This window comes from Tachypleus tridentatus, chromosome 9 (assembly GCF_004210375.1).
Source record: "Tachypleus tridentatus isolate NWPU-2018 chromosome 9, ASM421037v1, whole genome shotgun sequence".
NCBI lineage: Eukaryota > Metazoa > Arthropoda > Merostomata > Xiphosura > Limulidae > Tachypleus > Tachypleus tridentatus.
In genome coordinates this window covers 145,961,865-146,033,953 of record NC_134833.1, presented here as the reverse complement: position 1 = coordinate 146,033,953, position 72,089 = coordinate 145,961,865, and the positions used below count along the sequence as shown (strand labels likewise).

The 72,089-nt window shown below is 33.7% G+C and overlaps 1 protein-coding gene across 1 annotated transcript; it reads right to left on the bottom strand.

Moving 5' to 3' along the window:
• Positions 1–13,626: 13,626 nt before the first annotated feature.
• LOC143226608 (beta-1,4-glucuronyltransferase 1-like) lies at positions 13,627–70,749 on the bottom strand. Its single transcript, XM_076457804.1, has 5 exons — positions 70,689–70,749; positions 69,446–69,653; positions 67,529–68,542; positions 28,563–28,765; positions 13,627–19,628 (listed from the first exon to the last, which is right to left on the bottom strand). Exons 2-4 carry the CDS (start codon positions 69,503–69,505, stop codon positions 28,571–28,573), a joined length of 1,269 nt encoding a protein of 422 aa, XP_076313919.1. The 5' UTR covers positions 69,506–69,653; positions 70,689–70,749; the 3' UTR covers positions 13,627–19,628; positions 28,563–28,570.
• Between the last annotated feature and the right edge of the window lie 1,340 nt (positions 70,750–72,089).

Here is a 72,089-nt window from a genome sequence, read left to right as displayed (position 1 = left end):
CTACACAGCTGGTCAGGCTGATTGGTCGGTAGCTATTAGGTTTATATGCTGGCTTTCCTTCCTTATGGAACATTAATATATTAGCAAGCTTCCAAGAAACTGGGATGCATCCTAGGGATACAGATAGGTTAAAAAGTGAATTTAGGTGGTCAAACAATTTCGGAGTGCCCTTTTTTAAAAGGATAGCTTGTATTTCGTCTTCACCTGGTGCTTTGTTTTTTGTGTTTTTTATTGCTTCGAGTAGTTCTTGAAAGGATATTTCATTTGTTAGTAACGTGCTTGCATAATCTGTGTTGGAACTTGTATCTGTATCAGTTATGCTTATTGGAAAAAATTGGTTCAAATTGATGTTCATTGTTTAATATGTAATTAGTGACTTTATTGTAGAAATATGTATCCATATCTGGATCAGTGTGAGTTTTAAATGTATTTTGAAGTTGATCTTTGAAAGCTTCGGCTATTTCTTTATGTGCTATAGTATTATTATGTTCAAGTGGAAAATATTTCTTTGTGACTGTATTTTCATTGGTGAGTCTTTTAAGGTGTGACCAGAATTTTTTCGGGTCAGTTTTATCATTTAGTTTTGAGCAGTAGTTGTCCCATTTATCTTGTTTTTGTTGTTTTATTTGTGTTCTGATGTGATTTCTAATATTGTTTATTTGCGTTTTGGTTTCTCTGTCTCTTGTTATCATGTACTGTCTTCGTTTTTTTGATTAGATTGATTATTTCTGTGGTGGGTTTCCATGTGTTGTTTGTTGTTTTATGGTGTTGTTTTGGTATTGTTAACTTGGCTGCTTTCTGAAGGCACTCCGTAATTGTTTGACAGTAGTTATCTATTTCAATATGTGTTTTAACTTCTATTATAACTTTATTAGGTAATAAGTTGTCTAATTCTTGTTTGTAATTTTGCCAATTTGCTTTCCTGTAATTAAATTTTTCTTTCCTAAGTGTTATATTTTTATGGGGGGGGCGAGATCGAAGACAATATATTGGATGGTGATCACTATCAACATCTTTTCCCACTTGAAATTTTATAATTTTTTGGCTCAGATTATATGTACACATACACAGGTCTAGTATGTCACTGGTGTTAGTGGTATACATTGTATGTGTAGGGGTGGTATCATTTAATAAAACTATATTGTTATCATCTATGAATTGTAATAGAGTTCTACCTTGTTGTTTGAGCTCCGGCATCCAAAGGTAACATTTTTACTATTTAAGTCACCCATAACTATGGAGTTTTGGTTATGGTAAAAGATATTGTTGAGTAGTGCTATATCTATTTGTTTATTAGGTAAGCAGTAAATTCCTGCTACAGTTACTTTTGTTTTATTTCTTTGCAGAATGTCTACAGTAACATGTTCATTGCTACTGCTCAATTTAATTTCTATAACTGATAGCTCCATTTTGTAGAACAGCATAATGCCTCTGTTTTCATCATTCTTATTTGTTCTGTCTTTCCTTATTGTTGTATAATTTGGTATTTTAAATCTATTGTTATTGTATATCAGAGTTTCGCTTACTATTATAATGTGGGGGTTAGTTTCTTGGAAGCTATTGCACCTTGGATGTTGATATACACTACTGTGAACATTGTGCTGTGAGCATGTATCCAGTAAGTGTTGGTATTATGTAGGGTATGTGGGGTGTGATGTGTTTTATGGAGATATTAATCAGTAATTCAATACAGTTAGTTGTCTAGTTTGGTTTTGTGTATTCTGTTACAAATTCTGTAAATATGTTTTTGATTATGGTTGTAAAAAGGTTTGTCTTATCTGGAGTATTTAGTATTCGTTTCTTGGAAGATGGTGCTGTTTTCTTGTGGCTTTTGTGTTTGTGTTAAGGTGTTCTTATCCTGAGTAATATTGTTCTGTTCTTGCTGTTTGTGGGGTTCTTTTCCTTTTAACACTTCTGCATATGTGGTTTTAGTTGTTTTATTAAATTCTGTTGATATGTCTGTTTTTGGTTGCCTATTTGTATTTGGTTGATTCTGTTCTGATGATGGTGTTTGTGTGGTTCATGATTGTAATGGTTTGTTTGTTTTGAATTTTCGCGCAAAGCTACTCGACGGCTTCCTGCGCTCGCCGTCCCTAATTTTGCAGTATAAGACTAGAGGGAAGGCAGCTAGCCATCACCACCCACCGCTGACTCTTGGGCCACGCTTTTACTAACGAATAGTGGAATTGACCATCACCATAATAACGCCCCACGGCTGAAAAGACGAGCATGTTTGGTGTGACGAGGATTCGAACCCGCGACACTTAGATTACGAGTCGTGGGCCTTAACAACTGGCCATGCCGGGCCTTATTATAATGGTAAATTATGGGTTTAAAAGGTTATAATTCATGTAACGAATTTTGGCAATTCTAATTTTCGAAAGAATATAAGAATTATACAACTATAGTGCATAATGTGAAAAGCTATGATGGTCACTTTTGTTTGAACTATCTTATTCATGAAGGGATAAAGGTCGACGTTATCGTAAATAACAGAACAAATTATGGTTATGACCATCAAAAGTTTCAGGATTAGAACAACTGATTGTTACAATTTTGTGGCCCGGCATGGCCAGGTGGGTTGAGGTGTTCGACTCGTGATTTGGGGTCGCGGTTTCGAATCCCCGTCGCACCAAACATGCTCGCCCTTTCAGCAGTGGGGGGAGTTATAACGTGACGCTCAATCCACCATTCGTTGGTAAAATAGTAGCCCACGAGTTGGCGGTGGGTGATAATAACTAGCTAGCTGCCTTCCTTCTAGTCTTACACTGCTAAATTAGGGACGGCTAGTGCAGATAGTCCTCGTGTAGCTTTGCGCAATATTAAAGAAACATCGTCACAATTGGAGGACTTCAGTGATGACGAGAAAACCCACTTGTGGAGAAAAATATACATGTAAAAACGGCCATTTTACACATATATCGAGGACTTGCACCAGCGATCAGTGTTTACCTTCCCAACACCACGTCATCACCAGTAAAACAAAAGTTCCTGGATTGGTACTGTCAGCAACGAAAAAAAAAGTACATTTTTGAATTTCCAAAAAAAAACATGTAAAGGTAAGATTCTCATTACAAAAATGTTGGAAAGTTATGATTCTCGTTCTTTACTTTCCTCTATCAGACACACATGTATTTAGATAGCGCTGTTTTCAATAGAGAGAAGAGTTTCTTGTCACCTGCGATGTGGATCGCTTCAAGCACGACTTACACAGTAACAAATTTATTCTACAGTCTATAACTTTACGACCAAGATCTACAGCCACGTAAGTATCCGATTTTATAAAAATATCTGAGGAGGCAGAAATCCAACATGCAATTAATGGTGGTGGGAAACGTATCCTGAATTATGGATTTCAAGGTTTCTGTATGGAACAAAACAAGACTTGTGAGTTCTATTGGTATAAATTACTAACATGGTTGAAATAAAAGTTATGATTCTGACACACACGAAAAATATAGATTTAACTAATTTAATGAATTTTGATAAAACGTTTTATAATCATCAGGCTACACTATACGTTTCAATTTTTCATAATATTCAATAAACTTTTCCATATTTTTTTTAAAATTTGATTTAAAATTTTCATATCAGTTTCAAATTATAAACAGCCAAAGATATTTTTTAGCAAAATGTGAATAATTTATTCGGTTATCTCTGTAAAAAATAACAAAATGATAAAACCTGCCTCTCATCGATGGAATTTCTATTGAAGTGGTCCATTCTGTATTTTACTTTACAATAAAATTTCTTATTTAATCAATTACAATAATAATATATATAATATAAACCTGGCATGACTATACATGTACCATAGAACTCCAGTCTCAATTATTCCGTATAGCACACCATTACTTCACAATTGTTTCAAGAAGTTTTTTAATTTATTTAACCGACTTTGAAAAAGAGTATTTAGATGGGTCTTAAAATGCATAGTCAGTTTAGAAATTTGCATCGGTATATATAATCTATAAAGTGGTTTATGATAAATCAAAGTACCTAAAATATAGAAGACAAAAAAGCTAACACAGATATATCAGAGAGAAAAATAATTCATACACAAGACAGTAACTGTAATACATCAGAATAACTGAGAAAGTCCTTAAAGAAATTAGTTTCTCTTTTGCTCTGTGTGACGTTTAAAATTACGTATGAAAGATAAAATTAATGTAAGTTATTGTTTTACCAAATATTTATATTGGTTAATTAAAATTCAAGAACTAAAGCATAAATCAAACATATATGAAAGTGATAAATGTCTACGTTATTTTTATTCAGATTTCTAATAGAAGAAACATGGAAAATATTGTAAGAAAAACTTTAAAGAACTAAGTTATAAATTTTAAGGATAAATAATTAAAAGTTCATTTTGTTGTGTGTGATGATTTTGAATGCTGAACAAAACATAGTTACCACTAGAAGAAACATTTTACAGAACATTGAATGAACGCGATAGATCAGATTACAACTTCAAATTTGCTAAGAACATTTGCGAAGAGTTTAATATAATAAACATGGGAGAATATTTCGGCCATTAGGTGTAGGCTGTTGTTTTATTATCAGCAGATACGTTCAATTATATAAGACGTGTTTGTTTGAACACATACAAACTAAACCATGTTTGGTAGTACACAATACCTGCTCTATCATGAGGTGTTATGTTAAAATGAGTGATGTTGACTTAAATTGTGTTCAGAAAACGATATAATCTTAATGCTTTAGAAAGGTAGTCGTGGAGATATGAAGCAGTGTTGTAATAGATATAGCAAAGCAAATAATAAATACGTTAAAGATTATAATTATAGTAACGAATTAATCTATTTAGCTTATCTGGATGCTAACAACCTATATCGGTGGGTAATAACTCACTATTTACCTGAGGAAGGATTTGTGTAGAGTGATACATATATTTAGTACTGCAAGTATCTTGGGATTCTTCAATACATTATCTATCTATAAGCTCAAATCTCTGTCTCTCTCTCTTCCTCTCTGTGGACCTATTCCTTACGCACAGCCACATTTCTGAAGCTACAAATTCCAAACCCGATGTACAGATACAACTTTCTACAAGATGTAACACGGGATATGTGAATAATGAAATAAACCCATGTGGTACTTTTTGACAAACAGGACCACCAGTTTGTTTCAGCTGACTTTTTTGGTTACGTGTGCTATTCACGTTTCTTATTTTAATCAATCTATCCCTGATCAATTATCTGTTAAAACGATTTAAAAAAGTTCATGGATACCTTAACTTGTGTGCCTTTTCAGTGATTATTATAAGACTACAAATGAAAAAGTCCAATGTGAATGTGAGGGAGGATTTGTTAAAACGGATTTTGAAATCACTAGGAAATCTCCCTTCATAGAAAAAGACTGAATTAAATTAAAATGTTTTTAGTGTAAAGAAAAGAAATCGCCTGATGATTTTCGTAACAAAATTGAAATAACGGCGAAGATTATTATTTTATGTATTATTATAATAAAACCAAAATACGGATGCAGAAAACTGTATTAAAATATATTACATCATATCTTGAAAAAAACAAAAAACGTGTTACGTCTAAATCAAGTAATAAATAAATAGATCTAAATACACAAATAAGAACTAAGGCTACTCGTGATTAAAAAGATTTCTTAAAATTATTAAATAATTTTGTATTTGAAAAAATATATTAAAAAAACGAGTTGATATAAAATTGTGTTTTGATGCAAAGAAAGTTGAAAAATTAACACATAAACCAACTTTAAAAGAGAAGTGTATACAGAAACTTTCAATAAACCAACTTACATTCTAGATCTTTTGAAAACATTAATGCATGATTTTCACTATGAAGTCATGGAACGATAATAAAGTCGTAAAACATATAAATGACGCTTGACCACACAGTTACGAAATTGTGGGAAACGTTGTTTTGGAAACTTGAAAGTCATGCAAAGTATATGCAACAAGTAGGAGCAATGTACACGTTTTGCTTTGATTAAAATAGCTTTAGCAAATTTTTATTTTTCTTCGAATATTGTTATTTCTGTTCAGTTTAATAAAGGTACTTAGTTGTATAAATAAATCTTCTGTTGTTTTTTTTTTTTGCAAAAATTTACAAATAATTTGGCTGATTTAATAAAAACAACTCAGGATAATAAAAACATTTTCATGTGAGCGACGCCTGGTTCTTTTACAACCAGATTTGGACAGTTTCGAAGATCTGCATGACCATTAATTTTTAGCACCAGAGAACAAAATAGCTTTTAAAGAACTGAAATTATTGAAAAGTTATGTGATAATAAAAATAATGCGTTTGAGCATAAAACTCTTAAACAAAGGGCATCATTCAGAATGGATCTGAAGAAAATTCATAGAATATTTGAGTTCAAACAATATGATTGGTTTGAGAGATATATTAAATATGATAAAAGAAAACTAAAGCCACCTATGATTTGGAAAATGACTTTAGAACAGTTAAATAATTCTTTATTTAGAAAAATAAATGTAAACTATTAGAAAACACGCTGATACTGACGCAGAGGAAGATGAAGTAGTAAGAGCTGAATCACTCTTGAAGAAAATAAATATATTTACAAAGACGTTATTCGCAATTTATATGAACAGAAGAAAAATAATATTGAATAAACAGTTTATGGTTGTATAGAACTAAAATAGAGCGATGATTTAAAATTATTATACAAAAAGACTGATTCTCACATTTATCAGATAAAAACAGACGGCATCTATATGATTATAAAAAGAAACGTTAACTTAAATGATACTTCAGACCAACTAAAATAACTTATTGTGGCGTTCATTTGTAAACGAAAGTATTTGGCTAAAATGAAAGACGAGAGTAATGAAAAGCTGATAACTGAATTTGTAATGCTTAGGCCTAAGATGTATGCTTTAAAATTACCAAACTTGATAAAGTTTGTAAGAAGTCTAAATGTGTTCAAAAGTGTAACTTAAAACAGAATTACATTCGATGAATATAAAAATATGTTTATTTAATCAAATAGAAATATACAAAGCTAACAATTTAAGAGGTAAAAACATGAACTACATTTTATTCGAGCTAATATAAAAGGGTCAGGTTCAGATAATGACAAAAGATGTATTTTACCTGAGATTAGGAATATTCTAGCTTGGTTGTTTTTTTCCCTATATACAATGAAGTAGTAAAAACGTTATTGCCATTAGATCATTTCACAATACTAAAACTAGTAACATAAATGAACTAAACCCAGGAGACAGATTCTCTGTCTCTGAATTACAAATAAACAAAACCTAATTTTGCAATAAAATTGTAACTGCACTTACAGACGAAAACTGGAACAAATTCTAAATATTTTCATCTGATCGAATCTAAAAATGTTAATGGGAACTCAATATAATAAATAAAACAAAATATATTATCGTTGTTTACAACAGAATGACAGACTGTGGAAGTAATTCCAAAGCTCGTACCATTGAATTTCATATCACCAGCGTAAGCATTTTGCAATAATTATTTTAAACGTTTCTACGTTTGTATAAATATAGTTGAAATAGCGGTAATTCTTAATTTGAAATATAATTGCAACAAACTCATTAATTCACTGATTGTAATAGAGATTAATAATAACACATATGCTGGAGGTATTCCAGAACGTAATGATTTAAAATTAAAAATAAACTTTGAAAAGTATGACATCTAAACTAACAATATGTAATAATAGGAAACTAAATATCGATTACCCAAATAGTAAAAATAAAGCCTCTTCATATCTGAATATAGAAACAGGGAAAAAAGGGTGCATCAGGATATTTGAAAACATCCTATAATTTATCAAGAACAAAGCTGATGAAAATAAAATTAATTGTAATTCATCGTTATGCTGGGATATCCAGATCCTCAACTATATTGATTAATTACATAAGGGTATCGGAAAAAATAAAATAGGGTGATGTATTTCATATTCTTTACAAGGAAAGAGACTGATTTCTTCTCATTAATAATTTATATAACAATTGAATAGGTATTGAGTTGATGGAAGATTAGTATGTACAGCATGTTTCTTTACCTCCAGAGGTATTGTGGTGTACAGATATGCCACACTTTCGCCTACTAATTCAAATACCTCCAAGACCCTTCAGCAGTGGTGGTGAAGTAGCAATTCCATACCTTTAATGAAGAAGATTTTCCAGAGAAGAACAACGAAAACGTTTAAGTATTTTCATTTTCGATGTTTTTCGGCGATTTTAAGTTACACTTTTATGAATTTTAGCTAGTTATTGCTGTTTTTGCTGATTGAGATATTTTTAATGATTGTAGTCGATTTTTTGGTTTTTAGGTTGGAATATTTTGTGGTGTTTTGAGTATTTTGCATTTAAAAAAACCTTCTAGTAACAAAAACCCTGTGTTCTAATGTGATCTTCAATAACTTTACCATAAAGCTGGAGAAATATATTTTGTTTTAAACCCCCGTTTTTGTACTATACTGTTCTTAGAACGTGTCCTGTTGTTAGAACATATTCTGTTGCGAGTTTCAATGTTTGTACAGGACACTATACACTTGGACGAAAGTATTCTGTTGTCGGCTCCAATGCCCGTAAAACGCATCATATGTACAAAAATAAAGTTTTTTCTCAAGAAATCCTACTGAAAGTGTTTTCTTGGGTCAATATGATAAAATTCTTCTGTCTGAATCATATCGATAAAGGGTTTTTCTCTTCATCGTATTGATAAAGTGATCCTCTCTGGGTGATACTGATAAAATGATCCTTTCTGGATAGTATTGATAAAATTTTCCTCTCTGATTGGTAATGATAGAATTATTCTTTCTGGATGGTAGTTATAAAATTATCTCTGGTCATATTGATAAAAATGATTCTCTCTTGATCTTATTAACAAAACACTCTAGAAATCGAGCAATTTAACTGTTATTCACAGATTAAAAAAACATGTCAGAGAACTATGTACTAATTTAAAGCGTGATACAGCCTCATACTGCATTTATAAGTACATAGGTCTATATGACCGACCCCGTATTGAGTGGTGGAATGATCTTTGTCAGTACTAAGATGATTCTGTGGTATTATTATAAAGATCATTGATGTTAAATTACACAAGATCCTGTGATTCTTTATCAACTTATTAATGTAATGATAAATTGGAAAGAAAAGTTGTTGTTCTGCAACCATCACACTTTCACCTCAGTAGATTTAGTTCATTGCATATCTTATATATCAGAATTATTCATAACTTGAACTATTCAAATTAGCTGTTTCATTCCTAATGCAGAATGTTAATATTTGGTAAGAAAACCGTTGGACTTCACTATTAACAAGTGGTAAAAAGTTGGAATAAACAGTCAACAGAACTTAACAATTGATAGTTCATAAAAGAAAAACTCTTGGGCTTCATTATTAACACTTGACACCAGAAACTGATATTCCATTATTAAAATTTTATCAACAGAAATTTGGACTTTGTTTATATTAAAAATCTTACATAGTACACAGTAATCAGTATAATGAATATGTACAAAAGTTGTACGAAAACTAATCCAAAGTTTTATAAATTAAGGTGTTTATGACATAATAGTGTACCTTCAAATTTTGTTAATAAATGTTCCAATGTACTTATTAAGTATGCAATTTTACTTAGTTTTATGAGTACGTATTTCAGTTACATGTGACAGCAGTGTTATTTAGAGCCTGTGGTTTCATTTACATACATTTATAATAGGATATCTATATGGAAAATTGCTTAAATAGTTAAACACATTTTAAGGTTACGTGAAAAATCAATTTGTAGAGTTTAATTGAATAAACAGTATACTGAAATGTACGTACCTAGTCAAATATACCGTGAATACATATTTAGTGTGAAGTCAAGCAAAAAAAACAACACAACAACAACATCATCAGTAAACTATGTTCACTGACTTTTAAATTCAGTGAAATAATCGACTGTTTTTGAATTTATGTGGAATGTCAAGAATCATGTAGTATTTGAACAATTTATTTTCAATATTATGTATGGGATTTGTATCTTATTAATAAATGTATAATAATGAATAGCGACATACACAATGTACAATAATTAACTCGTTTAGCTTTAATAATATCTTGTTGCCTATATTGGACTTCAAATTTTATCAGCCTCTGTCTTAGAAAAGGTCGACATATTGTCATCTGTAGGTCAATAGCGGCCAAGTGTCCACATCATGAAGTGATTATATGTGTTAACCTTTCTATCGTTTACTTTTAATGTTAATAGCATCATATAGAAGGGTAGGTACATCTGTGTCTAGTAGCAGCAGTACTATCCTAAATAATACCATCCGCCGTTGATAATCAAATGTTATGGCGACATGATAACTTCCGACTCTTAAGTAGAGTCTAGCAAAACGCCTGTTAGTTCCACTCTGTGGAATTTTGACGACATCGTCTCTACCCCTACCGATGAAGCAACTCTAATTACTAACACGAATTTCATTGTTAACATCTGGCGAAAGAGAACATGAATTTCATTGATATCACGAAAGAGAAAACTTGTACTTCATGGTTAATGTTTGATATTGTTAATAATTACATTTACTCTCAGCCGATTCATCCCATACGTTTTCCTTACAGTAACTTTCTAAACTCAGAAAAACTTCCACACTCTTACGTCACAGTGACGTCCATTTCTCTGGTAAACAAAGGAGTTGCAAGGTTTCTTAAGCCTAACACAATAAGGCAGAGGCACGGCCGTGAAACTGTTATATAAGATTCTCTGTGTTTTTGTTTTATTTCTTTGCTCACAATATAACAAGTGAACAGACGTATTTTTGTTAACGTTCTTACAATGGAAATACACACTTCTTATATTAACAATTAGAAGCAAGAAATGTTTTGCTCGCTTTAGCCCAAAGTCACACAATTCCATTGTTGGGAAAAGATCTGAAAAAATACTTAACTTCTTGTCTTAACAGATTATTTAGAGTTATTTGGTTTCAAACATTTTTATATCGATTTCTTTGTTTGGAATTAAGCACAAAGTTGCATAATGGGCTACCTGTTTTCTAGAGGTGTGAGTGCGCAGACATACCGCTATGCCATTGGCAGGACTTATATTAATTTTAATTGTCTACAAAGTTCCTACCCTCTCAGTGTCTCATCGACAAGTCTGCAGACTTATGAAACTAAAATTCTAGTTTCGATACCCGAGGTAGACGTAGTACAAAGTCCTTTGTGTTTCACCAACACCAAAACAATATTTCTTATTTTAAATACAACAAATAACTAGACAAAGTAAAAATATTAAGTCTATTAAACAACGATATATTCAGTTTCCTTTACTATTTTCCTACAATTTGTTAAAATCCAAATTATATTTTTAAACTATAATAATTCAAACAAATTTAGTTTCAACTGCTCGAGGTTTTTATATATATATGCAGAGGTTGTGAACTCGACAAACAAAAAATGTTTAGTTAACACCAGGAGCCCTTAAATAAATATCATCTTGTGAGGCAGTTAATGTGAAAATCAAATTTATTTGATTTTTATTTAATATTTTTTGACGCTATATTTTTATTATTTTAAGTTATACACTTGCTGCAAAACGCATGACACTAGAATCAAGTAATTTGGTCCGGCATGGCCAAGCGTGTTAAGGCGTGCGACTCGTAATCTGAGGGTTGCGGGTTCGCATCCCCGTTGCGCCAAACATGCTCGCCCTTTTAGCCGTGGGGGGCGTTATAATGTGACGGTCAATCCCACTATTCGTTGGTAAAACAGTAGCCCAAGAGTTGGCGGTGGGTGGTGATGACTAGCTGCCTTCTCTCTAGTCTTATACTGCTAAATTAGGGACGGCTAGCACAGATAGCCCTGGAGTAGCTTTGTGCGAAATTCAAAAACAAACAAACAAACATCAAGTAATTTTGTACCAATAGTCCTGGATGACACTAATAAAATCAATAATAAATTATTTATTTATACGTAAATCAATTAATTACAATGATATTTATTTCAAGTAAATTGGTAAGTTCAGTTGTGTGTCATGAGAGTTATTCAGTGAGTGTTATCACGTATAATTCTGTTATACAGTGACTTATATCTTTGATTATCTATCAAAATGAATAATCGGTTAAATTACGCCTCGAATTTTATATTTCAATATTGTTTTAGAACTAAAGTATAAACGTATTGATCTAATTTAGTATAAACGTTATTTGTAAGCTTAAACTTATTACTTGTGCGTAAGTGAATGAAGCCTGTAAAAACGTTACAAATGTAGAAGACGTGTGCTAGGTTTTGATGTTATGAGGACTCTATATACCAGAGATGTGTACATATATAAGATAGAGAAGACAATCCTAGATTATATAAGCCACAAGAGTATACATGGGTAAGGCAAAGAAGAGAACCATGAACTCTATAGGCTACAACACTACAGTAAGGTAACATTAAGAAGAGAACCACAAGCTCTGTAGGCTACAACAATATAGGAAGGTAACATAAAGAAGAGAACCATAAACTCTGTAGGCTACAAGAGTATAGGTAGGTAAGATAAAGAAGAGAACCATAATCTTTGAAGGCTACAAGAGTATAGGCACGTAAGATAAAGAAGAGAACCATGAACTCTATAGGTTACAACACTATAGGAAGGTAACATAAAGAAGAGAACCATAATATCTGTTGGCTACAAGAGTATAGGTACGTAAGATAAAGAAGAGAACCATAATATCTGTTGGTTACAAGAGTATAGGTACGTAAGATAAAGAAGAGAACCATAATATCTGTTGGCTACAAGAGTATAGGTACGTAAGATAAAGAAGAGAACCATAAACTCTGTAGGCTACAAGAGTATAGGTACGTAAGATAAAGAAGAGAACCATAAACTCTATAGGCTACAACACTATAGGAAGGTAACATAAAGAAGAGAACCATAAAGTCTGTAGGCTACAAGTTTAGGCACGTAAAATAAAGAAGAGAACCATAAACTCTGTAGACTAGATCAAGTTACTCAGATAAGATAACAAATAAAACTTGTTTTTATAACAGTAAACATAGTTTGGATAAAGAAAAAATATCCACGATTGTTCATGGTAATGTTTTTCCATATTTTTTTAAGATTTTGTTGTGCACTTGACATTATTTACCTCAAGTTTAACTAATATATAGAATTAGCTAACTTATTTCGTTTTTAATTGTGATATATGTAATTCGTTACTTAGTAAAGAATGTATTAATAATTATTGTTTCTGTTGTGAAGAAATTATCATAACAGTGCAGTTTATTTTATACATTTACAATATAAACCTTACAATACAACAATATTACAACTGTCTAAAGACAAACTTGTTTATAGTAAAACTTTATATTAACACTACGTTTTCGAGTGTAACATATGCTGCCAATATATTTTACTGCAAAGCATCATTATGTCTTACTTGTAAAGTTTACATTAAATGACAATACGTTTTACAGTAAAAACCTAAATGACTTTAAAATTCAGAGTAAAGCACCATTCTGGCTATAAGGTTTAATGTAAAAATTATATTGGTTTGTACAACTTACAGTTCAACACCATAGGGTTTTATATGGTTTACAGTTTGACCACTATACTCCTTCATATGGTTAACAGTAAAACTCTATACAGTAAATATGGTTTACAATAAGATACTTTACTGACTTACATGTTTTACAATATGATACAAAGATAATTTTATGGTTTACAGTGAAACACAATAATAATAATACAGTTAACAGTAAAACACAATAATAACAATGCAGTTAACAGTAACACCTTATATTAGCAATATGGTACAATGTTATCTGTATAACTTATAGTAAACCACAACAGTCACAACACAGTTTACGAAAGGAAACAATTCTCATCACATAGTTTACAGTAAAGCACCACAGTAACAAACGGTTTAGAATGTGATACAATGTTCGTTAGATGACTTATAGTAAAACTCCACAGTCACAATGTGATTTATAATATGATTCCATACTTATTATATGGTTTGCAGTAAAACACCATACAACCAGTACGGTTTGCGACAGGACACAATGTTAATTATATGGTTTACAGTAATACGAGATCTGTTCAAAAAATACGCGGACTGTTTGAATTGCGCGGCTCCAGTTGGTTCCAGGGGAATCCGCTTGGTGTCGCTAAATTCACACAGATCAGCTGATTATGACGCCATTTCCCGATTGCAGATATCTTCACTTGTGTATTAGCTACGCGGTTTTAAGTGAAGTGCGATTTTTTCGTTTGGCGGATTTCAGGATGAATGACCTGAAGGAGCAACGACTCGCTGTGAAATTTTGTGTTAAACTTGGAAACTTGGCGACTGAAACTTTTGCTATGCTTAACACGGCTTACGGTGATGTTGCTATGAAGCGTACGGCATGTTTCAAGTGGCATGAACGTTTTAAGGATGGTCGACAGTCCATTGAAGATGATGAGCGTCCTGGACGTCCTTCCACGTCAACTGACGACCCACACGTCGACAAAGTCAACACCCTGGTGCGGGCAAATCGACGTCTGACTGTCAGGAAGCTTGCTGAAGAGTGTGGTATATCAGTTGGATGTTGTTACGAGATTTTGACCGAAAAATTGAAGATGCACTGCGTTGCTGCGAAATTTGTGCCTCAGAACTCGTGAGTTTTTGGCCAAACACTCGATCACTGTTCTTCCCCACCCCCAACCCCTACTCACCTGACCTTGCTCCTTGAGATATTTTCTTGTTCCCCAAACTCAAAAGACCCTTGAAAGGAAGAAGATTTGAGACGATTCCCGAGATTAAGGCAAATGCGACGAAGGAGCTGGAGGACATTACAAAAGAAGCGTACCAGGACTATTTCAACAAGTGGAAACACTGTTGGGATAAGTGTGTGCGTTGGGGAGGAGAGTACTTTGAAGGGGTCCCAGACCTGTAACTTCTAAATAAAGTACATTTTGTTTTATGACGTCAGTCCGCGTATTTTTTGAACAGCCCTCGTACATCATATGGACCATGTGTTTTAGAGTAATACACTTACAACTTCTTAATAATGGAACATTTATGAAATATCACACGTAGTCTGCAGAAATAAACAAAACCATTAAAGTATAATTTCCTTTTGTTGTCGACACAGAAAAAAAGAAAGTTTGGCAAATGTAATTCTATTTTGGGAATCAACTCTTTTGTGTGTCCTAAAATGGACAAATTTCATTTTTTGTGCTTTCTGCCATGTCTAACTTTCATCTTTATGTATTTTGTCACGTGTAATTTTCACCTTTGTGTATTCCGCTATCTGTTACCTTCATCTTTGTGTATTGCCATGTGTAACTTTCATCTCCGTGTATTCTGTCATTTGTAACCATCTCCTGAAATATGCTATACAATGTGTAACCATCTGTTGTTTTTGGTTAAGCGTAAAGCTACACAATTGTCTCTATTAAGGCCTATTTACTACAAAACTACGTGATTATTTATGATAAAGTAACATATATTAAAGTTTGTATAGATCTGTTTACAAAAGAACCACCTGATTATTTATGATAAAGTAACATATATTAAAATTTAACTAGATCTGTTTACTACAGAAACACGTGGTTATTTATGTAAAAGTAACATATATTAAAATTTGTCTAGATCTGTTTACTACAGAAACACGTGGTTATTTATATAAAGTAACAGATATTAAAGTTTGTCTAGATCTGTTTACTACAGAAACACATGGTTATTTATATAAAGTAACATATTAAAGTTTGTCTAGATCTGTTTACTACAGAAACACATGGTTATTTATATAAAGTAACATATTAAAGTTTGTCTAGATCTGTTTACTACAGAAACACATGGTTATTTATATAAAGTAACAGATATTAAAGTTTGTCTAGATCTGTTTACTACAGAAACACATGGTTATTTATATAAAGTAACATATTAAAGTTTGTCTAGATCTGTTTACTACAGAAACACGTGGTTATTTATATAAAGTAACATATTAATGTTTGTCTAGATCTGTTTACTACAGAAACACATGGTTATTTATATAAAGTAACATATTAAAGTTTGTCTAGATCTGTTTACTACAGAAACACGTGGTTATTTATGTAAAAGTAACAGATATTTAAGTCTGTCAAGATTTGTTTACTGGACTATATTTCTCTAATAACTCAAGGATTCACGTGATTAGATAATTTCAATTATGATGCAAGTAAAATATAAAAGAGATATGACATTGTCAGTTATGGACCTACTAAAACACTTGTAGATAAATATGCACAACTGTTAGTAAGGTCAAACATTCCACGAATGAAACTTTTAAAGCCTTTATTCACACCATCTCCACTCGAGAAGGTGTTTTAGTTACAAAAAGGAGAGTTTTAGGTCTTTTTTGGAGGTGCTAATAGAAGCTCAAATTATTGCTGGTGTTATGATTAAAAATCTTTATTAACAGGGTTAATATAAATTGAAAGAAGTTAGTTCTCGGTGTAGTTAGGTTGTGCGTAATGCTACAAGGTTTCTTAGCTTCACAGTGCATGTAAATATCGTTAAAAATAAGGCCCTCTCAGACTAACAAAGATATGTGATTCTGGAAACAGAGACTTTTGTCACGAAAATAATTAAAATTGCTTGTGCAGCAAGTTATATCGTCTCGTATGTCATTTCCGGATCGAAATCATTCGCCAAGGCAACATCAGCAAAACACAACAGCGGACGCCATATTGTCTGGGTCGTCCAACTGTCCTACGTGTATTAAAGAAGTGTAGAGTTGAAACCGAGGCAGAAATACAGGACTTAATGCAAACGCAAAAACAAAGAAAATACAGCAGCGGAAAGCTGAATAAACTGACGTTTACAAAAACCCAGTATGGGAAGATTACTCAAGTTGAGGTTTTGAGAAGATCATAAGGGAAAATTAAACAAACGAGAATTTTATGAATGACGTAAGGAAAGGCTGAGAAAGCTGGGATTTAAACATAAGACAGTATTAGTTTGGTTTGGTTTCAATTTCGCGCAAAGCTACACGAGGGCTATCTGCGCTAGTCGTCCCTAATTTAGTAGCGGGAAGACTAGAGGGAAGGCAGCTAATCATCAACATCCACCGCCAACTCTTGGGATACTTTTTTACCAATGAATAGTGGAATGAACCGTCACTTTATAACGTCCCCACGGATGAAAGGGCGAGCATATTTGGTGCGACGGGGATTCGAACCCGCGACCCTCGGATTACGAGCCAAGTGCCTTAACCACTTGCCCATGGCGGGCCAGGACAGTATGGGAAGCCTGAACAAATGCTTCAAAAAGAAGGTAGTAAGCAAAGCCTGAACAAAGTGTAATTTTAAGGATAAAAATGAACAAACTTGGATATATAAGAAAGAAGACAGTAGGGGAAGACTCAACAAAGTGATTTTGTGGCAGGGTACGTATCTAAATAACACAATGTGGGTCAACAATGGTGGTGTGATTAACAGAACTTAAAATGAGAGACAAATGCCATGTTAGTCAATGGTTCCTTTGAAGAGTATGACAAATAATTTGTGCATCATACTACCAGTCACAGAAGATGGTGGTTACAAGATGACTTGTAGTGCGAACAAACCATTATTCTCAATGAAGACCACAACTTCGAATATATTTTACAACCACTCAGAGAAGGTCACGACTCCATTATGATGTGGTTTCTTTTGTGGCAAATATGGATAAAGATGGCTGTCACACACAAACACACACTATATAAGTATCCTAGGTAACCAAGTGCTCTCCATGGTACGTTGGTAACATTCCAAATAAAAATTATAATAGTCCAATCCACAGAATTATAATATTCCAGAATGGTTCGCAGATCATGGCACCGAGTTTACCCATCTGTCGTGGCACCAATATACAACCTAAATTCCCAATTAACAGTATGTGGTATCTTGGAGAGACGGATCTGAAATCAGACCTTAACTGTTATTTTAACTTGAGTGGACCAAAACACGCCTTATGTACTCTTTCCATGTTTTAATTGATACCAGTGAAGGTCCCACACCCTTCTATTTCAAGATTATTCAAACAAGGTTAATCATAGGCTTTCAACTCTCCTCAGTTACGTTGTAGACTGACAACCAACCATTGTAAAAGTTGTTATAAAGTTGAGTTGCAAGGTTAGAATTGTGCCAAAGGTCATTTCACTCTTAAAAGATCCAAAAGGCTAAAAAGTATTAACATCAATACTCCTGCAGAAGACCAAACACAGACACTATGGTACTGGTGCTTCATAATGATAATAAAACAGTATTCACTTCAAGAACAACTTAACATGGTCTTACTGTAAGGAATGTGTCAACAAAATACTAGTGCTTCTTCCAAATTAAATATTGAACGGTTACGATATGAACCTCATTCTTCACGTCATAAAATATAAAATGTGTGTCAGCGACTGCGTACTACAGACTCATTTACCCGTGCAGACAGACCAACACCAGAAAACAATACCGACAATGAAGCCAACATAATGACATTTAACTCATTTTGTACATTGCTAAAATACGGATTGTTTACCATTTTAAAATGATGTTTCTCTCATCCACACGTACCTGTTTAGCAGTTGTTGATTTAAAACTTTTTTTTATTAACTATATCTGTATCGTCGACCTTGTTTCTGTACATTAATAAAGGTTTAGAAGGACATCACTGTGAAACGGACCTTAAATGACAATGCCATAGGGTAAAACCATAACATTAAGTCCACGCCACTATCAGCTCATTATTTTATTGTACTACTCCATATGAGAATAACATTTGACGGGCTGGACTTGTGGAACAATCTGTATAACGTGGATTATTTTTGAAGAAAAAAAACATTTATTAGAAGCAGAAATCTTTGTTTTCAGTGAATATCTAAGGAAGAATTATATTTTTATGTAAATTATCCATAATTTATTCTAAAAGCCATGAAGGAGTTATTAGCATCTAGTTAACAGAACAAATGACATCAATACACCAAAACATCAAAGTTATAACTGTAGAAACAGTGCTGTAGATTTATCAGAATAACTTGACTTACCTGATCACAAATGTATTTACTCTTTAAGAAGGTAAGGGAGTTTAGAAGCTTGTTTTCTTTGATACCTTGATGTGGCTGTCCTTACTAAACGAATAATACCTTACAGGTGGGAGATGTGAGTACGAAAAAGAGAAGACGTGAGTGTATTCGTTATTCCGTTAAAAATTGTTGGTGGCAGTCGATACGTCATTGTGTTCAACGCTGGAGTGTTATGTGAAAGAATAAAATTCAATAGAGATACAGAGATGATGGGTTTACTGTATTTTGTGACATCACCAACACCATATCGCATCTAGATACAGAGATGATGGGTTTACCGCGTTTTGTGACATCACCAATACCATATCACATCTAGATACAGAGATGATGGGTTATAATGTTTAGTCTCTTACTGGTATCTCTCTAAAACTACACTCAAGATCTTCACTAACACGTGTTGTACAATATTCGTCACAGACTGACAACTGTTCCTCTAACGATCAGCCTTTTTGGTTACCATGTAAACAGTTGCTATGGTGATTATATTTGTAACTAGATGTTTGAGGTATACATAAATAATTACATTAAGCTAAATAACACTTAAACATTTCTTCGTACGTATAGTCCACACCTGGAATAGAAACAAGTTAATTTGTTTAACAAAATAACATGTTTTAAACTCTATGTAACACAACAATAACATGGCTGATATGGTAACTAATATCATAACTGAAGTGCAATACACTAATAAGGTAATTAATGTCATGAGTATAAGACAGTTATAACGTAATTAATATTGTAACTGAAATACACTACCTATCGTAATGCTAATGTTATAAAGAACTCTTAGCTTTACTTAGTAAAGTCCGTTATTCAGTGATAAAAGGTTATCCGAGTTTATTATCAATTTGTAGATACCACTTGACAAAAATATAGCTGTCAAACCTTGGATTGTCTCAAAATAGATGTGATGATAATATATATTTTAAAAGCTGATTCATGACGACAAGAAGTCTACATGGAATACAAACATAGTAGAGACGGTTGGTATTGGTCTTGGAAACTTACTTAAAGATAAAACACATAACAACGTTTAGATCATCGTCAGGTTTAAATTGCTTTTGAAAAAGTGGCTTACTGATCATGTGTCGTGTGGACGACAGTAATAATAGGCATACGATTACAGGGGGCGTTGTATATATTTATTATATATGATAGTTAACGTGTTAAAGGAAATAATAGAGCTATAGAAATGTTTCTTAGCGATGATTTAATATGGTCTTAAGTTCTTGTATTAGAAGATGAAAACACGCAAAAAGAAACAACTAAAAATGTCATTACAACTGTGAAAAACAAACGGAATTTCAGAAAACCATTACTTGTACTTACGTAAGACCAACTGTCATACACTACAACTATATGAAACTCTCAAGCCATAAAAACTTGATTGTCCACTAAAATCCTTCACTTCGACTAATAAATCATTTAACTACAACAGTCTTTTTTTCCAACCCGAGAACCGTACGATATCAAGTGAACCATAAGTCGTTTATGGTCACTATCAGTTTATTCTCTCTCTTCACTGAACATCCCAGCACAGAAATCTGTAACATAACAACTAGCTTAGAACTTACTACCTCAAAACCTACACGCAGATGGCAGACTTACATCAACCACTAACAGTTCTGAACCTCAATATAAAAAGAACAGATACACAGTTTAAAATAAACTGAAATAAATCACTCATACTGGAACTCGCTACATGAAACAAAACTAAACTCAACTTACTAGAAAACCTCACAAATACAGTCACAAAACTATGTTCACCCAACAACCTTAGCGATGTATTCAATTAATTAATACAACACTACATCAACATTAATGTTTCAACATAATTGACCGAATGAATTTTTAACAGATATCACAGCCAACAACACAACAGACAGCCAACTCACAATCGAACAGTCAACACAACAATATCACACTGCTGCATACGGTACATTCCAGATATCAAAACAATATCACACTGCTGCATACGGTACGTTCCAGATATCAAAACAATATCACACCGCTGCATACGGTACGTTCCAGATATCAAAACAATATCACACCGCTCCATACGGTACATTCCAGATATCAAAACAATATAACACTGCTGCATACGGTACATTCCAGATATCAAAACAATATCACACCGCTACATACGGTTCATTCCAGATATCAAAACAATATCACACTGCTGCATACGGTACATTCCAGATATCAAAACAATATCACACTGCTGCATACGGTACATTCCAGATATCAAAACAATATCACACTGCTGCATACGGTACATTCCAGATATCAACGACAAAATATTTAACACCTGGAAAAACTTAGGAAAAAACATAACGTTGCAGTAAACACAAGGTTCATCCAAATACGAAATGAAAGTATATATTGTGTAAAAACTTATGTATGAAACCCAATACCAATGTCATTTATATAATATAATACAACTGTCATGGTTTCTGTATCGGAGAAACAAGCCTGTTATTGTAGTTCTTGTTACTTGGTGTTATATTGCGCAAAGCAACTAGTTATCTACACCAAGAAACCGATGAAAAATAGCAAAATAACAGTGAAAGTGGCCCGGCAGCACCAGGTGGTTATTATACTCGACCCGTAATCTAAGGGTCGCGGGTTCGAATCCCCGTCACACCAAACATGCTCGCCCTTTCAGCCGTGGGGTCGGTGTAATGTGACGGTCAATCCCACTATTCGTTGGTAAAAGATTAACCCAAGAGTTGGCTGTGGGTGGTGATGACTAGCTTCCTTCCCTCTATTGTTACACTGCTAAATTAGGGACGGCTAGCGCAGATACCCCTAGATTAACTTTGCGCAAAATCCAAAACAAACCAAACCAAAGAGAGTGAAAGTGTTATAAAGTGGAAGTGGAAGTGAAGTTACAACAAAAACAGCTGCACAACGTCGGATAAAAACTTAAATAGAATTTAAAAGGACAATGGTGGTTACAAAATTAAAAACATTTGTAAGGTGGATACTGTCCAACGTCAAGAGTGGACCCATGGTAAAAATGTGTAAAATGGTGCCGTCGCTCACAATCGTAACGACGGCACAACAGTAAAATGTGGACTATTATTTTGACTCGAGTATCACACAGACCACATACTGGTGCACCAGTCCGAGAAAAAATAAAACAATGACTTTATACTTGACCAGTGTGTAGTTTAGGTAAGATAACTTCCTCCTTCCAATCCTCAGGGAAGCAAGACGGCCATGATAGCACCAGAGCAGACAGACTTAACTACGACGTCGCCTGGCATCTAGAAAAACTGGATAACAGTAGATGATGAAGAGAAATGGGCCAGTTGGTTTTGAATATCGACGAGAATTGGGTGAGAACTAATGTGAAGCAATTCCAGAACCAATAGAGAACTACGCGAGTTGGTATAAATAGTGCAATTCCAATACTGCTTACCTTCTATGTAATCCAGGGTAAGAGAAATGGCATACAGTTCAGCAGTGAATACAGAAACTGAAGAGGGGATTCTGTGCGCAACCACCGAACTACAACAAACAATGGCAGAGTCCACAGAGCCATCTGATTTCGAACCATCTGTCTTAATAGGAATGAAAAGATGGTTCGAAAGACGGTACTTCCAATAGGGAATATCCACTTTTCTCAGATGACTTAAAGAAAGATCACATACAGGGATGGTAGTAAGCCATTATGGAATGGGCTGATCTGTGGAGAAGCCGTGTCATCCAAGGACAATCCCAATTCCGCCAACCGCACCCAGATATGAAGGCGAAAAGGAACAATCGCTGACCATCTATTTTGAAAAACTGCGGCCCATTGAGGAAGGAAAACACAACCTCAGGTGGGATGCTGTGGTGAGGATCGAAGGTTTAAAGTATACAGTAAAGACAGCTGCAAACAGCGAAGGTGAATACGAGGTTCATGGAACTCTGTGTACAAGCTCTGGACTGGATGAGTGCAAAAATCCCCTGTGCAGAGTCCAAGCCCTTGACGGTGAACGAGGTCTAATTTCTTCAAGACCGAGGTCCTGACAGAGCTATAGATCAGAGACCCATAGCTTAGCACAATAGATCTTTAGCAAAGAACATTGATCCTCTCCCAAAGTGGTGGAAGAGAGGACATGGAGGACGTTCAGCGCACTTGTACATTTGATGTGTAGCTGCTAGATGTGTGAAATGATAGTTTGCTTATGGTCAAATATAAACCCCAACAACTTTGTCTCCGGGACCAGAGAAAGCACAACTTCACCAAGATGGGGTTCGGGATTCGAATGGATACCCCATTGGTGGCAAAAGTGCATGCAGAGAGTTTTAGAGAGAAAAAATGTAAAACCATTTACTGCCACTCAATAAACATCATGCTCGATGACTGATACGAGATCAGAGACCCATAGCTGAGTACAATAGATCTTTAGCAAAGAACATTGATCCGCTCCCAAAGTGGTGGAAGAGAGGACATGGTTCTCACCCAAGTTAGAGAAAGTTGTCCAGTAATGGCATTAAATGTGACACTCAAGACACAATCCTGAGAAACTCCAAGTTCTTGTGGGAAAGAAAGGGAAAGTTGTTAACCCACACGAATTTGGAATCGCCAGTCCTTTAAAAAGATTTTGATAAGATGGGTAAATGACCATGTAACCTACACGAGTGGAGTTCTTTCTAAATGCCATAGTTTCGCGTAGTATCAAAAGCTTTCTCATGGTAAAAAGAATCAAAACAGAACCAAGATGTTACTTGAGAAAGGCTTCCCTGATTGACGTTTAAAGTCGAATCAACTAGTCCACGATGGAGCGTTGATGTTGAAACCCACACCAGGTGGGCGAGAGGAAGTTGTTTGATTCGAGAAACCAAACATTAACCATCCTCTCCAAGATCTTACAGAGACACCTCGTCAAAGCAATTGGACAGTAGTTTAAAGGAATCCTGAGATCTTTCCCAGGCTTTGAAAAATGGAGGATAATAGCCCAGCGCCAAGCATCAGGAAAAGCATTCTCTTGCCAGATCCTGTTAAAAACCAGAAGAGTAGCAAGAGAGGAAGGAGAGAGATAGCGCAGCGTCTCGCATTGAATAACATCAGGTCCGACTGATGTCCTGCCACACTGATAAAGAGCAAGCTGGAGTTCCATCAGCATAAAGGGGCGATTATAGCCATAGAGACAATCAGCCCGAGAGGTAAGAGGTGATTGCTCTGCCTAAGTCTTAATGGCTAAGAAGGTGGAGAACGAAGCAGAAGTACTATATGTACGAGAACTGCTTTCTCCAAAAATACTAGTGATACTCTGAGCATCAGCAACTTACTGGCCATCAGAGAGTAATATAGAAAGGTGTAGAAGTATATTTCTACTGACCTTCCGAATCTTGTCCCATATGACCTTGGAACTGGTGTTAGAGAAGATACTAGTTGCATATTTAAACCAAGATTCCTTCTGGCTTTGACGTCTGACCTGTCGAGCATGTGCATGGGCCCTCTGAAAAGCAAAGTGGTTTAAAAGGGTGGTATATCTATTAAAGCTATTTTAGGCCTATTTTTGAGCTTTCAGTGCCATGCGGCAGACAGGGTTCCATCATGGACAAAGAGACTGTGGAAAACGTATTGAGGACTTAGGAGAACACTGAGCTACTGCTTGGACAATACAATCAGTCAGCACTGCCATGCAGTCCTCTATTCATGGCTTACAGACGATGGAAGGATCACGTTTTGAGAAAGCAGTGAAAGAGGACCAATGGGTTTGGCCCAACTTCCATCGAAACACTCGGGTTGAGTATTATCGTCCACGGCAAGTCTCTCTTAAAATGATAGTAAAATGATCACTGTCCTGTGGGTTACTGTCAACCCGCTAAGAAAAGTGAAGGGAAACAGATAGAGAAATCAACAGCAGTAAAAACACCGACTAGGTGCATAAAAATAAGTATAAAACCAATACTGAAGAGAGAGAGGTTGTGATTCGAAAGCATACGCTCTTTGGAATGATCTCCTCCCATCAATATCAGCACCAATCCAGAAGGAATTATGCCCATTAAAATCCTCCAGGATTGAAAAAAAGACAGTAACTTCTCAATGAGGACATCAACGTCTGACTGACCACAGGCTTCTCCAGGAGACAGGTAGAAAGAACAAACAGTGATTGCACGACCCGAGGAAACATAGATTGCTACAGCCTCCAAGGGTGAATCGAGTGGCAAAGACAGGGCGGACACATGCTGATCGACCAGCAGTGCCACTTGTACATCACACAACCTGTCATTTCTGTACAAAGACTGTATCAGCAAGTTTCAGAAATATTTCCTGTAAGGAGCACACAGGAAGATAAGAATCAGTCAAATCTTTAATGTCATCTGTATTCGAACGAAAACTCAACAGTTCCACTGGATTAAAATGGACATCTATATTTATGTGGAGAAGAATAGGGCAAGGAGACCTCCTGTTTTCTACAACGACTTTTTTATTTATTGAATGAAAATCTCTCGACTTTCATGGATTCTCCCGTGAATCGAGTAGACAGGTATCTCTCTGTGGACGAAAATTCCAGCGACTAAAGCATGAGCGAATAATCGTTTTGCATCTCAGGGTTAAGAAGATGTATCTTAGGAATCACCCGAACCAGAAGCCAAAGAACGTGGATCGGGCAGCCTCCAGAAGGAGTGGTGGTACAGAGATAGGTATTAACTCGTCAACACTTTTAATCATGGAGAGTAAAAGATTTTTCAGATGTTTTGAAAACAACTCTGCTGGAGGCACAGAGAGATCTGCCTGCATTCTCATTTTAGCAGTGGAACACAGTGTATTAGCATATGTCCGATAGGGAACTGAAGACAACAACTTCCTTACAACTGGGTAGGATATATTATTATATTTATAGTCTTCAAGCGTTGCACTTCCTTTTCCTCGATCCTCTTAGAGCCAAAAATAGAGAAAGATGGGTTTGGTTTCTTTTGAATTTTGCGTAAAGCTACACGAGGGCTATCTGCGCTAGCCTCCCTAATTTAGCAGTGTAAGACTAGAGGGTAACTAGTCATCACCATCCACCGCCAAGTCTTGGGCTACTCTTTTCCCAACAAATAGTGGAATTGACCGTAACATTATAACGCCCCCATGGCTGAAAGGGCGAGCATGCTTGGTGTGACGGGGATTCGAAGCCGCGACCCTCAGATTACGAGTCGAGTGCCTTAATCACCTGGCCAAAAGAGGAGTGTGAACCCCTACAGTTAACACAGTTCTATTTCAGTTCATACTGGTAGACATCGTGGTTTTTGCCACCACACAAGCACATGTAAAAGAATCACGACATGATGTCATCAAGTGACTGAACTGCTGATGCTAGAAACATCTGAGATGGTTGGGAATGTATGCCCGATAATGTGCACTGAACGTGCAAATAAATGTGGTAATGTAAACGTCAAAATCATAATTCCATCTTTGTGAGTGAAGATTAGGAACGCCTTTGATGGACAAAGCAGAGAGGATTCTGACTCGGAAATGTTTTTGAAGTCCCTCTCAGCAATAACTCTTTCAGGAGTTCAGGGTAGCATGAGAAGTAACCTCAATGGGTATATTTCCAATGCTTATCGAATTCAGAAGGAGTTTGATGTATTGTGATGAAGATGTTTCAAATAAGATGTCTCCTGAGTGCAGCTACATCACTGACTTGGTGCAGCCAGCGAGCCTCTCTAATCCCTCTTGAACAAAAAAGTGAGACATTTACCTTAAGGATTTCTCGAACAATGAATGCAGAATGAGAAATCAAGGTACAGAAAACGACTGTGATTGTGACCCTGTAACAGAATCGCCCATGTGTGGTAGTTTTCCGATAACCTGTTGTTTTTTTTTCATTTCTACTTTTTTCTTTCATTAACGAGGGTATCCATAATAAAATAAGAACATTTCGGTGCACACTGTCTCCACCCGTCACGGAGCCCTTCGAGGGGACGGACTACAATACCAAACAAGGACATTGCAGTAACTGCAGGGTTTTGTGAGCACTATACCCAAACACCAGCATCAGACACAATGTCCACAACACCTGTTAAGAAGGTCCAACACTGGTTCTTGGTTGACACTTGCCCAAGTGGACCAGCCGAGTGATCATGGGGAGAAACCTTAGTCCGCCCGTCTACAGGAACTCAAAGCCAAAATGGTATGTTAAGGTTGAACCCCTCAACCAGCAGGATCCTCGGATCTCCTTTCTCTCCACCCTCCTGTAACTTGTATAATGTTTATTCATTATCCTGGAAGTCCTACTACTGGACTTGCCCCTACCCATCACGTACAATAATAATAATAAAATTGCCCCTGTGAAACTATTACTCGTGTGTGTAATACTAGTACTGCAGATAAGCTTAACTGTACAAGATAAACAAAAGAGAACACTGCTTACACAAAATAACCAAACAGACACAGTAATAACACACTGCTTACACAAAATAACCAAACAGACACAGTAATAACACACTACTTACACACTGTGAACAAACAGTCACAGTAGTAACACTACGTACATACTGTGACCGAACAGACACGGTAGTAACACACTACTTACATACTGTGACGAAACAATCATGGTAATAACACCACTTACATACCGTGACCAAACAGTCATAGTAGTAACACACCACTTACATACCGTGACTGTTTGGTCACGATAATAACACACTACTTACATACTGTGACGAAAAAGCCATGGTGGTAACATACTACTTACATACCGTGGCCATACAGTCACAGTAGTAACACACTACTCACATATTATGACCAGCAATCACGGTAGTAACACTACTTACATACCGTGACCAAACAGTCACGGTAGTAACACACTACATACATACACTGGCCAGTCACAGTAGTAACACTATTTACATATCGTGACGAAACAGCCACGGTAATAACACACTAATTACATACTGTGACCAAACAATCATAGTTGTGACACACTACTTAGATACTGTGACCCAACAGTCACAATAGTAACACAAATTACACACTGTGACCAAACAGTCACAGTAGTGACACACTACTTACCAAGTGTGACAAAGTGTTGAAAAGTTAAAGTGTGCTCATATTTAAAAACAGGAAAGAATGATACAGATATAAGATTAGTTGGTTGTAGTAGAGGTAAACATTTATACCAAGATAGATTACATAAATCTTCACAGACTTACTGTATTAAACGAGTTTAAAACAGTTACCTGAATTTTACTGAGTAACACATTAAACATGCTTACAACCTTACCTAATTTTTACTGAGTGACACATTAAACATGTTTAAAATCTATGTTTTAGTGACTGACACATTAAACATGCTTACAACCTTACCTAATTTTTACTGAGTGACACATTAAGCATGTTTAAAACCTATCTTTTACTGAGTGACACATTAAACATGTTTAAAACCTATCTTTTACTGACTGACACATTAAGCATGTTTTAAACCTTACTAATCTTTGACTGAGTGACACTTTAAGCATGTTTAAAACCTTACCTAACTTTTACTGAGTGACACATTAAACATGTATCAAACCTTACCTGGTTCTTCAGTAACAGCGGCGGGAAGAATTGGGATATTTGTTTTTCAGTTCGGTTTTAAAGTGTCGGAAGAGAACCCGGTTACGTTCCAGGTCTGGGTTCTTGTCTTTATGGAAAGAGACCTGGGTTTTGAATCCAGCATGCACTACGAAGACGTTGTTTAAGACAGAAAACTGGTATCCTGCTATGTGTAACTCGCAAACCTAGGGAATAAACATTATCATTGATCTGGGTTCGAACCTTGGTCGACGTGTTTGTACAAGTAAATTTACCGTCTCCATAACAACAAGCACGTGTAGTTCACCGAATAATTCCCAACATTAACAATGATAGTAAGTTTATACTTCGCGTTTCCATGACAACCAGTATGTAAAGTTCACCGAAGATTCCAGTAGTATCATAGCGACAAGTTTTAACTTCTTCACAGAAATACGGAGAGTCAGTAAAAATCATTATTGGCATACATGAACATACATGAACAAAAAGTTTTATTTGTTCCTATATCGAAACAACAGAGAGTATGTGGTGCTGATTTCTCTAAATATCCGAGATGATAAACTGACAAACTCATGATATCACGTGCTACATATTGGTGTAAGGTATATATATATATATTATACAGTGTAAACTAATGATCTACAGAACTACACATTGGTGTAAGGTTTATAGATATATATAAAATTGTATCTACACCAGTGTAAGCTAGTGATATATTGTGATACACACTGATACAGTGTCTGAGTGTGTGATACGGTAGATACTAATACCATGTATGACATGTTACCAGCGGCGTAGATCCTGGGGGATGGGAGGATACATCCCCCTTCATTTTAGGTGCGGGGTATGGCGCATATAATCATCCCCCCAACAGTTTAGTCTCTTGAATTATTTTATTGCATCACAGGCCTACAAATTGTGTGTTTGTTCTTGTGATTCTCGTGTTCTTACCAATCGAATTACATAATTAGGCCTAGATGTAGGCTTTTTCAGTAGCCGAAATGTACATCTTTAATAAAGGCGTGCTTCTAAGCTTTTAGATCTAAGCGATAGTTCGTAAGTATCAGTCAGTAGGCCTAAGTATACATGCAAGGCTTTCCAAGCACTGTCACAGAATCTACCTACGTCTTGTACGTAGTGTAAGATTAAGTAAAATTTTCATCACAACGGATTAAACAGAGCATGAAATTCGAAAATATTACTCCCAAGTGTAAACTCCTGTGATCTAGATCTGGCAGGCCATTTGTAGCTTGGAGCTGCATCAATCTTATGTGTATATTGTGCGGTGTTCCTACGCCATTTGTTCTTAAGCATGTCTAGCCGGTTTTATTGTCGAACGCCTTACTCTCCTTAGCTGCGGAAATCGCTGACCGTAGAGTATGTTTAGTGTACAGTTAACGACAGGTTCGGACCGGTCGGATCTAGACGCGCCCTACATCACCCCCCCCTACGCTCCCTTTAGTCTGAGCCTCAATTTTACAACAGGGCTCATTATACCTGTGTTTGTGGCCCTCATTAATCCATGAAATTTTAGATTATCACCGCCCTCTAATAAAGTGCTAGTGCTTTATGGTAAAAGAACAATATATTCTCTTATCATAGATAGTACAAATATTGTATTTTCTTGCATAATTAGAACATAAAAGGAGCGATTTCTTCAACCTGAAGCCTCTACTCGAATTGTATTGCTGGTTTTTGTTTAAGTGTTTTTATTTAATAGACGTGTTTATAGACATTATATCACAACGTGTTTGTCTTTTGATGAGCTTTAACAGGAATATAATATATTTGTGATTAATTAAAATTTTTTCTAGAAACTTGCAATTACTTGTGTTGTAACTAGCACACATTATTGTCCCAGCGATGTCCAGGTGGTCAGTCGGCTCGGTAGTCACTGTGAGGTTCGCGCGTTCCACTTAAATACATTGAACAGTTCAGTCCTACTTCCATTCTGTTCTATCTTCGTTCGTTGTACGTTAGAGTTTTTCAATAAAGACTGTATTTTAGCCTGTTGAGTCATCTGGGAAACAGATTCCAATTATGACAAGCAAGCGTCTGAAACTTTCCGATATTAGACAGTTCTACAAGTCAGTTACTAGTACTACAAGTGACAATGTAGATGTAGATAATCCAACAACCTCAAGCAAAGGAATAGAAACTTGGTATACAGAAGAAATACCATGTTCATCAGAGGACGAGTCTGAAAATGCTTGTGCAACTATTGCACATCATGAACCACCAGATAGTTGTGAAATAAGTTTGTGCAGTAATGAAAAATCTGACACTCCACAGATACAGTGTGGAAAACCATATCATAACAGCATGTCTACAGCTTTCAGGTTCACGTAATCAGAGATTACCAATTTGCAAATTGAACAGTCCACATAAGTGGTTGCAAAAATCATCCTCCCCATCGGGTGTAAAAAATCTACGCCCCTGTATGTTACACACTGATAAATCTTTTTATGTATGATGTAGTACATATTGACACCGTGTGCTATACATTGATACACTTTCTATGTCTAAATGTTTTTTGTACTAGTATTTGTATTTGTACATAAAATACATCGGAACTTACCCCACAAACAACTTTAACTGTTATTGTAAAATCTCTAAAGAAGTACCCACAAGTTGTAAGAGGTCATGACAACAGTCCTCACTGTATCGTCTGAAAGAGGCCAGAGGGTAACTCGGGAAACTACCACTATAAGTCATAATTATTTGTAAAAAAAGCTACCATGACCAAAAAGAGATCACCATGATTCATAACAGCCAAATAGGACAAGTAGGATGTCACCCTGACTGCAAAAGGTCACCGGAACTAGCAGAAGTTACAGTATGTTTTTAAACTTTTATAGAAATAGCAAAATCTTAATTTTCTGAGAAATACAACTTAAACTGGAAAGCGTGTGGAAAATGCTATTTGCTAAGCCTTATTTGGATTATAAAAACGTGTGGAAAACATTGTCTGTTTGGAAACTGATGAAACGAAATAAAATTAAAGAATCAGATATTTAAATCAAAATCTTTTATCCACTTGAGAGTTTAGCAAGTATTTTCAGCTGATGTCAAAGTATAGACTACTAATATAATCACAGGTGATATGTATACCCATGTGTTTACACACACGTACTTTGGGGTGGTGTTTGATTTCACCAATATAGGATGCCTTACAGTCTCTAAAAGTGTTTAAGTAGAGAGGATGTCAATAATGGAAAGTCGGTAAATAATGTTTGTAGCAGAAAAACTGGAAGAAAGGTTACAAATTCTCCCAACTTCGCTATTTATCAAAACAATACAAAGATAGGACACCTGATCTCTTTCTCCGACTTTAATAAAATTCTCTCAACAGTCAAACATGATACTGAGCTCCCAATAAAAGAAACATGATACATAAATACTATTCTTCCAGCCCTAAATAATACACAATCTCCACTAGCTATAAAGTTACTTTATTTCATCTGTACCAATATCGTCATCTTGTCTTATATTTATATATTAAAATAGATCATTTCTTACGTATATATTTCTGTTGTAATTACAAATATTATTGTTTATTTTGTACCTCTAAATTACTTATGACGTAATTTTAAATAATCCATGACGTTTAATTAAAGCTTTCAGTTATTATGTTCGTGTTATGCTTTATCAATAAATTATGTTTTCAAAAAAAAAGTAGATTACTAGCATATTTCTACGACGTTACGAATATGACTGTCTAACAACTTACAGGACTATGTAAAAATAAGACTACAAAACAAAACATAACTTTTTACATCTAGTGTTTAACATAATACAAAATCCAGTCATTAATTCTCAACTTTCCTTTAAAACTCAGTATTATAACCTGTTTACTGGATGAAGAACTTAGGTGGAAACACAAACATCGCCTCTTATCTGAGCCAACTTTAGCTTCACCTTCACATCCTAATTGGACTGAAACTATCTTCTGAATCTTGTCAACATCAACACATACAGAATGTTAAAACAAGTTTCTAACAACATAACTCAAAACAGGATCACTACTGACCAGGTTATCTAAGTTTCTAACAACATAACTCACAACAGGATCACTACTGACCAGGTTATCTAAGTTTCTAACAACATAACTCACAACAGGATCACTACTGACCAGGTTATCTAAGTTTCTAACAACATAACTCACAACAGTTTCTAACAACATAACTCACAACAGGATCACTACTGACCAGGTTATCTAAGTTTATAACAACATAACTCACAACAGGATCACTGCTGACCAGGTTATCTATGTTTCTAACAACATAACTCACAACAGAATCACTACTGACCAAGTTATCTAAGTTTCTAACAACATAACTCACGACAGGATCACTACTGACCAGGTTATCTATGTTTCTAACAACATAACTCACGACAGGATCACTACTGACCAGGTTAACTAAGTTTCTAACAACATAACTCACAACAGGATCACTACTGACCAGGTTATCTATGTTTCTAACAACATAACTCACAACAGGATCACTACTGACCAGGTCATCTAAGTTTCTAACAACATAACTCACAACAAGACCATTACTGACCAAGTCATCTATAACTACAAAGACATCAATTTAAGTGGTCATCAGAAAAGTGTACTGGCCAAAGGTTTGAACTTCTCCATTCTATCTTCAAAACTCATTCACACAAGTACTTCTATCCTGGGAAACCAGAATATAAAATATTTATCTTTTTTACCTAAGAATACTGAGTACGATTACTGTTTACTATTAAGTTAAAATGACTTAGCAATTTCCACCCTGCATGTGTAATAGGGTTTTTATTCGTTTCCATCAAGACTTTTTGAACCCACATGTTTTTCTAACATCATTAATATAATACATGCAGGATAGCCTCAAATCTGAAAGACTGCCAGCTATCAAAGAACTAAATCCAGATAAACATATTCAAATACTATATGACACACAACAAACTACGTTCAGACAAGAACGTGTAAATCCTACATGACTCAGAACAAACATAGTTCACACAAGAACGTGAAAATGACGCACAACAAACTAGGTTTAGGCAATAACATGTAAGTTCTATATGACATACATACAACAAACTAGGTTAAGAAAAGAACGTGTAGATTCTATATGACACACAACAAAATAAATTCAGAGAAAAGCACATAAATTCTATATGATACACAATAAACTAAATTCAGAGAAAAGCATGTAAATTCTATATGATACACAACAAACAAGGCTCAGACAAAAACATGTAAATTCTATATAACATACAACAAACTAAGTTCAGAAAATGACGTGTAGTTTCTATATGGCACACAACAAACTAGGCTCAGACAAGAACGTGTAAGTTATATATGACACTATATATATAATTCTTTGAAGCTAGTTTTCTGTTGTTTTGAGTCATTTTCTTCGTATTATTATCTTCAAATTTAAAGCTTAAAGCGTAAGTAGAACATTTTCCATCATAACTTGAGTAGACAGCGTTTTTTCATTTTCTGTTTTAATTTGGATGAAACCGTGCACACGTAGACTTAGGCTTGCGTCAAGTAACAGCACCCTAAAGGACTTTTATAGCTTCACGAATTGCTTTCAGTCAATTCTACCATTCGGAAAAGATTCCCTCACTGATGCTAAAGGTGTTGTCTGGCCTAGCTAATGGAATGTAGACTGTTGTCTGGCATAGCTAATGGAGTATAGACTCTTGTCTGGCCTAGCCAATGCAATGTAGACTGTTATCTGGCCAAGCTAATGCCATATAGACTGGTCCTCTCTTACCTCTTCAGAACACACAGTCTGAGCTCTAGAGAATCTCAACAGACTACAAGACATTTATCACTCTAACAAAGAATAGGTATGTTTTGTAACCTCGCACACCCGACAAGCATTAGAACGTATTTAGAAGAAGAGATGTCGTCATATTACCTATGCATCATTCAAATAATACTGTTCTGTTCTGGCAGAAAGTAAAGCAAGTGGGCTTCTATACAGCAAGACAGTACGACCCGGCATAGCCAGGTGGGTAAAGGCGTTCGACTCGTATTCCCCGTCACACCAAAAATGCTCGCCCTTTCAGTCGTGAGGGCGTTATAATGTGCGGTCAATCCCCTATTAGTTGGTAAAAAAGTAGCCCAAGAGTTGGCGATGGGCGGTGATGACTAGCTGCCTTCCCTCTAGTCTTACACTGCTAAATTAGGGACGGCTAGAGCAGATAGCCCTCGAGTAGCTTTACGCGGAATTGAAAAAACAAACAAACAAGCAAAATAGTATGTCTCTTCCTGCTCCTAAATTCATGTCCATTTGTCTGTCTTCTCTAGCTATGTTTATCTTATTACTCATCTAGCTGTCTGGCCGTCTCTGTCTATATATATGTGTGAATATACATGTTACCCATCTAGACCTATTTGTCTTTTCCTGGTGTCTGTCTTTATCTGAGTACCATGAAGGTGACAGAGTTACAGACAAATATGATAAATATCTTACTGAAAATACTATACGTAACAAAAAAGGTGGCTGTTCTATGTACATACACGCAACTATGACAAACATACTGTTTATCTTTTACAATATCCGAGAACTAATATTGTCGTCATTCGAATCACAAATGTTTCGTTACACAACAATCAAAAGAAGTATTTTTCTCAAGCAACTACACATACCAAAACATTGTTATACAAATTACAGACAACTGTATTGTCCTTCCATAAATTACAAATACTAATATTGTTCTAATACAGCGATATTGTTGTCACTCAATAACCGATACAGCAATACTATTGTCACTCAATAACCGATACAGCAACATTGTTGTCACTGAACGACCAATACAGCAGTATTGTTGTCACTCAATGATCGATACAGCAATATTGTTGTTACTCAACAATCGATACAGCAATATTGTTGTCACTCAACAATCGTGATAGGAGTATTTTTCTTACACTATAACATTAAGAGAAATGTATTGTTTTTGTTCACAACATCAGCAATGAAACAATATTGTTTTGGAACATCATCCAAATGTTAATATTGTTCTCCTACAGCACCTAAAACTAAAATATTCTTTTTTGGACAACAGTCAAGACTGATATATTATCACTAACAATATCTGAAATTAAAATATTGTATAGAAAGAACATCAGAGATAGAAACATTAAACTTTCCCAAAATGACGTAGATAAAAGAATAGTAGATTACTATGATAATGTTCTTCCTGAAAAGGATGTCTTTTTATATATCTGTTTTAAATTTACAAATTCCACATGATGACGCAATTTTTAATTAAATACATAATTTTGGGACGCCTGATAAGACAGCAGTAAGTTCTGAGATTTACAACGCTAAACTCCGGCGTTAGAGTCCTTGTGGTGGATGTAGTAGCCCATTATGGTTTTGGTATTATCTGCATTGATGTTTTGAATTAATGAATCTCTACTGAAGTAGTATCTTAAAATGTTAAAAGATTTGTTCCATCAATTATACCTATTGTGTAGTTCTCACCAATACAATATTTCGATGGCCATTGGACGGAAAATAGACAGCTCATTGTGTAGCTTTGTGCTCAACTTTAAATTAACATAGCAGATCGTCTTGAAAAGTTTACCTTGGCTATAAACCCCTGTCGGTTGATTCTATAAACAAGTTCACCTATTGTGAATTAATGTAAAATATATAGTGAACGTAACATAGTTATAATGAAAGCTAAATTATTTATTTCCGAATGAAATACGTGAGTTCACAAGTATTCAAAACAATATAGATGTCATTACAGAAGATGAATCAGCCTGCATGAACAGTTAAATATGAACACAGTATGGCAGTCATCACTTCTCACATTGGCTAAAAGTTCCCGAATTGGTCTTAAGAGTCTAGAGCCCCAAGTATATCTTATCTTCTTCCTTTTTTCCATATAAAAATAAATAAAATAAACTAATAGATTGATGACTAAACTAATATTAAAATTTAAGGTTCTGGTTTAGGGTGAACACAGCGCAGACCCACATTTACAACTCCACGTTAAAGAACAGAACGTTGCTAAGATGTGGCTTGTTTTGTTTTGAATTTCGCGCAAAGCTACACGAGGGCTATCTGCGCTTGCCATCCCTAATTTAGCAGTGTAAGATTAGAGGGAAAGTAGCTAGTCATCACCACCCACCAACAACTCTTGAGCTACTCTTTTACCAACGAATAGGGGAATTTGCCACCACATTATAACTCCCCCAAGGCTTAAAGGGCAAACATGTTTAGTGTTACGGGGAATCGAACCCTCGACCCTCAGATTACGATTTGAGTTCCTCAACCACCTGGCCATGCTGGGCTGTTAAGATGTGAATGATGTTTTATGTAACGGTACAGAATACAGAACGTTGTAAGGCGTAACTGATGTTTTATGTAACGGTAGAGAACGTTGTAAGACGTGAATGTTTAATGTAACTATATTTCACTAGTGAACGTTTCAACAACAGTTTGACTACAAAAATCAGCGTACATTATTAAAGTGCCTCAAGCTCGAACGTGTACAACATTAAATGACCTTAAGCCCCACTGTATACAACATTAAAGGGCCTTAACTCCCTGGATTTATAATATTAAAGGGCCTTAAACTACACTATGCACAATATTAAACGACCTTGAATACCAAATTGTGAGAAGAATATTTGGGCCATGTATATCCTGGGATTGTTTTAAAAATATATTTATTTGATTAAAACAGCTTTTGTTTCTGATATTATTTATTGTAACTAACAGAAGTAATATTATTTATTGTAAGTAACAGAAGTAATATTATTTATTGTAACTAACAGAAGCAATATTATTTATTGTACGTAACAGAAGTAATATTATTTATTGTAAGTAACGGAAGTAATATTATTTATTGTAACTAACGGAAATAATATTATTTATTGTAACTAACAGAAGTAATATTATGTATTGTAACTAACAGAAGCAATATTATTTATTGTAAGTAACAGAAGCAATATTATTTATTGTAAGTAACAGAAGTAATGTTATTTATTGTAACTAACAGAAGTAATATTATTTATTGTAACTAACAATAATATTTATTGTAACTAAGAGAAGCATTATTTATGTGTAACAGAGTAATATTATTTATTGTAAGTAACGGAAGTAATATTATTTATTGTAACTAACGGAAGTAATATTATTTATTGTAACTAACAGAAGCAATATTATTTATTGTAAGTAACGAAAGCAATATTATTTATTGTAGTAACGGAAGTCACATTATTTATTGTAAGTAACAGAAGTAATATTATTTATTGTAAGTAACGGAAGCAATATTATTTATTGTAAAGTAATATTATTTATTGTAACTAACAATATTTATTTATTGCAATATTATTTATTGTAAGTAACAGAAGCAATGTTATTTATTGTAACTAACATAAGTAATATTATTTATTGTAACTAACAGAAGTAATATTATTTATTGTAACTAACAGAAGTAATATTATTTATTGTAACTAACAGAAGCAATATTATTTATTGTAACTAACAGAAGCAATATTATTTATTGTAACTAAGAGAAGCAATATTATTTATTGTAAGTGACAGAAGCAATATTATTTATTGTAAGTAACAGAAGCAATATTATTTATTGTAAGTAACAGAAGTAATGTTATTTATTGTAACTAACAGAAGTAATATTATTTATTGTAACTAACAGAAGTAATATTATTTATTGTAACTAAGAGAAGCAATATTATTTATTGTAAGTAACAGAAGTAATATTATTTATTATAAGTAACGGAAGTAATATTATTTATTATAAGTAACGGAAGTAATATTATTTATTGTAACTAACGGAAGTAATATTATTTATTGTAACTAACAAAAGTGATATTATTTATTGTAACTAACAGAAGCAATATTATTTATTGTAAGTAACGGAAGCAATATTATTTATTGTAACTAACAGAAGCAATATTATTTATTGTAAGTAACAGAAGCAATATTATTTATTGCAACTAACAGAAGCAATATTATTTATTGTAAGTAACAGAAGTAATATTATTTATTGTAACTAACAGAAGCAATATTATTTATTGTAACTAACAGAAGCAATATTATTTATTGTAAGTAACAGAAGTAATATTATTTATTGTAAGTAACATTATTTATTGTAACTAACAGAAGTAATATTATGTATTGTAACTAACAGAAGCAATATTATTTATTGTAAGTAACGGAAGCAATATTATTTATTGTAAGTGACAGAAGCAATATTATTTATTGTAAGTAACAGAAGCAATATTATTTATTGTAAGTAACAGAAGTAATGTTATTTATTGTAACTAACAGAAGTAATATTATTTATTGTAACTAACAGAAGCAATATTATTTATTGTAACTAAGAGAAGCAATATTATTTATTGTAAGTAACAGAAGTAATATTATTTATTGTAAGTAACGGAAGTAATATTATTTATTGTAACTAACGGAAGTAATATTATTTATTGTAACTAACAGAAGTGATATTATTTATTGTAACTAACAGAAGTCATATTATTTATTGTAAGTAACAGAAGTGATATTATTTATTGTAACTAACAGAAGCAATGTTATTTATTGTAACTAACATAAGCAATATTATTTATTGTAACTCAGAGAAGTAATATTATTTCATTATAATTGTTGTTCGTTTTCCCTTGACTTTTTAGAACTAAAACGTGTAAACAGTAAGCATTTCTTAAAACTGTTCTTTCTTTTCTCTAATAGCTATTTGTTACAATGGAAACTCAGAGGAGAAAACGGTTTCTCTTAAAGTACCTGTTTGTCTCTCTTACACTCACCTTCCCTCTATCTATCCGTTTGTCAACCCCCTGCTCAAAGTATCTAGTAGAACTATATTTACAGACACAGTGTAAAAAGATGTGATTCATATTGTGATTTTTTTTTATTCAGTAAGAACAAGCATAAAATGATTCAAAGAAATTTTCAAAGCTCATTTCATACCGTAGAAATACATTTCTGTTAGCTGTCCATCAAAATGTACCGAGAGAAAAGAAGTGGCGTACTTGGATAGAAATAAATATCCCACAGTCCCTTTCACTAGTCTCACAGTTATTTAATGGAATCTAGATTCCACACAGATATACTACATCTAGTGACTTGGACTTCCACTCGCCCAAAGAGCAGCTTCACTGTGTTGGAGAAATCTGATCACTCGAGGACCGAGATCAAAACTTAGAGTAACTCTGTAGACACGCAGGTATATATATATGATGCATAGCTATAAATAATGATCAAAAACACTGTCTACTGTCAATGTTGATCCTCCGCTGTCCTATTTCTCGAATTATGAATTATTTATAAGACAATGGATTTGGGCTCAGCTGAGTTAAGAAACGATTCGTGGACAAAACAATGTTATTGTTCAATCTCTGATTTAGTGTATCTATCAGTGTCTCACCAGAAGTTCAACTCATGACCAAAGAACTGAATTATTTCTACATGAACCTTGTTTAAATTATAAATATAATCTGTTTCAACTTAACGTTGTCATACTACTAGTAATCAAACAGTTTGACAGGTCGAATAAGTCAATGTACCTATGTAATGGAACAAGGCTAATATTGTAACAATGTAACTACGTAGTGCAAAAAGGCTAATATTATAACAACGCAATTATGTAATGGAACAAGATTAATATTGTAACAATCTAATTATGTCATAGAACAAGATTAATATTGTAACAATGTAATTATGTCATGGAACAAGATTAATATTGTAACAATGTAACTACGTAGTGGAAAAAGGCTAATATTGTTAGAATGTAACTATGTAGTGGAGTAAGGCTGATATTATAACATTGCAATTATTTAATGGAACAAGAATAATATTGTAACAATGCAATTATGTAATGAAACAAGATTAATATTGTAACAATGTAATTATGTAATGAAACAAGATTAATATTGTAACAATGTAATTATGTTATGAAACAAGATTAATATTGTAACAATGTAATTACGTAGTGGTACAACGCTAATATTGTAACAATGTAATTATGCAGCGGAACAAGGTTAATATTGTAACAATGTAACTACGTAGTGCAAAAAGGCTAATATTGTTAGAATGTAACTATGTAGTGGAGTAAGGCTGATATTATAACATTGCAATTATTTAATGGAACAAGAATAATATTGTAACAATGCAATTATGTAATGAAACAAGATTAATATTGTAACAATGTAATTATGTAATGAAACAAGATTAATATTGTAACGATGTAATTATGTAATGAAACAAGATTAATATTGTAACAATGTAATTATGTAATGAAACAAGATTAATACTGTAGCAATGTAATTATGTAATGAAACAAGATTAATATTGTAACAATGTAATTATGTTATGAAACAAGATTAATATTGTAACAATGTAATTACGTAGTGGTACAACGCTAATATTGTAACAATGTAACTATGTAGTGGAACAAGGCTAATATTATAACAATGTCATGGAACAAGATTAATATTCTAACGACGTAATTATGTAATGGAACAACGTTAATATTGTAACATTGTATGTGTAGTGATACAACGCTAATATTGTAGCAATGTAACTATGTAGTGAAACAAGGCTAATATTGTAACAATGTAATGGAACAACATTAATATTGTAACAATGCAACTATGTAGTGGGATAAGGCTAATATTGTTAAAATGTAATTATGTAATGGAACAACGTTAATATTGTATCAACGTAACTATTTGGTGGAATAAGGCTAATATTGTAACAATGTAATTATGTAATGGAACAACGTTAATATTGTAACAATATATATGTAGTGGAACAAGGTTAATGTTGTAAAAATGTAATTATGTAATGGAACAAGGCTAATATTGTGACAATGTGATTATATATTGGAGTAAGGTAAATATTGTAACAACATAAGTACATAGTGGAGTAAGGGGTTCGGTTTTCTTTATCACCAGCTCACGGTTACTGTAACCGTAATAGCTTCATATAATGTTATTTGAGTTGATCCAGAAGTGGGAAATAAAGGAAGAACAAAGACACGTTACAAGATTAGTTGAACAAGGGGAGGGGAGGATCTATTCGAGGGAAAACCCACACGAAAGTGACAAGAGGAAGTGACGTCAGCGGTTCACACCTGCAACTATCCATGTAAGGTAATAGACAACACACAGAACATTTCTGTCTGGTCTGGTCCTTGTGTAATACGATATCTAAACATCTCGTACACAAGTATTAATACTACGTAACGTGAAGACTGTACTAAAGACGTGTGTCCTATGTAACTATAATATGATAAACGATGACTGTTTTAACTGTAACACAGAATTTACCCTAATTTTATTACGTCTTACTTAGCACCCCTCAAAATTCCAGGTATGATACTAATGACAAACTTTTCTTTTATATATTTTTTTCTGAAAATAAATGATGATTTGAAAACAGTACTCAGTGTACTAATGGACTGGGTGTAACCGGACTGTGAATCCGAGAATCCAAAGGTCCCTGTAACTCTGGATTTCAGATTTCCATTTATATAACCCAAGAGTTGGGGGTGAGTGATTTTGATTTCTCTCTGGTCTATCAGTTCAGATGGTGTAGGTTTTCGCGAGTACCCGAAACAAATTACAAGGAAAACATATGGAAAGCGCTTTATCCTTCATAAATTCAACACTACTTTCGAAGTTCTCGTTAACAGATAATATGAGGACAACCAGCACAATGTAAGGACTAACAGTAACTACCGTAACAGCAAACATTAATAATCAACCATTTGTGACTTGTAACAGTTGTATCAAGATCAGCTGCTCTAACGAAATAGTGTATTAATAACTCATCTATCATAAGTTGATACATATCATTGTTATATTACAGTTATGTAAGTTTTATTTTTAATTTCTAACATATAAAGCTGAGAGGCAGTTGCCAGTAGTGGTCTGTGTACACAACAGTTAAAGTTGTATGTAGGCAGTACTGATGTGTCTATAAACAACATAAAGTTGTATATAGCAGTCCATAGTCAGTACTGGTGTGTCCACAAAACACATAAAGTTGTACGTGGAGAGCCAGTAGTCAGTACTGGTGTGTCTAAACAGCACATAGGTTGTATGTAAACAGTCAGTTCTCAGTACTGGTGTGTCAACACAACACACAAAGTTGTATGTAGACAGTCAGTAGTCAGTACTAGTATGTTTAGATAAAAGTGTATGGAGACAGTATTAGTATGTCTAGATAAAATTTTATGTCACAGTCACTGTCGACAAAAAACAAAACTGTAATTTGACAGTCACTTTAGATGTGTGTGTACCTCACATGTCATGTGGAGTTGGAATTTGACAATCACTCTTGCTACGTGTATATCTTATTACATGACCTAAATGTAGTGATATGTCGACAGTAGGTTTAGCTCTTCATGTCTCTTACGCAATATAAATATTCAAAGTACGAACACTTTGTTGACAACTTTCATGTCAACATGATCACACGTCTTTAATCAAAACGTCATAGCTTTCTCAATATATCGTGCTAAGTGCTAGACAGGAAGTATACACGTGCGCTTCGTACAGTGACAGCTGAAGAAAGCTTCCTGAACCACGTGGACTGTAACGTTTCGAGACAGTCACTTCAAATTACCCGTTTCTCCTCCTAATTAAAACTGTTTATCATTCACTTGATTTGTGATAGTAATGAGCTGTGTCCGCGTCTTTTCTCAGCTGCTTTCACTAATTACATTCCCGCCAGTTGTAGTTTCAACTGTTGATAGGAACATATTAAGAACAAACTTCCATTAAAACTGATCAAGTACATTAACTCGGAGCGAAGAGACAGCGAGACATCCTGATGAGTCGAGGAGTCCCATCATACAGCATGAACCTGATTCATAAAAAACAACAACAATTTCCTGTGGCGGATGTGATGGCAGAAGAAGGGCCAGTGACACAAGGAATAAATTTTCAACTAAAAAAAATCACAAACTCATATTGTAACGTACGTTTATGTAATTAACGTATTAAGACTAGTTATTAGAATTGACACTTAATCTCTTCATAATTTCAAATCGTCATAATTATCTATATATATTTCAACCATTGAAATTATTTACAGATTATATGCTTCTATCTCTCTTAACTCCAAAATCTGAAGTTCAAATGTTTCCATTATTCTAATCACTTTTACAGGATCTAAAGTTTGCATGTTTCTACCATTTTAAACTGTTTTGCAGGATCCAAAGTTGAAATGCTTTAATCTGTTTTACAAGATCTAAAGTTGAAATGTTTCTACCATTTTAATTTGTTTTCCAGGAGGCGAAGTTGAAATGTTCCTACCATTTTAATCTGTTTTACAGGATCTAAGTTTGATATGTTTCTACTATTTTTAATCTGTTTTACGGGATCTAAATTTGATATGTTTCTACTATTTTTAATCTGTTTTACAGGACGTAAGGTTAAAATGTTTCTACTATTTTTAATCTGTTTTACAGGATCAAACGTTAATAAGTTTCTACTATGAAAAGCATTTAAAATTAGTTCTGGTTCTATTAATTTGAAACTTAACTTAATCTGTAAAAAATTAATCCTAATGACATATGTTACAATGTTGATATATCTTCAACATATAAAACAAAGATAATAAATTCACTCTCTATCAAACAATTTACAGTATTAATCAATGTCTTATAGTGAAATAAACAGTACAATAATAATTACCATACATAATTAGACAAATTGACAACGTTTTCCGCAAACAATTTTAAACAATTTAACAAAATTAATAAATTTTGGAGAAAAAGGATATATATATCAATTTAGGTCTGACTGTAACAAAAAAATATATTTTGGTTAAACGGTATGTGTTCCATCCACAGCGTTGCTAGGTCTTAGACTTACAGCCAACACAGCGGGACATTAGACAGAACTACGAAAGTTTAGAAAATCTATAAATATTAGGTTGTGCAGAAATAAATGTCATTTTTGAACTGCGAAGTTTGGAAAAGTATAAACCAGTGTAGTACAATATGCTTTAATCAAAGTAAGCACTATCTGCTTCAACAGAGTTTTTCCAACGTGTAACGATGCTGTTTATGCCCCTGCTGCACAAATCAGAGTTTCTATCGTCAATGAATTTCTTGAAAGCTTCTTCTGTAGCTGCCTCGTTTTCAAAGTGTTTAATGTTCAAGAAGTTGTCAAAGTGCTTGAAAAAAATGAAAATCTGTAGGGGAACGGTCTGCGAAATAAGGTGGATGAGACAAAACCTCGATTCCCAATTCGTTCAGTTTTTGGAGCGTCATCCTTGACAGGTCTCATAACGCCGACTTTGTTGATTTTCAGTCAGCTCATGTGGAACCCACTTATCCGACTTTTTCGTCTTTCCAATCACACTCAGATGGTTGGCTATGCTTTATTTGCTTGTAGCTAGCTTTTCTGTAAGCTCACATACTGTTGTGCGAGGATCTGTCTTAACTGCTTCCCTTAATGTGTTTTCATCTAAGGGTAACTTCCTTCCAAGACTTTCGTGAACGTCAAGACTACCATCTCCAAGTCGAAACGTTTGGAATCAACGTTGAATTGTGCATTCAGTAACAGATCCATGGTTGAATACCTGGTTGATGTTCCTTGTAGTGTCGGTTGCTTTCCGTCTAAGTTTGAAGTCGTACAGGAAACACAGACGAAAGTCCTTCTTGTCCATGCTGCCTTATAAAGAGTTATTAAATTTACTCTGAGTAGAGATGAAACAGCAAACAATTAAGGCACCCTGTAGGCGACAAACGTTGAATTAAACCAACCAAGCAACGCTAAGTCACTCAATATTTAGCTTCTAAATGTCATCGTGAGAATTCCAACATTTATTTCTGGACAACCTAATACGTTCATAGATCAAACATAAACACCGTAACTGACTTTAAAACATGGTTAATAGTGATGGTGCTTAGCTAGTAGAACCATGGTGATGAATGGTATATATGGAATTTTCTTATGCATCAACGATGATTGTTACCTTATTAAAATTTGTCCTCAAGATGAAATATTAGATAGTCCCTAAGATTTATTATTGTAGAAATTCCATAAACAAATAGAAAAATAAGTAGAGAGACAGAGAACTTTGTCGTGTAACCGACATATTCATACGAATCAACTTTTTTTTTTGTACCATTTTCGCGCTTAAATTTCGTTCCTTCATAAAAAATGGCGGGAAATAAGCATTCGTGAAAAAGTTCTTCCCGCATAATACGTAATTAAATAAACTACCATACAATATAAAGTCAAACATCACGCGAACACTTAACGTTTTTATTTCCTTCATGAGTTATATCGAGAAAACGGTCCTGATTGATATAATATGATATTACAACAGAAGACAAAGTCTTATTCAAACATACATACGTACTTTTAATGCGTAAATTCGTTTCTGTCTTCTATGCAAACAAAGACACGTGTTAGAATGTAATGCTCACCAACACGTAAGTCACAGTAAAGGTGTAAGACAGTTACTTACAACGCTGAAGGACCGTCTGTACATTTCAAAGTAACATTTGTTGAACACTGAAGGGCCGTCTGTACATTTCAAAGCAACATTTGTTGAACAAAAGTAACAGTTTCTTTTAGTGCTGCTTTTATAAGCGTCAGCTTTAACGGTTTATCTGTTAATGTAAAATACGAAGGTAATAAACCTTCTAGAATAACAAAAGTACATAAACTCGTTTTATTGCGCAAAAAGTGGCTGACCTGAACATGACACAGTACAGAACAAACCTGGTTGAAATAAACGACACCCTACAGAATAAGCGTGGTTGAAATAACACACCATACAGAATAAAAGCGGTTGAACTAAACATGACACCCTACAGTATAAACGTGGTTGAACTAAACATGACACCCTACAGGATAAACATGGGTGATCTAAACATGACACCCTACAGGATAAACGTGGGTGATCTAAATATGACACCCTACAGGTTAAACGTGGGTGATCTAAACATAACACCCTACAGCATAAACGTGGTTGAACTAAACATGACACCCTACAGGATAAACATAGGTGATCTAAACATGACACCATACAGGATAAACGTGGGTGATCTAAACATGACACCCTACAGGATAAACGTGGTTGAACTGAACATAACACCCTACAGTATAAACGTGGTTGAACTAAACATGACACCCTACAGGATAGACATAGGTGATCTAAACATGACACCCTACAGGATAAACGTGGGTGATCTAAACATGACACCCTACAGGATAAACGTGGGTGATCTAAACATGACACCCTACACAAGAAATAAAACAATGATTTTTCATTACATCATTTAAATTTTTCAAAAGACCAAGTTTTATTTTCATTCAACACAAAACAAAGATGAAAAAAAAACACTCCTTTAAAAACAATCAGTTAATATCCTGATTTTTTCATAAATGCAGGCTTAATGTTTCGGTGTTAAAACCATAACAAAAAGTCAATAATTTTCATTATTTAACTCTGGTGAGTTTTGTGTAAACACTTGTGTAGTCATGCTTCTTAGCACATTCGCTTTCATGGTCACATTTGTCTAACTTCATTTTTTTTGTACCGAATGTTAATCCTTAGTCTGATTTAGGGTTATTTGGAATAAATATAGATTTTATTAATTTCAGAAAAGTCTATATACTTCAAAGTCCATATCACTCGTGTCGTGTTTGTTCTAACAAGATGTATACTTTATTTTTGCAATGCATGAATTGAAAAAAATAGAAAAACATAACGTTTTCAATGAGCATTTACAATTCAAAGGTTTGTACGTATAATCAAATTTTTATTGTCTTATAATACACGTGCATACAAGTAAGTGTGTTTCAACCTAAACATTATTTTAAAACCATAACAAAAACTCAAGAATAAGTCTTACGAACCAGACTCACATGTACCCTTACAAATCTAAAGTGCTGTGAATCACGTTTCTGTGACGTGAATTTTACGACATATGTACGTCATTCATATGTGATAGAGATGATACATTACTATAAAAACATGTCACTCATATATGAGAGAGGTGATACATTACTATAAATTCATGTCACTCATATATGAGAGAGATGATACTTACAATAAAAACATGTCACTCATATATGAGAGAGGTGATACATCACTATAAAAACATGTCACTCATATATGAGAGAGGTGATACATTACCATAAAATCATGTCACTCATATATGAGAAAGATGATACTTACAATAAAAACATGTCACTCATATATGAGAGAGGTGATACATCACTATAAAAACATGTCACTCATATATGAGAGAGGTGATACATTACCATAAAATCATGTCACTCATATATGAGAGAGATGATACATTACCATAAAAACATGTCACTCATATATGAGAGAGGTGATACATTGCTATAAATTCATGTCACTCATATATGAGAGAGATGATACATTACCATAAAAACATGTCACTCATATATGAGTGTGGTGATACATTACTATAAATTCATGTCACTCACATATGAGAGGTGATACATTACCATAAAATCATGTCACTCATATATGAGGCCACTGGACCGAAAGTGTTAACAAATATATACTTTAAGTGTTTTAGGAGATACGTTTCGTTTCTCATATATGAAACCTTTACTATTTGAACAGAAATCCTAAACGATTTGTCGACTGACTCAAACAATTAGACAAAATGTTAAAAACATCATATTCTAAAAATTACCAAATTTTATTTTCCAAAACAATTCTTGGTAGTAGCATTAAAATATTTCATCCAGAAGTAATACAGGTACTAAAACATTCCAACTAGAACAATTATACAGGTACTAAAACATTCCAACTAGAACAATTATACAGGTACTAAAACATTCCAGCTAGAACAATTATACAGGTACTAAAACATTCCAACTAGAACAATTATACAGGTACTAAAACATTCCAGCTAGAACAATTATACAGGTACTAAAACATTCCAACTAGAACAATTATACAGGTACTAAAACATTCCAGCTAGAACAATTATACAGGTACTAAAACATTCCAACTAGAACAATTATACAGGCACTAAAACATTCCAACTAGAACAATTATACAGGTACTAAAACATTCCAGCTAGAACAATTATACAGGTACTAAAACATTCCAGCTAGAACAATTATACAGGTACTAAAACATTCCAGCTAGAACAATTATACAGGTACTAAAACATTCCAGCTAGAACAATTATACAGGTACTAAAACATTCCAACTAGAACAATTATACAGGTACTAAAACATTCCAGCTAGAACAATTATACAGGTACTAAAACATTCCAGCTAGAACAATTATACAGGTACTAAAACATTCCAACTAGAACAATTATACAGGTACTAAAACATTCCAGCTAGAACAATTATACAGGTACTAAAACATTCCAACTAGAACAATTATACAGGTACTAAAACATTCCAACTAGAACAATTATACAGGTACTAAAACATTCCAACTAGAACAATTATACAGGTACTAAAACATTCCAGCTAGAACAATTATACAGGTACTAAAACATTCCAACTAGAACAATTATACAGGTACTAAAACATTCCAACTAAAACAATTATACAGGTACTAAAACATTCCAGCTAGAACAATTACACAGGTACTAAAACATTCTAACTAGAACAATTATACAGGTATTAAAACATTCCAACTAGAACAATTATACAGGTACTAAAACATTCCAACTACTACAATTATAGAGGTACTAAAACATTCCAGCTAGAACAATTATACAGGTACTAAAACATTCCAGCTAGAACAATTATACACGTACTAAAACATTCCAGCTAGAACAATTACACAGGTACTAAAACATTCTAACTAGAACAATTATACAGGTACTAAAACATTCCAGCTAGAACAATTATACAGATACTAAAACATTCCAGCTAGAACAATTATACAGGTACTAAAACATTCTAGCTAGAACAATTATACAGGTACTAAAACATTTCAGCTAGAACAATTATACAGGTACTAAAACATTCCAGCTAGAAAATTATACAAGTACTAAAACATTCCAGCTAGAACAATTACACAGGTACTAAAACATTCTAACTAGAACAATTATACAGGTACTAAAACATTCCAGCTAGAACAATTATACAGGTACTAAAACATTCCAGCTAGAACAATTATACAGGTACTAAAATATTCCAGCTAGAACAATTATACAGGTACTAAAACATTCTAGCTAGAACAATTATATAGATACTAAAACATTCTAGCTAGAACAATTATACAGGTACTAAAACATTCCAGCTAGAACAATTATACAGGTACTAAAACATTCCAGCTAGAACAATTATACAAGTACTAAAACATTCCAGCTAGAACAATTACACAGGTACTAAAACATTCCAACTAGAATAATTATACAGGTACTAAAACAGTTCTAGCTAGAACAATTACACAGGTAAAAACATTCTAGCTAGAACATTTACACAGGTACTAAAACATTCTCGCTAGAACATTTACACAGGTACTAAAACATTCTATCTAGAACTATTACACAGATACTAAAACATTCTAGCTAGAACAATTATACAGGTACTAAAACATTCTAGCTAGAACAATTATACAGGTACTAAAACATTCCAACTAGAACAATTATACAGGTACTAAAACATTCCAACTAGAACAATTATACAGGTACTAAAACATTCTAGCTAGAACAACTATACAGGTACTAAAATATTCCAGCTAGAACAATTATACAGGTACTAAAACATCCCAGCTGGAACAATTATACAGGTACTAAAACATTCTATCTAGAACTATTACACAGATACTAAAACATTCTAGCTAGAACAATTATACAGGTACTAAAACATTCTAGCTAGAACAATTACACAGATACTAAAAATTCTAGCTAGAACAATTATACAGGTACTAAAACATTCCAACTAGAACAATTATACAGGTACTAAAACATTCTAGCTAGAACAATTACACAGGTACTAAAACATTCTAGCTAGAACATTTACACAGGTACCAAAACATTCTAGCTAGAACATTTACACAGGTACTAAAACATTCTAGGAAGAACAATTATACAGGTACTAAAACATTCTAGCTAGAACAATTACACAGGTACTAAAACATTCTAGCTAAGAACAATTACACAGGTATTAAAACATTCTAGGAAGAACAATTATACAGGTACTAAAACATTCTAGCTAGAACAATTACACAGGTAAAAACATTCTAGCTAAAACATTTACACAGGTACTAAAACATTCTATTTAGAACAATTATATAAGTACTAAAACATTCTAGCTAGAACATTTACACAGGTACCAAAACATTCTAGCTAAAACATTTACACAGGTATTAAAACATTCTAGCTAAAACATTTACACAGGTATTAAAACATTCTAGCTAGAACATTTACACAGGTACTAAAACATTCTAGCTAGAACAATTATCTCTAACTTCTAAAACCTCTAAGAAGAACCAAAATCCAGGAACTAAAATATTCTAAGTAGAACCAGTATAACAGTACTGTCTATGTATGTCCATGTTACTATTTCACCTCTTGTACATGGATATTCACTAAATTTGGCAAAAATATTTTGTTGGATCCACGCGGACATGATGCATTTAATGTTTCACAACTTGTGTTTTGCAGTTGTTATATGCGTTTGTTTGTTTACAATTGTATATAAAGGAATTATCTTTTCATGTCTTAATATAACCTTCCATTAATCACGAATTTACATAACTTCCAAACTATGGACGGTAACTCCAGCTAATATTTAATATTTTAAACAAACATAATTCAATGAAACTTATTAGAACTTCAGTACATTATAGGAACGTTACTATAAATGATTTTTATCTCGTTTTAATTATTGTGCGATTAAATTTCTTTCCAGGACACTTCACTAACCCTAAAAAACCGTTGACTATTTGAAGACGTTTCCTCTTTTGTCCTCTGTTACTATTGGTTCTTGTGAATGAAAAGATGATAGAATCTAGAAGATTAAAAAGTCCACATTTCCATACAAACAAGGCTTATGTCAGTCGCCTCCATCATATGACACCCCATATTTCACTACAAGAAAATTAATCATTTATAAGCAATCTTCAGTTTGACGGCGTATGTTATAAGTGACGTAATTCACTAGACATGCTGTAAGATTGATACATTACCACGTTATTAATTCAATAGGTTGTTTCATTATACATTTTGTACAGCAAAGGCCAACAATCTATTTTAATGGATATATATAGAGAGCTTGTCAGGTTTTTTATGGTCCACATACACTTATAGAAAGTTTGTCAGTTACTACTATTGTAGTCGACTTTCGCTTATATAGGATTGCTCAGTTAGGGTTATTGTAGTCCACATACACTTATGGGATTTGTCAGTTAGGGTTATTGTAGTCCACATACACTTATAGGATTTGTCAGTTAGGGTTATTGTAGTCCACATACACTTATAGGATTTGTCAGTTAGAGTTATTGTAGTCCACATACACTTATATAGGGTTTCTCAGTTTGGGTTATTGTAGTCCACACACACTTATATGTAGTTTGTCAGTTAGGATTATTATAGTCGTTATACCAGCCAGTAATACAGTACAGAATCATGTAATAAACAAGTCACTATACTAGTCACAGTAACACAGTACAGAATCGTGTAATGAACAAGTCACTGTACCAGTAGTCACAGTAATACAGTACAGAATCATGTAATAAACAAGTCACTATACTAGTCACAGTAACACAGTACAGAATCATGTAATGAACAAGTCACTGTACCAGTAGTCACAGTAATACAGTACAGAATCATGTAATAAACAAGTCACTATACTAGTCACAGTAACACAGTACAGAATTATGAAGTGAACAAGTCACTGCACTAGTAGTCACAGTAATGCAGTACAGAATCGTGTAATGAACAAGTCACTGTACCAGTAGTCACAGTAATACAGTACAGAATCATGTAATAAACAAGTCACTATACTAGTCACAGTAACACAGTACAGAATTATGAAGTGAACAAGTCACTGCACTAGTAGTCACAGTAATGCAGTACAGAATCGTGTAATGAACAAGTCACTGTACCAGTAGTCACAGTAATACAGTACAGAATCATGTAATAAACAAGTCACTATACTAGTCACAGTAACACAGTACAGAATTATGAAGTGAACAAGTCACTGCACTAGTAGTCACAGTAATGCAGTACAGAATCGTGTAATGAACAAGTCACTATACTAGTCACAGTAACACAGTACAGAATTATGAAGTGAACAAGTCACTGCACTAGTAGTCACAGTAATGCAGTACAGAATCGTGTAATGAACAAGTCACTGTACCAGTAGTCACAGTAATACAGTACAGAATCATGTAATAAACAAGTCACTATACTAGTCACAGTAACACAGTACAGAATTATGAAGTGAACAAGTCACTGCACTAGTAGTCACAGTAATGCAGTACAGAATCGTGTAATGAACAAGTCACTGTACCAGTAGTCACAGTAATACAGTACAGAATCATGTAATAAACAAGTCACTATACTAGTCACAGTAATACAGTACAGAATTGTGTAATGAACAAGTCACTGCACTAGTAGTCACAGTAATGCAGTACAGAATCGTGTAATGAACAAGTCACTGTACCAGTAGTCACAGTAATACAGTACAGAATCATGTAATAAACAAGTCACTATACTAGTCACAGTAACACAGTACACAATTATGAAGTGAACAAGTCACTATACTAGTCACAGTAACACAGTACAGAATTATGAAGTGAACAAGTCACTATACTAGTCACAGTAATACAGTACAGAATCGTGTAATGAACAAGTCACTGAACTAGTAGTCACAGTAATGCAGTACAGAATCATGTAATAAACAAGTCACTATACTAGTCACAGTAATACAGTACAGAATCATGTAATGAATAAGTTATTATACCAGTCACAGTTACACAATACAATGCTATGAAATGGTGTAGTCACTATGCCAGTCACAGTTGTACAGTACAGGATCTTGGAATAGACTAGTCACTATACTAATCACATTAATACAGTACTGAATTAACTAGTACTATACCAGTCACAATAATACAATACAGAATCATGGAATGGTCTAGTCATTATAACAGTGCTAAAGGCAGTTACCTTCTGAATATCACAGCTGTCCTTAATACTGGATTACAGTTTGATTAAAGTAATTACTACCACTGAAATAGACACTAATGACGAACCTACTGAAGCTTTGATCTCCGCATTTTGAGTTAAACAAAAACACTGTAAACAGTGAAGAACTAAACCAATGATATCTTTATAATAGTCTTAAAGTAGTACAGTTAGTGTGATATGTTGTTATTCATCCGACATAAAAATGTTACACAGTCGCATGTTTATGATAACTGAATTCCTTTCTATGAATGAAGATCTATCTTCATAAGTTTTATTTTTCTCCATAGTGAATGAACGTAGTAACATTTTTTTTTTCACGTGTACAAGAGTACTATTAAATAGAAGATGCGTACAGGGAACATCTTTCTAATACCTCGTTCTCTTTCTCTCTCTGCAAAGTTCCTAGATTTATCGGATTAGCACGTGACATTTCCTAACCGAATGAATGATTTAATGTCCTGCTGTGAACGTTATAAAGCCAGAAACTATGTTGGTTCACCTGATTAGAACCAGCTCTGTGTGAAACCGGTTAAAGTTTCATCATTCCTTGTCAGCTGTGTTCCTGAGCGGAAAAGAAAACTGTTCGAGGACGCAGGTGAATTTGTACCTACTTACTATGGAAATATTATACTTTTCTCTGTCCACACAACACTGAATGGATACATGGGTAATCAGTGACGTTACAACATAAATCAACAAAGTTTTCAAAACTGTTTAAAATTGTTTTTCATCTTTAATATAAGCTTACAGATGTAAACGATAGATACTTTATTAGTACTTAATAAAGTAAGTATCGAGTTTAATTAATTAGTTTTATTAAGTATTAATAAAGTAAGTATTGAGTTTAATTAATTAGCTTTAAAGTATTAATACAGTAAGTAGTGAGTTTAATTAATAAAGTAAGTATCGAGTTTAATTAATTAGTTTTATTAAGTATTAATAAAGTAAGTATCGAGTTTAATTAATTAGTTTTATTAAGTATTAATAAAGTAAGTATTGAGTTGAATTAATTAGTTTTATTAAGTATTAATACAGTATTGAGTTTAATTAATTAGCTTTACTAAGTATTAATACAGTAAGTAGTGAGTTTAATTAATTAGCTTTATTAAGTATTAATAAAGTAAGTATCGAGTTTAATTAATTAGTTTTATTAGGTATTAATAAAGTAAGTATCGAGTTTAATTAATTAGTTTTATTAAGTATTAATAAAGTAAGTATTGAGTTTAATTAATTAGCTTTACTAAGTATTAATACAGTAAGTAGTGAGTTTAATTAATTAGCTTTACTAAGTATTAATACAGTAAGTAGTGAGTTTAATTAATTAGCTTTATTAAGTATTAATAAAGTAAGTATCGAGTTTAATTAATTAGTTTTATTAAGTATTAATAAAGTAAGTATTGAGTTGAATTAATTAGTTTTATTAAGTATTAATACAGTATTGAGTTTAATTAATTAGCTTTACTAAGTATTAATACAGTAAGTAGTGAGTTTAATTAATTAGCTTTATTAGCTAAGTATCGAGTTTAATTAATTAGTTTTATTAGGTATTAATAAAGTAAGTATCGAGTTTAATTAATTAGCTTTATTAAGTATTAATAAAGTAAGTATTGAGTTGAATTAATTAGTTTTATTAAGTATTAATACAGTATTGAGTTTAATTAATTAGCTTTACTAAGTATTAATACAGTAAGTAGGGAGTTTAATTAATTAGCTTTATTAAGTATTAATAAAGTAAGTATCGAGTTTAATTAATTAGCTTTATTAAGTATTAATAAAGTAAGTATCGAGTTTAATTAATTAGCTTTATTAAGTGTTAATAAAGTAAGTATGGAATTTAATTAATTAGCTTTATTAAGTATTAAGTTTAATTAATTAGCTTTATTAATACTTAATAAAGAAAGTATTGAGTTTAATTAATTAGCTTTATTAATACTTAATAAAGAAAGTATTGAGTTTAATTAATTAGCTTTATTAAGTATTAAGTTAAATTAATTAGCTTTATTAATACTTAATAAAGTAAGTATTGAGTTTAATTAAGTTTCCGCCGTAATCCCAATAATGTCTCACGAAGTGTAGCCAGATAATAAAATTAAAATTATATTATGTTAAAATAAAAAGCAATGGCATTCAATATATTATATAGTACAATAAATAACGTGAACAAATGTAAGAACAACAAAAGAAATAGATAACATATATCCAACAAACAGTGACTGCAAATAATACATATCTTAGACAACAGTAAATAAATCCTGAAAATCTTCAAAGTCATATCTATCAAGGTCATAGCTAGTTGACATCTCAATAAATTTTATAAAATCTAAACGTAATAGAACACATTTGCTAATCGGAAGAAATGGTAATTTTAGTGTCAGAACCACAGTTGTAAGATATTCTAAGAATAAATGAAACATTAATAACCTCATCAGGAACACAATGTATGAAATATAAAGTTGTGCCGTCCACAAAATCTGAATATTATACAAAGACCTGAAGCTTCTGAGTTCTCTTGCTCATATCTTTATTCATGGTTTAATAATCAGCCACTGTAAACAGAAACGAACAATTCCTGAGTGTGTTTTAACTTCTCAACAGTCACTTCTCGTGCTGATTGTACTTGGTCTCCTGCTTTATTAGTGATGCTCGTGCAGCATTCTGACCCTTTAAAAATTCCTTTCGTCCTTTTACCTTAAAAGCAATGACCAGTGACCATGATCTATTCCATTTCTAAATGTATTAATCACTACCAAATTTCAAAAATCAAATAAATGGAGCCTCGGCAAGATTTCAAACATAGGGTAACCAACACATTGATTGTTACATCCAGAAGTCACCAGTCTTCGAGTGTCAATGTTGATTTCTTAATTTTGACTGCTTACATCACCAAGTCGTTATTTTTCTACTACCTCCTAGTGACCAGTGAGAGAAATCAACAGTAACTGTCCGTCCATGATTAACATTGTTGGTACTTACGTTATTGGTGTTTACTGTTGATGGTTACATTACCTCCGGTGACGTAACTGACAGTCAAGTTATTGATGATTAAAATAATGGTAGTCACATTACCCTTACACTACTTCTTTAGACTATTATCTTACACCCTATTACATTACACAATATTATCTTAAACTGTATTATCTTTTACAACATCGTCTTAAACTATATTCTCTTACTAATGTTAGTTTGTTATAACCAAACAGAACCCGAAATAAATATAAAAAATAAATAATGCTAGATTAATGTTGTACAGAATTCTGTATCTATTATTTCACTACTTTCTTCTCCCAGTAGTCTCCTTACTTCGTCTCTGTGTGAACTTGTGACCATCTGTGTTTTCTGAGAACTCGGAACGCTTGTACTTGTGGAAACAGCTCTCGAAAATCGTTCTGTAGATTAGAGACACGGGGATTACAATAAAGGTTTCCATCACTCGTGTTCTCGACAGCTTTAGGTCTTGAAGTAATGAGAATCTGACAAATAGACGGGGAGCTCTTTACTCTGGCAGCGCGCGAAGTATTATTAATTAAAACGAGGAAAAGTATGGCAAAAAAAATGGCGAAAACAAGAGGGAAAGAGGGCTCACAAAATTACTACCCGGTAAAACAAGGAGGCTTAAGCAACTATGTACCTTTACGTGCACTTGTAAGTAGCACTTAACACTTTTAACAGTAATCTGAAAGAACCCCGTGTCTAACGTCGTTATCCCGAAACATACACGCGTTGTTTGCAATTAAATAATCAGCGAGACACAAACGTCACATGTCCACCATTTTGAAGAGTCTGTGGGTAACACACAAGTGAAGGCGAGACTAAAATATGCTGTATTATCCCTTTCACTGAGTGATTATTTCTAAATCTGAAACAGGTTATAGTAAAGTAAGGTAAGTTTAGAATCATCATAGGAAATGAAAGTGATTATTTCTAAATCTGAAACAGGTTATAGTACAGTAAGGTAAGTTTAGAATCATCATAGGAAATGAGAGATTATTTCTAAATCTGAAACAGGTTATAGTACAGTAAGGTAAGTTTAGAATCATCATAGGAAATGAGAGATTATTTCTAAATCTGAAACAGGTTATAGTACAGTAAGGTAAGTTTAGAATCATCATAGGAAATGAAAGAGATTATTTCTAAATCTGAAACAGGTTATAGTACAGTAAGGTAAGTTTAGAATCATCATAGGAAATGAAAGAGATTATTTCTAAATCTGAAACAGGTTATAGTACAGTAAGGTAAGTTTAGAATCATCATAGGAAATGAAAGAGATTATTTCGAAATCTGAAACAGGTTATAGTAAAGTAAGGTAAGCTTAGAATCATCAGAAGACAAAATCAAAACACAAAAGAAACATAAAACTTTTGATCAGTATAGAACTGCATAACACTGTTACATGAACCTGAACGTTCATTATGTATTACAGAACTGTATAACACTGTTACATGAACCTGAACGTTCATTATGTATTACAGAACTGTATAACACTGTTACATGAACCTGAACGTTCATTATGTATTACAGAACTGTATAACATTGTTACATGAACCTGAACGTTCATTATGTATTACAAAACTGTATAACACTGTTACATAAACCTGAACGTTCATTATGTATTACAGAACTGTATAACACTGTTACATGAACCTGAACGTTCATTATGTATTACAGAACTGTATAACACTGTTACATGAACCCGAACGTTCATTATGTATTACAGAACTGTATAGCACTGTTACATGAACCCGAACGTTCATTATGTATTACAGAACTGTATAACACTGTTACCTGAACCCGAACGTTCATTATGTATTACAGAACTGTATAACACTGTTACATGAACCCGAACGTTCATTATGTATTACAGAACTGTATAACACTGTTACATGAACCTGAACGTTCATTATGTATTACAGAACTGTATAACACTGTTACATGAACCTGAACGTTCACTATGTATTACAGAACTGTATAACACTGTTACATGAACCTGAAAGTTCATTATGTATTACAGAACAGTATAACACTGTTACATGAACCTGAACGTTCACTATGTATTACAGAACTGTATAACACTGTTACATGAACCCAAACATTCACTATACATTACAGAACTGTGTAGATACTGTTATATGAACCCGAACGTTCACTATGTATTACAGAACTGTATAGATACAGTTACACGAAACCTGAAAGTTCACCATGTATTACAGAACTGTATAGATACAGATACACGAACTCTAAAAGTTCACCGTGTATTACAGAACTATACAGATATAATTACACAAAGTTCACCCTATGTTACAGTAATTTATAGATACTGTTACACTAAACCTGAAAGTTCACCCTATGTTACAGTAATTTATAGATACTGTTGCACGAAACATAAACGTTTTCCATATTATTCAAAACTATAAAACGTAAAACCTACATTCCTATAAACTGGGAATGGTGGTGTAACCGAATGAGTGATATATAAAGAGAGTTGAATTACGTCATAAAGGCTATACCTGATTTTCGAGAAAGTATTTTTCTATTTTTGTCAAAGTACTGTTGTAAGTGTGCTTACATTCCCGTGTAACACGGTCGGACACGAGAGCGTTATGTTTGATTTTTTTTTAATTTCGCGCAAAGCTACACGAGGGCTATCTGCGCTAGTCATCCCTAATTTTGCAGTGTAATACTAGAGGGAAGGCAGCTAGTCATCACCACCCACCGCCAACTCTTGGGCTACTATTTTACCAACGAAAAATTGGCCGTCGCATTATAACTACCCCACGGCTGAAAGGGCGAGCATGTTTGGTGTGACGGGGATTCGAACCCGCGACCCTCATATTACGAGTTAAGTGCCTCACCCACGTGGCCATGTCAGACCATAGAGCGTTATATAAAAAGGTGTTGAGAGATTTTTTAATGAAAACTATAATTAGTTTTATTAGAGTAAAATAAAAGTGACAGACACATGGAGGTTGACTAGAAAAGAACTATTAAAAACATCAATGTCTAAAGACAAGTATGGAAAATTATCATAACGAAACGGTGAGTATTAGAAAGACCAGGGGCAAACCTTGAGACTTCACAGTACGTGGGAAGAAAATATCTGATAGAGATGAAACATACAAATATTGTGGGCGATTGTAACATATCAGTAAAGAACAACAATCACTGGAAATAGTATAACGTTTTAACGTGTATTTGCCTAAGGCTAAGATGTCTTATGAATTTGTTTATATGAAACTGACAAACAAACCAGAAACTCTTATTTTCCTCTCTTTCAAAACTCCACTTCATCATTTAAACTATTATGAATATAAAAACAGTTGATGTTCATAATGGTAAACGTGGTTTTAGTTATCGATCAAGTGATTTTTCTCTGTTTCAAAACAGATAATTCTTCATGTTGATTTTGAAACTGTTGTGGCAACACGGATAACACTATGTAACACAAATTTTGTTACTGGATAGTATACGTTATTTCTTAATTGTAAAAGTACAGAAAATGACCATTATTCCCTTCAAACTTTGCTTTTGTGACCTGGATAATGAAATTTAGAAATTAATTTATTTTCTGTGTAAAAACGGGAAAATTTGCACATTTTCGTTTACATAAGGTCTGAATAAAACAACACATGAATCAAGATTTACATGTATTTATACTAAAGTTGTGCGAAAATGTTTAGAAGTGAGTAGTTTTTCGAGATTTGCAGCTGCAATGTAAATCACTTTCACGTGTCAGCCCCCAAATATAGTCTCCCATCATGTTTACGTTATAGGCTCTCAGGTCCCAAAGGCAAAGTTTGAAGAGAAAAATAGGTCTTTTCCATTTACTTTAAGCATAAGCAATTGGGAAATAACACTTTCTATCCAGGAACAAGAAGAAGTGAAAAATTTTGTTATATAGTGTTATCTTTTCGCTTTAAAATTATACAAACTATCAGTTAGAAATCAATATTCTATAATTTTATTATATACAACTCATGTTTCATGCAAAACTTTAAGATAAACAAGTTATAAAATATTGAATTAGTTTTCATACAAATTTGTACATTACGTTCATACTAATAGTTCAGATATTGTTTATACTTTTCATTTGTGAAACATTATGTGTAAATAAACACTAAATTTATCACGAGATATTTTAACATACATTTTGAAATAAATGTTACAGCATTACCTTTTACACTTACACAAAGAAAACTAAATTCAGTTATTATTTTTTGTTGCAATTAATGTTCAACCTCAAACGTAAAAGAATTTGAACAAATGCACTCGCAACCTTACAAAAGATCAAAGAGTGTGTGTTTCTTACAGCAAAGCACATCGGGTTACCTGCTGTGTCTAGCGAGGGGCATCGAACCCTTGATTGTAGCGTTGTAAATCCTCAAAACTTACAGCTGTACCAGTGAGGGGTAAAGAGCAAAGCTGAGATAATTATGTGCTAGCTTAAACATTTATGGCAAACTTGAGAGTCGAAAGAGATGAACATTTAAGCAAGTTGCTAAATAGGTATACAAGACACAGTTTCATATTTAGCAGCCTGGCATAGCCAAGCGCGTAAGGCGTGCGACTCGTAATCCGAGGGTCGCGGGTTCGCGCCCGCGTTGCGCTAAACATGCTCGCCCTCCCAGCCGTGGGGGCGTTATAATGTGACGGCCAATCCCACTATTCGTTGGTAAAAGAGTAGCCCAAGAGTTGGCGGTGGGTGGTGATGACTAGCTGCCTTCCCTCTAGTCTTACACTGCTAAATTAGGGACGGCTAGCACAGATAACCCTCGAGTAGCTTTGTGCGAAATTCCAAAACAACCAAAACAACTTCATATTTAGCTAGACATACCAGGTACGTATGAGTTATAAAGTTAACACTATCCTTAGTAACACCATCTGCATTTGTAAAAAAATATGTACGTGTAAGCCAAAACATTCATAAGATTAAAATAGTAGTTTATTTTATCTATATCATTAAACGTAATAATACCAGTATCTATTAAACATAGAATGGAAAACTTTAGAACTAATGAATCAGAAATGTGTTCTCTATATAAACCAAAAGTACGCTGTGCAAATAAAGTGGAATACTATTGATGAATCAGCGGTCTAACTAAAAACTACTAACATTGTCCCTAGTATAGAACTCAGTAATACTTACCATCTTATGGAAACACATATAATATATATGAAAAACATAAACATCCTTGAGACAGTTTTAAATTTGAATACAGTTCTTGTGAAGCATAGTAACACCATCCGCCTTTGTAAAAACGTATAGAAGTGATAAACATAAAGTTACGAGTAAAATGAAATATTCTGTTAAAAACAGTAAATTTCATATTTTGTACGTAAATGAATATCATATTTAAACTAGTAAAACAGTAAGATTGTTGTTAGAATAGAGGTTTTATTTTAAACTTTTAGAGACAAGTTGAAACAATGATGAGCTTACCGTCTTCTGCTTCAGTAATACTGTCAGCCTTCGCAAAAGTAATATAAGAGAAAACTACAGAGTTCGTAAGATTGTTTTAACTTGTATCAGTACATTAAACATGTTAGTAAGCCTATCTGTTCCGAGAAACAGTAGAAACGTGTGTGATGTAATAAAAACATAGAAGTAAAACCTCTAAACTAATGAATTAGTGAAGCATTTTATACATAAAGTAACAGATAATGGGTTGCAATAAGTGCCTCATTCAAATGATGGATAATACTCGTGATAATACTTGTTTCATTAAAAAGGATAGTTTTTCTTGTAAGCTTTACAACATAATTATATCGAAACATTAATGACGTAATAATACACAGAGACATCTTACGATGAGCCACGGTTTATAGCAACACTGCTCTTAAGAACATTTTCCACCTTTGAAAAACATAGTCAATGCTTTACTTATAAAGCTAAACTGTAGAATCAACACTATGCAAATTAGATTAAATTATTAGTTTTAAGGCTTTACTACAGTACATTTCGTATAATATTGATCTACATCTACCAATTCACACACTCGTGAGACTTTGTGGCCCTAACAGCACACCCTCTGTATATCTTCCGTATGCATGAGAGTCTAGCAATCAACCCCTAGCAACATGCTCTCTAGTTCCACTTCATAGAACTATGACGTAATCACCTCTACCTCTTTCCTCTCCATGAGGCATTCAATCAGCGCACATGTCTGAAGAGTACAAATAAATACCAGGGATTAAGAAAATACTATCTTTGATCCTATCACTGTTGTGTGATCCTCCAGGAGTGTTAAAATCCTAGCTGTAGGGGCCACACAATATAGATAGGGACACCCCACGTGTTATGCTTCTGCTAGTCCAAGAACTATAGAAGAAGTGAGCCTAATATATATATATGACTACTTTATCTACTGCTATTAATATATCAAACTCATTACATCATAAATACACTTTTATTAAGAGTAGAATTACATCCACCACTATTAATAATGTTATACATGACGTTATTAAAAACAGAGCTGTATCTACCCCTATTATACATATTATAAAAACAATTATTAAGAACTGTGTTATATATATCACTATTAATAAAGTTATATATCCTGTTAGTGACAAAATGTCTGCAGGATATGACTCGGAAACTGAATGAATTGCCATTTAACTACCTGCAATTAATAACATTATATACCCTGTTATTAACAACATGAACTGTCTAGCTATGTAAACAAGTTATATAGGGTTTCAGAATGTACTATAAACAGTTTGGTTTAAAGCCGTCAAAGTGGATAAAATGTTCACATTATTGTGTGTCATCCCATATAAACCAGTTTATCTCTTTTTAAAGCTAAAACAGTAATATAATGTTATTATATGTTTGTATAATCCAATATAAACCGGTTTAATTTTGTTGCAAAGATGTAACAGTGATAGTAAGTTAAAATATCAGTATACTGTTAAGTGTTCAATACAACTACTGTGCAAGAATAATCAGCATAAAGATGAATGTTCAGTAAAACAACTGTAGATAAACAATCAGTCTCCAGTAAGTGCACAATACAACTACTGTAGAAGAACAAACAGTATATAGTTAAGTGTTCAGTAATATTACAGTAGAAGAACAATCAGCATATAGTTAAGTGTTCAGTACAACTACTGTAAAAGAACAACCACTATACTGTTATGTGTTCAGTACAAATACTGTAGAATAACACTCAGTATATAGTTAAGGGTTCAGTCTAGCTGCTATAGAAGAACAATCAATATAATGTTAAGTGTTTGATACAACTAGTGTAAAGAACGATCAGTATACAGTTAAAAGTTCAAACAACTACTGTACACGAACAATCAGTATGGAGTTAAATATTCAGTACAACTACAGTAGAAAAACAATCAGTATACAGTTAAATATTCAGTACAGCTACTCAAACAAAAGAATCACTCTTAAGAGATCAATACAATTACTATAGAAGAACAAACACTATATAGTTAAGTGTTCAGTACAACTACTGTAGAAGAACTATGATTATATAGTTAAGTGTTCAGTACAACTACTGTAGAAGAACTATGATTATATAGTTAAGTGTTCAGTACAACTACTGTAGAAGAACTATGATTATATAGTTAAGTGTTCAGTACAACTACTGTAGAAGAACTATGATTATATAGTTAAGTGTTCAATACAACTACTGTAGAAGAACTATGATTATATAGTTAAGTGTTCAGTACAACTACTGTAGAAGAACTATGATTATATAGTTAAGTGTTCAGTACAACTACTGTAGAAGAACTATGATTATATAGTTAAGTGTTCAGTACAACTACTGTAGAAGAACTATGATTATATAGTTAAGTGTTCAGTACAACTACTGTAGAAGAACTATGATTATATAGTTAAGTGTTCAGTACAACTACTGTAGAAGAACTATGATTATATAGTTAAGTGTTCAGTACAACTACTGCAGTAGAACAATCAGTATATAGTTAACTGTTCAGTACGTAACGGATTTACTAATATATATTTATTTAAATATCGATGTTTGTTTCAGTTAAATATACATTTAGACATTATGTAACTGATATTGTTAAATATGTGTTGGAAAATTCCCGCCTCTAAATTGTAGGAGATTCTCGAATGTAATAATCAACAATGTTTAACTGAAATATATTTGCTAAATGAACTTTCGATAACCTCGCCTGCAATTTATAAATTGGTCCGCGAAATGAGTGTTTTGAGAATATTGTTGGTTTGCTACAGTTTAGCACACTATAAATCTTGGAATATAAAATTGTGATAAACGTTTATTAATCAGAAAAGTACATACATTTGATAAGGAACTTTTATATATTTCGAATATTATAAATCGTTTAACTTCAGTGAATTAACTTCGGATGTTGGTGTTTCCAGGAGGACATTAGATATCTTCGTCTGAGAAAAGTCTGCTTGTATATGGCGAGATGCAAGCCATTGAATGAAGTGTGACAATATGAACATTGAGTTATTCATTCGTCGTGAACCGTCGATAAAATATTCAGTTTCAGGCTAAATAGAAGACCTAGTGTTGTTTACAAATTCGTAAAACTTTTGTATATGAATCATTATTTATTATAACCATTCGAATAACCGTTATTATAAATTGTGTTGATGTTTGTACATTAAAATATGTTTGTAATGTAAAAGAAAATTGTGTGTATCAATCCGATTGGCAAATATAATAACTTTGATACAGATCGACATTCAATTAACTTCTAAATTAAAATGTCTGTCAGTCTGTCTGTAGTCACAGATTGGCGTACAATTATTGCCCTATTCTGAAGTAATCACGAATTTAACATGTTTGTAACCACTGGTTGGTGTAGGATTATCAACGTATCATCCCGAATAGATTAAAATAGTAATAACAGTACGTTGGTTGAACGAAATAAAAAGAGCAGTCTCGAGTATTAGTCACCAACAATGATTATTAAAGCTCCCTATAAACAAACGTATAGGAACAAAGGCGAATTTCATAGGCTCAGTGTGTGTGTGTCTGTACAATATTTTTTTAATACTATGCAGCACGAGAGAAATTTTATTCCCTAATTTACAAGCTACACTCTGATCCGTGAGGAATTCATAGTAACTTATTGGAATGCTTCAGGACTTTACGCTTGACGGCCATGCTTCTGAAACAGTTTGTGACGGTTCTCTTTTTTTTTTCTTTTTTTCTAGCTGTAAACACTAAAACGCTACCTGTTGGAGTGAATAATAGAACTCCGGGATTTATTGCTTAATGCATTTCCAGAAACCAGAACAAAGTTTGAAATAAATGGGCATTCGTTAAATAGCCCACCAGTCCACTCTCATTATTGGCAATTATGGTGCCTTAGTTCTTATTCGTTGGTGAAGGTGCTTCCAGTGGCACAGCAGCACGTGTGCAGACTTACAACGTTAGAACCGGGTTTCAATACTCGTGGTGGTCAGATCACAGATACCTCATTGTCTAGATCTTTTCCTTAAACAACAAACATTTGCTTAAAGCACCGTGAGAAATGAGAATAGCTTTTAGAAATAAGAGAAAATACGTTGTAGTTAAGATCTGTGACATAAATATAATAGTGGAAACAGGTCTCTTACATGAACTTATGTAAAATAGTGGTTATATTTACCAACGGGAAAAAAGAGCACAAAGAGCATAACAAAATGGGTATGCGGCACTTTTATCTTGTACAAATGTTCCAGAGTTCACTCACGTGCTTTTCAGTTTATATTCAAATCAATAAGAAATATCGGTATCAGTAAATGTTTATAAAAGTATGGCTGGTAATGCTATGCCTATTAGTAGTAGTGCAAATATAGCCATGATTACTAAAACTGAAATGCAATACAAACAGCGTATAGGAATCAATGGTTTCACTTATTAAAGACACTCAATGCCAAAATATTGCGGTGAAAGTCCATGTTTCAGTCAGTGCGGTATAGAAGGCTTTGAATTAGACACATGAAACTATTACTGTTAATAATAGAAGTCAAAAGGTTAACAACTGAAGCCCTTCTAAAGCGATGTAAAATGTCTCATGAAAGATCCTTTATGAACAGATGAGAATGTTACCTGGGGAACGGTAACATAAGCATTAATAAGAACCAGTTTCTACTAACGAGTGCTGCTAAAAACAACTGTTAATAAGAACTGATAATCAAACCAGAAGGTTGAAGTGGGAGTCGAACCATAAACAGTAAAATAAGTAAACTCGGATAAGTGCTCTTCACACCTTTCTCAGCAACACCTTGCCTCAATCATGAAATGATACACTGATGATAAAGTGGAATATGGAGCATTTGCTACCATGGCTTAGTCTTAGTAATATCTCGGAATTATGTTAAAAATGAAAAGGTCACAAGGCGGTCAAACAGCATGACTAAATTGTGGAAATTATAAAGAAAAGTATTATACAATTGTATTTTGATAAACTATACTAAAACAAGGTGAAGCAATGTTCTATTGTACAGAAGTCTAGTACATTGTATAACTTTCCTATCCCTTTGTTGTAACAATGTTTTGTACCATTAACAAACTCAAGATATAACCTTGCCTTTAATGTGTTTCTTTATTATTTTAATTACCATATATTAAAACGATTTACTTTAAAACAATGTTTATACTTAAATAATCATTTAATTTAGATATATTTGTGTGTCTGCTTATAACTGGCGACACACTGCACTAATTGTTACAAAATACACAGTTTCCTGGAGTCTCCAAGGAATTGAACTAGTTTGGCTATAAGTATAGTGAATAATATGCACTTGTTTAATTTACTTGAAACTATAAGTGAAAACAGATAAATACGAACAAGAGAAACTTACTTGGCTGATTCTGTTGAACCCATACTGTCGAAAGCGTTCATCGTACATGGGAACAGTGTTTCTCGCAATGTAAAACGGTTCCCAAGGGTCTCTCCATAGAACTTCGAAGAGAACAGCCAGTTTGGATGTAGATGGTTCTCGCTGCCAGGTTTCATAGTCCGTGTGTTTCTGACATTTCCAGCACAGTTCAAAATCAAACGGTCTGACCTCCATCAACTCTAGAAGCTGAAGTAACTTGACCTTATCTCCAGGAATCTCTCTTCCCTCTTTGATTTCAAAAGCTGGCACGACATACACAGTTTTATCATCTTGATGCGACTCTAGAAACAACCTGTTCTCTCTGGCAAACACATGGAATTCTTCGTGAAGACGGTTACTTGGAACCAAGTCTACGTCTAGTACAAATATAAACTCGGTCCAAACATTCCTTATTCCCATATTTCTTAAGAGATTATTGGGATATGCCACAGAGTGAGCATAATTGTCAGCAACCTTGAGTGTTTTCAACTTTTCTAACAAGCTCTCGCAGTCTCCGAACTGATGAGAATCTAATTGAGGAAGGGAGGGTTCTTGTTGAGGGAAGTTGAGGGGATAGACTAGATGGAAGGTGGTATTGCATCGAACATTGGGGAAACATCGTCTCAAGTGTATAATACCTTCTATTGTTGTCGGAATATCCGGAGTTAGTGAAAACACCACCACAGATATCGGGCCATGCCATCTCTCGCTGATAGTGTTTACATAATGAAGATGACTTACACTCGTCTGAGTGACAATGGTCACGTCTTGTTTGACCTGGCGAGAATAATCCGCGTGAATCAAAAAGTCAACGATATGAAACTCTCCGCTGCTGTCCAGTATACTACTCTGTTCTATGGTCTTCAACATCCGGGTTCTATCTTCTTGTATTTCAGCTTCCTCATAGCCTTTTCTATCCCAGTTGTGGTGGACTGGCGATGGCTGCTGACCACTCTTCCTGGCCTCCAGTCGACTAAGTAAAGTCATGTGAATTATCTAACAAAAGAAATGACAGTGGTATTTCACGTGAATTATAAGAAATAGAACTCTTACTTAAACATTATTTTAGAAAATAAAAACAAAAATGGTAATAAACATCATTGTCCAACTAATGAAACAAGCTTTTGTAATCTTTGTAAGTAGGAACACCGAAAACGTATATTTAACTGTACTCACTAATGAGTTCTAGCTTTCTCTGTTTTGATATTTCGGTAATTATGTGGATTACCCTGGAAGGTCAGGTGCAATCGACCTCTTCCTCCATAATGAGTTCTAGTTTTCACATTCGTTTGTTTTTTAATTTCGCGCAAAGCTACTCAAGGGCTATCTGCGCTAGCCGTCCCTAATTTAGCAGTGTAAGACTAGAGGGAAGGCAGCTAGTCATCACCACCCACCGCCAACTGTTGGGCTACTCTTTTTACCAACGAATAGTGGGATTGACCGTCACATTATAATGTTCCCACGGCTGAAAAGGCGAGCATGTTTGGTGCGACGGGGATTCGAACCCGCGACCCTCAAATGATAAGTCGAACGCCTTAACCCAACTGGCCATGTCGAGCCTTCTAGTTTTCATATAAATAGATAACTTCGCCGGATCGGATATTAATATTAATAACGTGAAGATAATTTTAGAGAAATTCTTACTGTTATTATATGTTGATATATTGAATAGGACACCACTTTCCCTAACGGTTAGTGAACATTGACGTATTCAAACATAACGCCACTTTCCCTAATGTTAGTGAACGTTGATGTATTCAATATAAAATGAAGAACAAAACATGAAAAGTGTAGTAATTGCCGACTACAGTGCTAACACTGCTAATACTTATTTTTGAGTCTACTAACAAGTGAATGATATATGATGTAAGGTTAAAAGGTCAAAGATCATATACTAACTTGAAGGACAACAATCACCAATACCAGAAGAACAACAACTGTTCTCCATATCACTGTCATACTGGACTGTCCAGCTGTGAGCTTCGCTCAGAAGTTGTACACTTAATCTATCTTGTTAGCTGCTAGGCCTTTTCAAGTTCTGTGATTCTGAGAATGTTATTCATGGCTCCAGCAAGACACATCCAAACAGATCTGGTGTCGTTCTTCCCTGTAAAACAATTACGAGCATAAAGTCTTAAATGAATGCTTTATTTAACATACATAAATCATCGCTTTTGTATATTAAGAACATCTTATTATAACCTTTGGGGAGTTTGATACGTAATAATAATTAATAACGTACGAAATCTTCAGTATTCTATGTATTTTAATTCTTTTGACTTGTTCATGTCCTTAACTGATACAGTTTTCCTGCACAGTCTGGTCTTGAGTTTTATTTACTGTAAAGAAAAAAACAAAATCATTCTGGTTTAAGCCCCCTTTTTATTAATCCTTACGCCCTTCGCCTTTCTGGTTACATCGGTTATATATGTCGATATTAACCATTGAGACTCAGTCACGAAAACCTCGAAGTTATAATAATGTATCATTCCACCATCATTGAGGTGGTAAACCGAATTTTTTAAATGTAAGATAAATAAACATTGTATAGTAAATAATTTCTACTTAAATACTTCATCTCGTAGAACTATTTTTGTGAAGACGTCTGGTAAAGTTAGTTCGTTAAAAATAGTTCGTTTTATGTTGTTTTTTTCCGTCTTGACTTACGCTTTGCTAAACTTAAGGTTATCCATAATCTAACGGACACAACAAGGGTTACAATTTAAGTTACCTATAAACCAACAGACACAACAAGGGCTATAATTTAAGTCATATATAAACTAATGGAAACTTGTTACAGTTTTAAATAAACAAATAACAACAGTTAAAAACCCTCTTTACAAGACAAAACAGTTAATTTAAAATAGTTTGACAAGTTTCGTGTCACACAAAAATATAAAAAAGTAAAAAGTGTGAAATGTCCGTGTTTAATCTCAAGGTTTTCGTATTTCGGGCTTGACTAGTGCTAAGCTAATTACTAGCGTAAAAGAAATTTTGAGAGTCATTTTTACGCTCAGACTGACAGTTCTCATCAAATAATTACTACTGATACGTTTGTTTAATTGTAAAGCACCACAATGTAATATTCTCAATATAATTATTTATTCCAAAGAATAATCACAAATATAGAAATAAAACCTACTATTTATTCTACCCCTTCATGTCTCTCCATCTCCTTAGCCTCATCTGCTACTTTTCTTTCCGTCCAGTTATTTACATGGAAATGCCTACCGCTGCAAAAGCGACGTCACATGGCCTAATACGTAACTAGTTATAGCGCCATCTATTGGCGTTAAATTGTTCCCAACTTTTTCTCACTTTCTTTGGAAGTTTTACGTATCTTAGGTTGTTGAATTTGGTTAACAAATTGCAATGAAATATTTTAGTACATTATTAACTTTTTTATACAAATTATATTTCCACTAAATAAATAAAACTGTTTATGAAAGTCAACGAACTACTTTAATCTGATACGATCGTATCTCGAAAGTTTGTTTGTTTGTTTTTGAATTTCGCGCAAAGCTACTCGAGGACTATCTGCGCTAGCCGTCCCTAATTTAGCAGTGTAAGACTAGAGGGAAGGCAGCTAGTCATCACCACCCACCGCCAACTCTTGGGCTACTCTTTTACTAACGAATAGTGGGATTGACCGTAACATTATAACGCCCCACGACTGAAAGGGCGAGCATGTTTGATGCGACCGGGATTCGAACCCGCGACCCTCGGATTACGAGCCAAGTGCCTTAACACACTTGGCCATGCCGGGCCCGTATTTCGAAAGAAACTTACTAAAGCGAAAATTCCAGCAAAATATTTATTTTTTATTCTAGTTATCACTTACCTTCCCATATTTTCCTCATTCTGTTTGTTGTTTTTGTTTCTGTCTAATTAACTGCATTTCACCTGCACGCATTATTAAATGTATACCATCCATTTAACCGTTTCGTGAGTTTATCATTGAATTATTAATTCAAGCATGTCACACGTCAGGCAAATATTGTTTTTTTGGTTTTTAGAATTGCAATCTTAGGTTCAATATTACACAAAAATAATATATTTATTATTACATAATAATAATACATTTATGTATTATTTCGTCGTTCTTACTTTGTGTTTTTTTAAGCTTGCTAAAGGCACTCAAGGGCTATTCGTTCTAGCTACTATTAAATTTGAAATGATACATTAGAGGGAAAGTATTTATCCAACACCACTCACCGCTAACACATGGACGACTTTTGATAACTAACAGGGTAAATTGCGTGACATTAAAGCGTCTTCTGTGTTGAAAAGTCGACTAACATCCTAACCATCAGGTCGTATGTGTATTTTGGTGAATAACGTATATAAAGACCTCTGCTATTTTCTGTTTTTCATTACTTATTCAGGAAATACACACGCATATATAGATATATGTTGTTGGTGGCAAAGACAAGTAATTTCGATGCATTGACAGTTAGGATTATTGTTCCCACTAACAAACAGTCCTTGTTTATCAACAAAATTATTGTTTCCACTTATAAACAGTCCTTGTTTCTTAACAAAA

Coding starts and splice junctions, on each gene's coding strand:
- LOC143226608 (XM_076457804.1), bottom strand. CDS start 69,505: ATGACAGTGATATGGAGAACAGTTGTTGTTCTTCTGGTATTGGTGATT. Junction 68,543..69,445: donor TGGTGATTGTTGTCCTTCAA/GTTAGTATATGA, acceptor TTCTTTTGTTAG/ATAATTCACATGACTTTACT. Junction 28,766..67,528: donor GGTTCAACAGAATCAGCCAA/GTAAGTTTCTCT, acceptor TTTATTCCCTAG/GTTTGCGAGTTACACATAGC.